This window comes from Diabrotica virgifera, chromosome 7 (assembly GCF_917563875.1).
Source record: "Diabrotica virgifera virgifera chromosome 7, PGI_DIABVI_V3a".
NCBI classification, from domain to species: Eukaryota; Metazoa; Arthropoda; class Insecta; order Coleoptera; family Chrysomelidae; genus Diabrotica; species Diabrotica virgifera.
Genome location: NC_065449.1, coordinates 161,927,642 through 161,999,730, shown reverse-complemented (window position 1 = coordinate 161,999,730; position 72,089 = coordinate 161,927,642). Strand labels below are relative to the sequence as shown.

The 72,089-nt window shown below is 33.2% G+C and overlaps 2 protein-coding genes and 1 long non-coding RNA gene across 5 annotated transcripts; all 3 read left to right on the top strand.

Annotated features, from left to right (window-relative positions):
• Window positions 1–13,361: 13,361 nt before the first annotated feature.
• LOC126888837 (uncharacterized) lies at window positions 13,362–18,178 on the top strand. Of its 3 annotated transcripts, none has more exons than XR_007699671.1 (3): window positions 13,371–15,133; window positions 15,206–17,309; window positions 17,656–18,178. It is a non-coding gene; the product is annotated as an uncharacterized LOC126888837 (long non-coding RNA). The 3 variants fall into 3 exon arrangements; XR_007699670.1 differs by having other exon boundaries at window positions 13,373–16,950; window positions 17,049–17,309; XR_007699669.1 differs by having other exon boundaries at window positions 13,362–17,309.
• A 2,046-nt stretch (window positions 18,179–20,224) lies between these two features.
• Window positions 20,225–49,804, top strand: LOC126888832 (zinc finger protein OZF-like). Its single transcript, XM_050657256.1, has 2 exons — window positions 20,225–20,566; window positions 48,366–49,804. The coding sequence occupies exons 1-2, from the start codon at window positions 20,365–20,367 to the stop codon at window positions 49,493–49,495; spliced, it is 1,332 nt and encodes a 443-aa protein (XP_050513213.1). The 5' UTR covers window positions 20,225–20,364; the 3' UTR covers window positions 49,496–49,804.
• Window positions 49,805–55,253: 5,449 nt separating this feature from the next.
• On the top strand, window positions 55,254–56,012 carry LOC126888655 (gastrula zinc finger protein XlCGF57.1-like). The gene has a single exon (XM_050657017.1). The coding sequence runs from the start codon at window positions 55,254–55,256 to the stop codon at window positions 56,010–56,012; it is 759 nt and encodes a 252-aa protein (XP_050512974.1).
• Window positions 56,013–72,089: the final 16,077 nt, after the last annotated feature.

The window sequence follows — 72,089 nt, the reverse complement described above, 5'->3', positions numbered from 1 at the left end:
CTGCATACTTCGCTTTGTCTGGTGATACTCCCTCTTGAGAAAGATCATGTCCTAAATATGTTACTTCCCTTCTAAAGAATTGACATTTTCCTGGGTTAAGTTTCAAATTGAATTTTCGACATGTCTCGGATGTCTTTTTCAGGTTGTCTAAGTGATGTTTTTCGGATATTCCAATTACTACGATATCGTCCATGTAAAGAAATGCTTTGTCTGGTGTTAATCCTGAAAATGCTATTGACATCATTCTTGAAAAGCTATTTGGGCTTACATTTAATCCAAAAGGTAATCTGGTAAATTGAAATGCTCCATTTTCTGTGCTGAACGATGTGTATTTTCTCGATGATTTTTCTAATGGTATCTGGTGAAAGCCTGACATTAAGTCTATAACTGAAAACCATTTTGCTCTTCCTAGTTGATCTAATATCGAATGTATTCTTGGTAATGGAAATTTGTCTGTAACTATCTTCTTGTTCAGTTGTCTAAAATCTATGCATAATCTCCATGCTTTTCCTCCATCTATAGCTTTTTTCGGTACCAGTACTACTGGGCTGTTGTACTCGGATGTAGATGGTTCTATGATTCCTTGGTCTCTTAGGTTTTGTACTTGTCGATTTAATTCCTCTGTTTGCGCATGAGGTGTCCTATAATTCTTGATATATACCGGAGTTTGGTCTTTAACTCTTAGTTTTTGTTCGTAGAAATTGTTACAGGTTAACATATCATGCCTTAGGGCGAATATGTCTGAATATTCCTCGCATAACGATACTAAGTTGTCTCGTATGTATTCTGGTATGTCTAATTTCAGTGATTCTCGTAATTCTTTTTTTCTGTCCTTGCTGTCGTTGACTAGCCTATATATATTGAATAGTTTAATATCCAACGTCCTGATTGTGCTTGCGTCTACATTTACTGTTTCGTACGTTGTGTTCAAAATTTTGATGTATGGATTATTACTTGAAATAATTGCTCTTGCTATGAATATTCCTGGTTGTATTTCTTGCTGTTCCACTATCCTGTCTTTCTTTAACGTTTGAAAAATTTTTACGATTCTGTAAATTTCACATCTAGGCGGTATTATTATGGTGTCATTGTCTATATTATCCAGAATTTTCGTACTAATGTAACAATCGTTGTCCTCTTTAATGTGCATTTTAAGGTTTGCGTAATCTAGTATACATTGAAAGTTAGAAATAAAGTCTCTCCCAATGATTCCGTCTGTTGGAATTGGAAAGTTAGGTTCTACCAATTGAAAGATGTGTTCGAATCGAGTTCCTTTTACTTCGAGTGTTGTCTCAACTTCTCCCATTGTTTGCAACTCTCCTTTAGTGACTCCTTTTATTTTCGCCTTTGTGTTTGGTTTCACTTGTTCCTTCATAAAATCTTGTGAACATTTTAGTATTGAAATGTCAGCTCCTGTGTCTATGATAAAAGTGCTCGTGTTTTCAAGAATTCCTGTTTTCATTCGTACAAAGTTCGTTAGGTTTAGGTCGAAGTTGTAAATGTTATATTTAATTTCTGCCTGTGTGCTTCCAACTTCTTGTTCATTCAAAACCCCAACTGCTGGTTTTCTTGCTCTTCTTGACTGTCCTCTATTTCTAGTAACCTTACGTTCCTGTTACGTCCGCCTCTCTGGTTTCCTCTGTATGTTTGATTGTTAAATTGTCTGTATCCTCTGTTCGAATAATTCCGTTGATTGTCCGTTGCTTCTCCTTCGTTCCGTTGTCCGAAGTTATTTCTTCTTCCTCTGTCATATTTGTTATGGCATCCTCTTCTGTATTGCTGCTGTCCTCTCCTATTCTCGTAGTTTGTCCTATAATTTAAGACTCTTCCTTGTGCATTTTCTTCAGTCGTATCGATCGACAAAAATTTAGATACTACTTCCTGCGGTGATGTAAAGTTACCTGCTTCCAGTATTAGCTTAGCTTTCTCTGCATTAGCGTTTCGTTTCATTGTTGTTACTACTGCTTCCGTCGTATATTTCTTTGCTAAGTCAAGTGGCATTCCTTCCGCTATGTATGCTACTTTTAATTGTTCTGCTAACTCTTCCACTTCAGATGCGTACACTGCTGCATCTCTATGTCCTTGCCTTTTTTTGGCTAATTTGGCTATTAAATTCTTCGGATTATCACCTTTTAATTCTTTCTTTAGTGCTTCAGCTATCCGTGGAATCGTATCTTCTGTGGTTATTAGGTTCCTAGCCTTATTGGTGAGTCGCGTTTTTATTAGCGTTACAGCTGTGTCTTCATGACCTTCTGCCAATTTTCCAAGTAGTTCTAATGCGTCTAAAAATGGTTGTAATTTCCCTGCGCTTCCATCGAACTCGTTGGGCAATATCTTGCTTGCGATATTCAAAAATTCATTGATTGTCAAAGCCATGTTTAATATTGTTATATCTTGTTTTATGTCACCTTTTTCCTCTTTTATTCCGTCGTTAATTATTTCTTCTTCTCCTTCCTCGTCGCTTTTTCCTTCTTCTATTTCCTCATCGCTTTGTTCCTCTTCAACTTCCTTGTCGATTGGTTTGATGTATTGAACTTGGAACCACTGTTCTCACATTTACTGCTTGAAATGATCGTATAACTTTGTCTCTGATTTTTCCAAAATATTTGTTGCACGATTCCCTTTGTTTGTCCGAAAGTGCTTCCCAGTTTTTCCTAGTCAATTGCGTGAACTTGTTATAAGCTTTAATTAGCTGTGTCGTCACTTCTTCCTTTATGTCCTTAGATTTCGGAACTTTTTTCTTTAAGACTCTTCTGCTTTGCCTGTCTATTTCTTGTGCAATTTCCTCAACTATTTTGACAAAATCTTCCCAAGTAACTTTGTTGCTACTCATTTATACATAATTTTTTTTCTTTTTTCCAGCTTCTGCACTTCTTAGCGAAAATATAAATTCGATAGTCTTACGGTGTATATAGATATGTAGTATATAGATATATAGTAAAAAATATGGAGATAAAATAATACGTCAATATATGGTAAAAATATGTAAAAATTGCAGTGGTAATAAAAAAATTCAAAAATAAATAACGTTATATTAACCCTTGTAAATAAGTAGTTAGAATAATAATTTAAATGTATTATGCATATAGCGTATATTTGTTATATATCGTATATTTATTTTGATAGGTATATTTACGATAGCAAATATTAAAATCATAAAAAATTGCAAAAATGTACTAAAAATCAGTAGTCAAATAATAAATGAATAAAAGTCAGCAAGAATAAAGTATACGTTGATAAATATGTAAAAAAAATCATATAAAATTGTATCATTGCGTCCTATAATAACTTAATATGAGGGTAAAAAAAATCTTTGTATATTGATAAATATTGGTAATAGAATAGAATAATTAAGTAAAAATAGGTAAACTTGAAACATATATTAATGTAATTAAGGTAGCACATAATGTTTATACTTTATACTTTATATTAATCAGGAAATACCATAAAAATAGCTAATATGGACTTACCACTTTTACACGTCTTTGTTCGTATCACAAGTCCTCGCTGCACGTTCCATAGCATTGTCCATTTTCCATTGTCCCACGATGTTCCATCTCCTTTTCAGCTCCGCGTCGGCCTGATGTCTCCATCCATTTTACATACCACACTGTTGTCTAAGGTGGTCTAGGTGCCTGAACATTGACGTGTTTTCTCATTTCTCGTTCTAGACTGCTAGTTCTGAGTTCTCGCCTGGTCTTGGATCGCCATATGACAGCCCTGGCATTAAGGCTATCTGCTCCCGGTGAGGGTGGTTATCCCTTATCCGAGGGGTGGAATAATTGATACGCTTTTACTTGTTGAGTTGTTTTATTTACACTCGCATGAGCATAAGCTGGTAGCACCGCACCCAAAGAACGTCTCGTGTTGAAAGAGACGCTATCTTTTATGTGGAAATATTACGTCTGATCACCAAAATAGAATGACGAATGTCTAATATAATAATAAGAATTCCCTTGTTATAGTTTTGCTGTTTATATATTTAGAAATGCCTATTCAGCATCGACCATGAAAAGTGTTTATAATTGACTCTGCAATTATTAGTGAATCGTGATCTAGGATAACAATATTTATATAATCGAATGAAGGTTGTAATATTGTTATGATGACATAAATAACTGAAAGTAATTATCGTAGATAATTACAGGGTGTTTTTAAGATATATCTACTGAGTACAGATGAATTCTTGTACAGACGCAGCAAACAGGTTCATCCCTAAGAAAAAGCGTGCTAGATTCCATAAACCACAATTACCTTGGTGGGATGAAGAGTGTTCAGTTTTAATTAAATCAAAGAGGGAGGCAGTCAAGAAGTTCAAACAGGTACCTTCTTTAGAAAACTTCATTAATTTTAAAAAAAATAGGGCACATTGTAAAAAAGAACTTAAATCCAAAAAGAAAAAATCATTTGTTGTGTTTTGTTCCACAATTTCCCCTGATACTCCAATATCAGTAATGTGGAGAAAAGTGAGAAGTTTCCATAAGGCTTTCACTAAAGCCTCAGTTAGAACTCCTAGTAATTCATCGTTAGGGGAGGAAATGCTTTGTTCATTGACTCCACCTGTATTTGAGGACATTGCGTCTCACCCAGTGAAATCTAATACTATCGAGTGTGAACTCTTCACTTTAAACGAACTTTCATTGGTTTTGGTTGAAAGAAAGGATACTGTGCCGGACCAGGATGGTATAACATTTTCTATGTTGCAACATCTTCCAGAGTCAGCAATCAAGTTCCTGTTAAAATTTTTCAATTTATGTTTAAAAGAGGGAAACTCAATGGAAATCACAAACAGTGTGTTTAATTCCCAAACCCAATAAAAATATAAATTGTCTTTCGGGCTGGAGACCAATCGTTTTATCATCGTGCTTAGTAAACTTTTAGAGAACATGATAAAAATAAGGTTAGATTGGTATGTAGAACATTTTATGATCCTATCGCCTTTCCAGACTGGCTTTCGTAAAGGTAGAGGGGTGTCTGAAAACTTAATTCATCTGGTCAATGAAATCTCAATGAATATCTCAAAAAGGAAACCAGCAGCTGCTGTTATGTTAGACATTTCTTCTGCATATGATAAAGTGTCAATCATCCAATTATTGGACGCTTTGGGAGATCTCAATTTGCCATGGTTACTTATTGAATTGGTTAAACATTTATTGACTAATCGTTTGGTGTCTGTTCGTGATCCTATTTCCTTAAATCTGCTAGGACCAAGAACTACCAATGTGGGCCTTCCTCAGGGTTCCCCTTTGAGTCCAGTACTATTTAATATTGTCATCAATATAATCTCATTTTGTGTGCCAGAGGATGTTCTAATTACTCAGTATGCAGACGATGTTGCCCTCTATTGCTCCGGCAACAGCTGGGTGGATGTTGTGGAAAAATTAAATGGTACAGTAGAAAGTATTTCTAATAAACTTCATGATATGGGAATGTGTCTGTCATCTAGCAAAAGTCAAGCAATTTTTTTTGATAGAAATAGGAATAATATTCCGAATTTACTAATATCAGTGAATAACACACGTTTAGATTGGAAACAAGAAGTTTCTCATTTGGGAGTTATTCTAGATAGTTCCCTTTCTTGGAGAAGTCAAATTGAAAAGATGGCATTGAGGGCTTCCAGTGGAGTCAATATTATTCGTTGTTTGTGTCGAACTTGGTGGGGAGCACATCCTGCAACTTTACTCACTCTATATAAGGCATACATTAGATCACATCTTGACTATGGATCCATTTTTCTGGGAGGTTGTACACGTTCTCTACTTGCAAAATTAGATAAGGTTCAGTATAGAGCTCTTAGAGTGGTGGGGGAATTTATGAGGTCTTCTCCAGTTCATATAATTTTGTCAGAGTGTGGAGAAACACCGTTAGATCTCAGAAGAATATGGCTAGCATCTAAATTCATTTTAAAAGTAGTAGCCTATGACAACCCAATATATGCCTCAATTGAGCAATTTCACAGTGTCTTTCTGGGTTACTTTAGTTTTTGGAGAAGAAAATATTTTCCACCAATACTGGCTGCTTTCCAGAATACTTTACATGAAATTCATGAGGTAGCACATGGCTCCTTATTTCCTTGTCACTCCTTCCCACTTAATATTCAGATTTCTCCTAAGGCTTATGAAACTGTCAATATGGGCAAAGAGGCAAATAACCAAACCAAGTTTATGGAATGGTACCTCAATAACTGGTCGGAATATAAACTTATTTTCACAGATGGATCCAAAGATAAACAAGGTAATGTAGGTATTGGGATATACCTTAACGAGAGAACACAGTTAACAGCAAGATTACCATCCGCTAATTCAATTTGCTCAGTAGAAGTATTTGCCATTAAAAAAGCATTAGAGTTAATCCAACAGAATAATTTTACAAAGTGCCTCATCTGTAGTGATTCTAAGATTCCAAGTCACACTGGAATTATTGGGAATGTTAGAGCTGACCATCTTGCGAATCTTGGAAGAAAGCTGCCTATTAGTGAAGAACCAAAGGCCCCCTTTAAAGATTTTCAAATTAAATATAAAGAAAACCTATGGATTGGTTGGGAAAATCGATTCCAACAAATAGGACAGGCAAAAGGAATTACTTATTGCTCACAAGTTACAATTCCATATAAAAGGGCATGGTTTACAAAATTTCCCAACCTGGGGAGAGGTATAATCACACAAATGTGTCGTATGAGAAGTGGACATTGTAGTGTTCCTGTACATTTATTTAGATTGAAGGTAGTGAATTCAGACCAGTGTTTATGTGGCAGTGTAGGAACTTTACAACATGTTTTATTGGAATGTACTAGGTTCCAAAGAGAGTCCCAGTTGCTTAGAAGGGAACTGGAAGGTGATCCGACATTAACTGATGTCTTGTTTAAAAATTTAAACTCAAAGACATTAATCGCAGTGCAAAAGTTTTTAACATCAACAATGACTCGTGTGTAGCTTGCTTAAAAACTTTATGACTTTATGCTTGCTTGCAATGCATGTGCTTTGTGCTTAGTGCGGTTTTGCGTGGTAGTACTAGAACTAGACCGTTAATAGTAGAACTTTAGTTATGGAACTTATAAACAATTACAAAGTTTTTTTTTATCTCTTAATTATTTCAGATTCAGGAGCTATGAGCTTAAGCCCAGATGTACCTCAGGTACGGCTCTTGAATATTCAAGTCTATATTCACGGATCCTGACCGCATAGCCCTGGCAGCTACGGCCATTCAAATGAAGAGAAGAAGAAGTTTTGGTTGGCCACCGCCACACGGTGGTCCTTTTTCATAATCTATGATTGCAAAAGGTATAAAATTCATCTTCAAATAATCGGTTGTAATGACACTCATTGAATACCTAGCTAACTAGGTAAACAAAATAAATCGTTCTTAGAACTCAACTCCCACCTCGAAGTGAACAATTGAAACCGAAAATTGTACTTCTTTACCGAACTTACGCTCATGCGCTCAGTAGTTTCAGGCAATTTACCAGCGCCCGTGCCCTTTCAAAGTGAATTTAAGTGTACCTAAAACTGTTATTTTAATATTTTTTTGAAATGGAAGTGAAGCGAACAGGTATATTTACAATATTATAAAACAATAGTTGTACCTTTGTTGATAAAAAAATATTTTATTGTAAAGATGATGATAGATTAGCACTAAAATAAGAATTTGTACAGATTTTAATAGAGGAGAACTTTTGGGATTGTTCGGGATTGTTGCTAAACTATTTTTTTATTGTTACTTTATTCATTTATCTCTCAGAAAAAGTTACTCTTATGTGCTCGAACGTGCTCTTTCTATATTTTTTAAATTTTTGTAGGTTCTTGTATTTTACATATACAACAATGTTTTACCTGTATACGAATTTTCAGTCCCTTATATTTAGTCTAAGAGCTGGGAGCGGATTTTGTGCGTGATAAGTAATATGGAAAAACTATACGGGGATATATTGAATTAGTTGTGCACATGACTTTCTCCAACAGCCGGAAACCAGAGTGGGGGCGAGGGTAGTTATAAGGGGTCAAAGTCGCGGTTTCTATTATTTTTTTGTGACGCCCATGATGGAGATAGTGCACCAAAATTTGGGAATAAGTAGATCATGACATTACTAAGTAAAATCTCCAGAGGCGGAATGCTGCGTGGCGGTCAAATGTTGTGATGCGTCACAAAAAAAATAATACAAACTGTGACTTTGACCCCTTAAAACTACCCTCATCCCCAACTCTGGTTTCCGACCCTGGAGATTTTGCTTAGTTACTTCATGATTTACTTACTCCCAAATTTTGCTTCACTATCTCGATCACGAACGTCACAAAAATTCCTTATAATTTTTATATTCACCCCTGCCCCCACCCCTTTGTCGGCACACAACGTTCCGCCCCTGGAGATTGTACTTACTTACGTCATGACCTACTTATTACCATATTTTGGTGCACTTTCTCGATCATGAGCGTCACAAAAAAAAAATAAAAACCGCGACTTTGACCCCATATAACTACCCTCGTCCCCCACTCTGGTTTCCGGCCGTTGGAGAAAGTCATGTACACAACTAATTCAACATATTTCCGTATATTTTTTCCATATTACTCATCACGCACAAAATCCGCTTCTATCTCTCCGACTAATTGTGGTGTAATACTTTTGCAACCATAGATCGTCAGAAAGGACCACTGTGCGCCACCCTGACTTTGGGAGAGATTAAATGTCCAGCAAACGACGGCAATGTTGCCAGATTCCTTTTAGCGGGAATTTCAAAATTTTATAGCAGTTTGGTTTTAAATTTGACAGTTCTGCAGTGGGACTCTATAGGTTTGTTCCAACACGACCGAGAACCGTCACGAAACGGTAACGCTCCTGCGCAGTAAAGAAAATCCGTTCCAACAAAAATATGATCGTCATCGGATCGTCCTTCCCACTGTTCCAACAAGAATTGTGATCTTTCGGTGACGGTTTCGTGATGATCATTTCAGTAATCGGGCAAATGCATAATGTGCTGGTTGGACTGACTTGAGCACTAGGATTTAATTCTTTAAATTTTTTGAGCCTTTGATCGACTAAAAGCACACAAGCTGTCACCAACAAAAATGACAAATATATGATTACCGTCATGGGACGATAACTGGGCGATACAATTACGAACATGCGCACAACAAACGGTACAAGTAGTTTCGTGACGGTTTCTGGGCCGTCCAAAAGTTCATGTTGGAACAAACCTTATAACTTTTATAGCGAAAGCGTAAGCAAGTCGTAGCGAAGCGTAGCAAAGCAACGGTTCAGTTCGAATCGTACTCTGTATTGTGTGGCTTCGCTTCGCTATACTATCGCAATACTCTACGAACTGGACCGAATTGAAACGAACGATTGGGTAAAAATTAACGGCAACACAGCACGTCGTTTCAAGATTTTAGAGTTCTGTAATAATTGTCTTGTTCTATGCCATAGATAAACTCCGTCCTGTGGAAATGTGATGTGATTCTACATATTTGACAGATTTAACTAACCTATAATTCCAAAAAAGCATAAGGTAAACAAAAACAAGTGTTTATTGTTGAAATTAAATAAAATGTTGCCTATAAATTTAATAATTTTAGACGAACAAGAACGTAGGGATCAGTTACGGCTGCTTCGTGAAGAAGGTAGATTTTTAAGGGATAGAAGTGATTATTTTGGTTTGCCGGATTTACGATTCATAGAGTTGTTTAGATTAAATAAAGATTTATTCCATTACCTTTTTAATGAATTGCAACCGTTGATGGATAACATTATATATATTTCTATGTTAAAAAAATGTATTTGTGAAAACTGAAAACTCAAGTACACTATGTATTTGTAAACAACAACGGCCAAGAAAACGAAACGTGGTAAAAAACAACCTCAAAACCAAGTAAAATTGTCAATTTCTTCTTTTAATACGTCACTCTAAGCGCTAAACGTGGTGAAACGAAACCACGGGCCTGATTCTAATTCATTTCGACAGTCGCAATTTCATTTCGACACCGCGCGATTCTTGGGGATATTAACCTTATTATGTTGAGACTGCTCAGAATTTGGGTTGGCGCTTCGGTTTCTTGGATTTTGTTGATAGTCTGGGAAAATTATCGAAAAAATACCATTTTTGGGAAAAATTATTTACCAGCTATTTTATTGCTAAAATCGAATCTTAAGATTGCATATATTAGTAATATGGGGTATGACAAGTCCGCAGAAAGTGTGTTATTTTATTTATAAACAAATTAGCACTCCTAAATCTTCTTTTTTTTTCAATTAGTGGTCTGTAACTCCTATATTTTTTCCTTTGAGCCAAAAACACTCAAATAAAAATTCACCGTAATTTAGTTCTGCACAAAGTTATTTTTTTTCCGATTTCCTTCAACAAAAATTTTACTCAGAAAATCCGAGTTTTCCCAAAAAATCTGCCATTTTCAATTAAAATTTTAGGGAAGTACCTAATTATTTATCAATAATTAAATAATTGAAGACATGAAAGATTTATTATAGTAGATTATACAGAGGGGCTAAATTATGGAATAAATTCATTTCTTTAAAACGGACGATTTTGGAGCAAAATCCCGAAAGAGGTCGATTTTTATTTTTAAATTACAATTTTTTGGCATATATTTCATACTAGTGACGTCATCCATCTGAGCGTGATGACGTAATCGATAATTTTGTTAATGGGAATAGGGGTCGTGTGGTAGGTCATTTGAAAGGGCGTTTAATTCTCTATTCAGTAATATAAACATTAATATCATTAGGTATTTATACATGGTTGCCAAAAAAAAATTTTGAATTAAATTAATTGGCGCAAAAAGAAGAATGTATGTAATTTATTTAACTCAAAATACATTGTACTGCTGTCAGAAAATAGAAAAAAAGGTTTATTTCACAAATAAACATTTCTTTTCGCTTAAATTAAATCACAAACAGACTCCCTCCTACCTATTGGCAGTTTGAACTTTTAATTTAAGCTAAAAGCAATGTTTATTTGCAAAATAAACATTTTTTTCTATTTTCTGACAGCAATACAATGTATTTTGAGTTAAATAAATTACATGCATTCTTCTTCTTGCGTCAATTAATTTAATTCAAAATTTTTCTTGGCCTCCCTGTATAAATAATGAAACTAATGTTTATAATACTGAATAGAGAATTGAACGCCTTTGTAAATGAGCTACAACACGAACCCATATTCCTATTTAAAAAAATAATTACGTCATCACGCTCGGATGGATGACGTCACTAGTTTGAAATATATGCCAAGAAATTTAATTTAAAAATAAAAATCGACCTGTTTCGGGATTTTTCTCTAAAATCGTCCATTTTAGAGAAAATGAATTTATTCCATAATTTAGCCCCTCTCTGTATATCAGGAGACCGGCGACAATCTAACCAATAGTTTAGCAATAATTAAAATGTTAATTAAAAAATTTCGGTCGAAATAATAACCAGAAAGATTATGATACACCAGAATAACTATGATTTTCATATAAAAAAGCACTATACCTATTCAACGTACCTTACAGGATTGAAATTGGACCATTTGAGCGGTCTCGGGAATGTTATAAAGAAACAATTTTTTGGCTTATAAGCAAATAGAACCCCTCAGAAAATATTAGATTAAATTAAATTAAGTTAACGCTGTTGAAAAGAGCACGGCTTCTGTGTCCTTTTCGAAGAAAAACAAATTGAATTGCGAGGAGTGATTCCAGGTATAACCGGTCAAATTTGACCGGCATTTGCGACAGAGTTATAAACAACAGGATTTTAATCTTTGAACCATTAGATACCTTTTAATTCCGGTCTTCTTTGTACATACAAATTTTCATATCTTCAAGACACTCATAACAAAAAAGATTTATGTCACTGTCACCAAATTATTTAATTATTGATAAATAATTACTTCCCTCAAATTTTAGTTGAAAATTAAAGATTTTGTTTGGAAAACCCGAATTTTCCGAAGAAAATTTCCGTCGAAGGAAATTGGAATAAATTATTAATGTGCAGAATTAAATTACTGTCAATTTTTATGTGAGTGTTTTGGTTTAAAGTTAAAATTTTCGGAGTTTTAGAGCAATAATAAAAAAAAAGATTTCGGAGCGCTAATTTGTTTATAAACAAAATAGCACACTTTCTGTGGACTTTGCACAGCTATATTACTAATATAGGAAATCTTGAAGATTTTATTTCAGCATGTCCAGCAATAAAATAGCTGGTAATTAATTTTCCTTGTTTTTTACTAATTTTCCCAGATTATTACCTCACATCTTTCATTGAGTTGATGATTCATGTTGTGGACATTCTCAATTATTATATTTCTAATTTAATACTATTCTATCTAATTCCTCAAAACAAGCAAATTTCAATTAAACCCAGCTATATTATAATACCTTTTGATTTAGTTTTCCTTGCAAGAAATAAACAAAACACATCTAAACTAAACCTAACCTCGCTTTTGGCCATTCATTCATCTCCGTGTCAAATAATTTCGACAGTCGCCATCGCCATATTGAAAGCGACTTGTTTAGTGTCGAAATTTGATTTAGAATCAGGGCCCACAAATAATCACGTTTCGCTTTACTTCCGAACTCCATTCGGTGTTGCCGGCGTCATCCGACAGCAGTTTACAGAGTATAACTTGATGAAAGCGTTCGGAAATCACGCTTACGCTTTCGCTATAAAAGTTACAGAGTCCCGGTACTGTTTTCTCAAGTCAAAAATCTTAACCTTACTTTTACAAGTGATTAGGATTATTATTATTATTTTATTTACATGTAAATTGAAACAATAAATATTGTGCTGTGTCATAATTTCAAACTCATTATGTTGCAGTATTTTCCAGTTGATAAAATTGCAATTCAAAAACTTTTAGGTAGGTACGTGTAACTTCCACATTATTATTTATTTTTTAAGTATTAAGGTTGATGTTGATATCAAAAATTTAGATTTCAAAGATAGTTTTATGTAGGTAGATACTAATATAGAGTAATACTAGATAATAGATTAGATACAAAGTAAGCTGTAGTAGTATAACTGCCCATGTAATCACCTGTTATGTTGCTTTTTTAGATTTGCACTGTATGGATGGCATGGCACAGGAAGAGAACAAGAGTACAAGAACATGAAACATCTTATTATGAATGTATATGTATGTGATCCTCAAAAAATTATTTTACAAAACAAGATAGAGAAAGAGCTTTAAAATCCCAAGGATCCTGCAAAATGTTTATTTGGTGTACTAGTCGAATAATAGTATCTAAAAATATTGAAACTATTTTAAAACACATTACGGGCATGAGGATGATATAGAGCACTTACATAAATACCAAAATCAGATAAATATCTCTTCAAGGTTTATTTTGAGACTTTCTTCAAAAATGTAAGTAAAATATTAATTTGCATATCGACAGCGGAAAGGCAGGACTTCGTAACTGAAAAAATTTTATAACGAGTTACTTCAGTTTTCGCTTTAGAATAAGTGTATCGGCAGCTATTAAACAGCGATTACAGCTAGGAAAGTTTCAAGTTTCCGGAAGGCTTCCAAAAGGCTTTCCCAGCTCTAAAAGCTGTTTAATAGGTGCTGATACACTTATTCTAAAGCGAAAACCGAAGTAACTCATTTTATACAAATTTTTCAGTTATGAGGTCCTGCCTTTCCACCGTCGATATACACAATATAATTTAAAACAAGAATGTTACCACTAAACCACTTTTTAAATATTACTCATGAATATTTACTACAGTTTACAATTTCAAACTAGTGTGTTTGATTCTCCTATACCTATATTTTACTTTTTTAGTAAACTTCAGACTGTTCAGGATAGCATAATAGCATAGGAGGCGAATTAAAAAGAATTGATTTACTTACAAGAAAAGATATCACAAACATTAAACTCTCTTATGGCATTGATTTGAAAGATGGGTATATGTACAATGATGATGCAACCAGTGTTTATTTTTGGGTTGAATGCTTACAGACTCATGTCCAATATTATTTTACAAACAACAGGGCATACTAATGGATTCTCATTCTGAATTTAACATTTATGATTTTTGTCTTATTTTCCTTAATACTGTGCCAAAAGGAAATGTTAATTAAGTTTGGTAAATCCTTTATCGCAATCGATGGAACTCATGGGCTCAATTCCTATGACTTTGAACTTATTGACAGTATTAGTAAAAGATGAATTTGGGAATGGATTTTGTACTGCTGTCTTATTTTCAAATAGAAAAGATACCTACTTTAATTTACCAATTTTTTTAAATACATGTCTGTGTTGGTATTATATGTGTATAGGGCTTTTCATTCACAGTCATTTGTTTCGAGCTTGTGCTATGTTTCGAGCATATGTCACATAATATTAATATATCTACGTCATACGTTATTGGTATCTGGAATGATACAAACCAAAGACGTATGGCGTAGATATATTAATATTATGTGACACATGACAGAAGCTTGAAACAAATGACAGTCGATGAAAAGCCCTATAGTCAAATGTTTTCATATCAGACATAAGCGACACCTTTTACAATGCCTCGTCAAATGTAATGGATATTGCTCCTAATAGACTGTTAAGTGCCTGGCACATAGATAGGGCATGGTAAGTAAATCTTAATAAAATATCTGATTCTGAAAAAAATCCTATTATGTATACAAGATGTATTAATGATGGTTTAGAGAGTATTAATAGCTTTTTGGGTAGACTTCTAAGTGATGCAGATACATACAATTTTAGTAAGTATTTCCAGTAGAACTACTGCAATAACATCCAACAATGGGCCTATTGTTATAGGAAGGGGTTGTGGAATTAATACCAATATGACCATTCAAAATTTTCATAAAATTTTGGATAAAAGGGTATAGTATTTTTACTACAAAAGCGATATTACGTAGGTCAAAATTTTTGACGTAATAGAACTGTCAAAACATTAGAATGTGACTTTTCATTATTGCCATGTTTATTATAAATAATGAAAAGTCACATTCTAATGTTTTGACAGTTCTCTTACGTCAAAAATTTTGACCTACGTAATATCGCTTTTGTAGTAAAAATACTATATCCATTAGTTGTTATCAGTTAAGTTTAAAACTTGGCACTCATGGAGAGCTATACCATAATATATAATAGGTATATTTCATAATATTACATCTCGTATTGTTCACTACAGTAGTAATGAGTGAGCCTGCATACACAGAACCATAATAATATATTATAGTTTGTGTATGCAGGCTCACTCATTACAATAGTGAGCAATATGAGATATAACATATTATAGTATAAGTCATGTGCATGACCAGATTAACATGTTTGGTGCCCATCTCGAACAAGCTCCACTTGGCTGGTACCACATACTTAAATCATTTATTTAGTTACACAGTACTACTCACATAACTTATGTGTCGTCAGTACCTTCCGTAAAACCTTCGTGATGCTACCCATACGTCATGGCCACTAAATGTGTTAAAGCTTGTTAATGTAGGAGAGTTATACTAAAATATATATCTTATATTATATTGCCTTAAATAGAAAAAATATCTTATTTAAATTGTATCCATGTAAGTTTTGATTTAATGAAATAAACCTTTTAATCAAAAAAGTGTTGTTTACTTGTGTACACCCAGTAATATCCTGATCATAGATAAATAATATAGTATTACCGGATCCTGATATGCAGACGCCAATAGGGCTTTTCATTGATTGTCATTTGTTTCGAGCTTCTGTCATGAGTCACATAATATTAATGTATCTATGTCATACGTCTTTGGTTTGTATCATTGGTATATACCAATAACGTACGACGTAGATATTATGTGACACATGACTGAAGCTCGAAACAAATGACTGAATGAAATGCCCTATTGAATAGGACTTTTCATCGATTGTCATTTGTTTTGAGCTTCGGTCAAGTGTCACATAATATTAATATATCTACGTCATACATCTTTGGTTTGTATCATTGGCAATATCAATAACATATGACATAGATATATATTAATATTAGACAACACATGACAGAAGCTCGAAACAAATGACTGAGTGAAAAGCCCTATATCATGTAAATACAAGTCATAAAGATGTCTTTCTACGGTTAAAATTGCACAGCCTAAAGACATCATTTATGTAACTTCTTAAGCCGTCACAAAATGACTGCAATAAGAAAATAGAATTTATTAACTCGCCTCGCCCCCAGGCAAAGTAAAGGTGCTAGGCCACTAAGAATGTTTTTTCAATTTTTTTTATTTTGCGGCTTTAGCGCTTAGCTATTTAGCCAGATACATGATGAGAATTAATACTATTATAATACATATTAAAACTAATTCAAATTACTAGTAATTTTATTAATATTCTGAATAATTATGTAACCACTTAATACTAAAATAAAAAAGTGTCCATCTATACTATCCCAACACATTTTCACCTTTGAAATCGTAAATTTCCATTCCCATTAAAAAATAATTTGTACTGTATAAGTTTATTATATAATATTTCTTTTGAGCTTCATTTTTTTTTCAAAATACTGCAACATGAGTTTTAAATTATGACACAGTACAATACTTGTTTCAATATTTACATGTAAATAAAATAATCCTAATTACTTGTAAAAGTAAGGTTATAAATTTAAGAATACAGAACTCTTTTAATAATTACCAAAGTGGCATTAAACTAATTTTAAAATTCCCGCTAAAAGGAAAAAGGTAAATCTGGCAACAGTGCCGTCGTTTGCTGGACATTTCTCTCCCCCTGACTTTGTAGAGTAAATTTTTGGCATTAGGCAATCCAAACCACGTGACCTCTGGTTGGCACACAAACTAACAAAGAGGTTATGTTTGCATCTATTTTTCATTGTTTATCGTCGTATTTTGGATTCATTTGGATTTCGTTTCCTGTTTTTGTGAACTTTATAAACTTTACCACAATGCAAACTGATTATTTAAGGAAATTATTATTGGAAACTCCAGATGTTGCGAGAAAGGTAGGCGAAACAATTTTTTTTACTGTTCATTTTGCCCCGATATTTATCAATAATGATGAATTTTGCAAGCAATAACATTATTTCTTTTATTGTTCTAGATATTTATTGAAGCTGAAAATAATTGGGGATTTAGATCCATACGCAATTCAGTCAGAATTGGATTTTACAGTAAAGTGCAGTCCATCAAATTACTATTATAGATATTTATACATATCTGGTGGAGTCTGATATGTCACAGTTGCTACTCTAAGCAGCAGATGAAAGCATACAAAAGCCTTCAGGCACATAAATATTTTACAGCTGGATTTGTTTTGAATGGAGTAAAAATTGTTAATGATTTCCATATTATTGTCAGAAAGGTATGCCTTTATTTTATTTATTCACCATTAAGAAATATATGGATAACAGTATTAGTGCCTTTTGGATAAATTGGTTTTAAATATTAGATTTATTTACGTTTATATATCTGTATGAAACCAGACATATCATCGTCCTAATCTGTAAACTGCGAACTCCATAATTCTCTGAAAATGATTTATTACTGCCATATATTTGAATTACTGTCATGATTGTTCTAAAATTATATTATATGAATGTCCGATTTTAAATAAAATATTCTCAATCATTGTAAAGAACGCAAATACTCTAATAAAAATAAATTTTTGTAGTTGAAGAATTTCCAAAAAAATAAAATATTTTTTTTAGGTGAAGCATTTCCAAAAATCTAATGCTAAACGACTAAATGCTTGGGTGGGGTGATAGCCAGTTCTGATGACATAGCAAATTCACATTGTATGCGTATGGCCGGTAATAGTGAAGTCTGCAGCCATATTGCAGCAATCCTATGTTTAGCTTAGTATGCTCAGGGCAAGACAGACGAAGAAGAACCCAATGTATGTACATATGTTACAGCTACATGGTTTGGAGATAGCAACATATGCATTCTCTGATGAAAAACTAATGAGTTTTGAAACTGTTCGGTCAGAGTGCTTGTTGCGCTCACTAAACGAATTGAAATATAAGATGGCTTTGGCATTGTGTTGCAGCCATATGAAAATGGTTATTCATTTTTAATTATAATGTACTTCTTCATCATGAGTAATTATGTATTGGTCTTTTAAATGTGTATTTATTTTTGTAATTAGTATCAACTTGTAATGATAATATACATTTATCGTTTAAGGTATGACTATGTTTTGACTCTAAAATAAATGTTTTAAAAATCGAATCCTGCCTCTTTCTGTTAGTAACTACCCATGGATATCACAAATTGTGCTTACTGATAGGTTTGTTCGTAGAACGATCAGCATCTCTTGCCAACCATCAGACACATGTGCATTCGTAGTCTATGAATGCTAACTATTAACTGCACAACGCTAACTGTTAACTGCTCATACATCTGATGGTTGGCAGCAGTTGCTAATCGTTTGTGTCGTACTATGAACAAACCTATTAGGTCTGGATCCTGTGTACCAAAAAAATTGATTAATAGCAAGCTGAAAATTTGTTAATAGCTTAACAGTGTCCAGTTGGACAAACTTTGATGTATTGTGACACTGGAACAGGGGTAGTTTTAATTGTGAAACAGTTTGGAAACTCAGATTTGGAACATCAGATTACAAAAACATCCCATATATTTTGTCGGACAGAACATCCAATTGATCTGTTATCCTTTCATTAAATTCTCATGCAAAAATCAGACTGCTATTACTAACCAACATGATTCCTGTAGTTTGACATGGTCTTCGTGTTCTACTCATTAAAATGCACAGTTGGTGATTTTTTCACCAGTCTGGTTTTTGCATGAGAGTTTAATGAATTGGTAGCAAATCAATTGGAAGTTTTATCTGACAAATTACATAAACATTTTCGTAGTTTGACGTTCCAAATTTTTAACCTGTTCCACAGTTAAAACTTCCAGTGTTCCCGTACGTCAAAGTTTGTCGGACTAGACACCATTAAGCTATTAATAAATTTTCAGCTTGCTATTAATCAACTTTTTTTTGGTACGCGGGATCCAGGTCTATATGGAATAAATAAATAACAAAACAAATTCCCTGTCAAAACTGCATTTATTTTGAATAGAATGAAAAACAAAATAATATTGTTTTAACAAAATAGGGGATAAATGTTAAAATTTAGTACTATTAATAAAGTTTGTCACATTGGCCTAAAAATGAATGTCACTAGTTACGTTAGTGTCACATATAAATAATTGTAATAATATTAATAAAAACCATAATTCCTAGCATGAGTGCGTCCTGTTATTTGACAATTTAGTTAGGTGAGGAAACATAAATGAGTTTCTAATACGGCTTTTCATCGATTGTCATTTGTTTCGAGCTTCTGTCAGATGTTGTATAATCCGTGTATAATATTACTATACACGGATTATACGACATATGACAGAAGCTCAAAACAAATGACTGTGAATGAAAAGCCCTATAGAGGGAACACGAAAAAAATTAACATTATCCGGTCAGCTCGACTTCCACAGTTCACTACTATACAGATTACAGGCATGTTTTCAGCACTTAAAATCACCACAAACGAAAAGTTTATAAAATAATCAATCTAATGAATGTCTTTAAATACTATATTAAGCTCAAAATCACGACAAAAAACAAATTAAAATTAACATTATTCTGATCAGTTGGACTTCCACAGTTCACTACTATACAAGTCACAGGCATGTTGTCAGCACTCAAAATCACCAAAAACGTAAAGTTTATAAAATAATTAATCTAATGAATGTCTTTAAATACTATATTAAGCTCAAAATCACGACAAAAAACAAATTAAAATTAACATTATTCTGATCAGTTGGACTTGCACAGTTCACTATTATACAAGTGACAGGCATGTTGTCAGCACTCAAAACCACCAAGAACGTAAAGTTTATAAAATAATTAATCTAATGAATGTCTTTAAATACTATATTAGCTCAAAATCAGGACAAAAAACAAATTAAAATTAACATTATCCCGATCAGTTGGACTTCCACAGTTCACTAATATACAAGTCACAGGCATGTTGTCAGCACTCAAAATCACCAAAAACGTAAAGTTTATAAAATAATTAATCTAATGAATGTCTTTAACTACTATACTACCTCAAAATCACGACAAAAAACAAATAAGAAAAATCAATAATTACATTGAGTTTAGGTTAAGAACAGTTTTGTGTGCCAACCAAAGATCACGTGATTTAACTTTGACAGGTCGATGGATTCCCTAATTGGCATCTTTTTGTGAGGTTAGGTAGGTTCGTAGGTTAGAATGTTACTTGTTGTTTGGTTGTTAGAGCCGGCCTGTAGATTTGCAGGTTTACGATTACAATAATAATTTTTTTATGAAAGAACATGAACATAAATATATGATATTTTATTATATTATATTATACTGATACATAATCATGTTTAATCAAACTGAAGTAAAACAAGAAGTTAGTAAGACGACTTGCAAAGAAGAAATAGATAAGGAAGCAGATGAAGTTCTAGAGGACACCTTTAAAATTGAAATTAAGGAGGAACCTATCAGGGAAAGTTTAAACGATACCTTCGATTATTTAGACGTTAAGAAGTGCCATATAAAAGCCAAAATAGAACAAGATGATGGTAAGTAAATCGAGAGAAGTTACCTACATTTAAGCTCCTATTATCTTGCCGACTATTAAAAATACCTATTCCTTCTCATCCTCTGATACTAAATACTATGCATTTCCACAAGGATCGTGAGAGAATGATAATCTTAAATCTAAGGTGATAAGTAGAGCCCGAAATACCTGCATATTGATAAAATTCCAAGAATATTTGCTTTATTTCATGTTTTCTGAGCAAATTTCAGCTTTTTGAACATAATTAACATTAAAAAAATGCATATTTCGCTACATTGCTGCATATTTTGGGCTGAATCACATATATATATTCATGCAATTCATGCTAATCCAAACCAATACGGATTTAGACCAAAAAAGTCGACACTCGCAGCTGCATGCAGCTTGTTTGGGCGTATGGCAGGACTATTTTTGATCTATCATGAGCTTTTGACTGCTTAGACATAACATTTATTCACAATAAATTATATAACGTTGGTTTTAGAGGGATATTTCTAGAATGGGTAATAACTTTCTTAAGTGACAGGAAGAGTGTTGTTAAAATTAAAGAATCAAGCTCAGAACCATACACGACAAATAAAGGAGTATCACAGGGATCTGTGCTGGGACCATTATTATTCCTAATTTTTATTACCGACTTATCAGATCACATAAGGGCACTTATAATATCAATGTTTGCTGATGATACCTCGTTGATAGTCTCTGCACATATACTCGAAGGATTAAAAATGACAATGAAGACTGTTGTTGACTGCTTTATACGATGGTATAATACCAACAGACTAATATTAAACATTGACAAGATAGAAATTATTTATTTTCATTCATACAACTCATCTACCAATGACTATATCTTAACCATCCATGATAGAAACAATATGATATCTTCCACTTACTCTACAAAGTTTTTGGGTATGTTCATTGATTATAATCTCAAATGGTCAGAGTAAGTGAATTCAGTGAACATGAAATTGAATAAAGCTTTTTATGCTATATCTAGAATTAAAAACACACTACCCATCTCGGCATTAATGAACGTTTATTATAGCCTTGCTTACAGCCACATGTGCTATAATGTAATTTTGTGGAGAAACTCAGTAGATAGTAACAAAGTGTTCATTACCAAAAAAAAATTATCCGTAAAATTTTTAATTTGGAATATCAACAATCTTGTAAACCAACTTTTATTAAACATAAAATTTTAACTTTCTACTGCCTATATATCTATAAATGTTTACTTTATGTAAAAGAGGAAATCAATACATTTCCAGTAAATTCAGACAATCACTATTACAATACAAGAAGTGCTGAATCTTTAAGAGTTCCTAAACACAGAACATCCAGATTTCAAAATTGCTTCAGATATATGGGACTGACCTTATACAACCATTTGCCAAAAACTGTGAAAGAAATACCACTTCCCACTAAATTTACAAAAAAATGTTAAAGATTTACTCTTAAGAAAAGCATATTATTCTATAAATGAATATCTTGAGGACAAACTGCAGTAGCTTCATATTTTACTTGTAAAAATGATATTTTATGTTTTGTCAATTTTGTTACACTGTGAATATTGGATTATACACATTAATGTTTTTTATACTGAATTCTGTAGTGACGTATCCTATACATTTATTTTGAATGTCTTAAAGGATCAATAAAGTATGACTATGACTATTGTATGTAGTGATGTAAAATTTCTGGGAAGATTAGAACACCAGAAAGTTTCCGGAAACTTTCCGGGAATATTGGCAACTTTCCGGAACTTATGGAAATATTTCATTTTTATTAAAATTATTATAATAAATTACACAAATCAGTAGTTAGCTTTACAGAAAAAATCTGTTAAAAATTAAATGTTCAAAAATATGTACTTTTAAAATTTATTTAACTGGATTAAAAAAACTCTAAATATTTGTTATTAGTCATTATAATTAAAACTAACAAAGTTATTTTATTATAAAAACAAATATTCAAATAAAAAAGATAACATACAATAAACAAACCAAAATTGATTATATAGGAACTTACTTCAGGTAATCTGTGTTCCTATCCTATATAGTATTAAAGCAGGAACTTTTTTCTTAACTAATAATAACAAAAGACTCTACAAAAATTCTTAGGAATTATAATTATTATAAAATATATAAATAAGTAAGAGTCTACTCTTGTGAGTCAGAGAAATTTTCTTCACACAACCTGGATCTGTATTATGAAGAGTATCTCTCCGTCTCGCTTAATCTTTCATTTTCTGATATGGATTTAGAGTCTTGCCTGGTTCCAACAGATGAGTTATAGAAAGACTCTCATCACATACCATTTTTCCTTGTTAATGATCTTTTAGGAATATTTTTATTATGATACATTAACTTTTGGTCTATCTATAGTTAGTCTATTTCTCTTTTTATTATGTAAAGAGTATGTGCTATAATTTTGGTGCACATTCCTTGTCACCAGCTTATACAATCTACTGATCGTGCTGAAAGCCAAATAAAATCCATTGACCGAAGGTCTGTTTTTGCATAGAACTTTGTTAGTTATGTAAAAATGTTTTCTTTTTTGTCAATAAACTTGGGATGATATCTTGTTTATACACTGCATAGCTAATATATGCTCTTCACCAGTGAGGCTTTGTCCTGTTAAAAAAGAATCATTTTTTTCTTTTTTCTAATTTAGATAAGCATTCATTTTCCTCAGACTTACTGATTGGAAGTAATGGAATATTCTCGGTAAAAACATATTCTGTATCCTCACATGCCTCCACAACCTAGGAAATTTTAAACATATTGCCTTCCAATAAAGTACCTAATCCATTTCACAATTGGTGTTAGCACAACTGCTACTTTTTGCAACTTTATCCAAAATATTTCATCATCCAGACAGTTCTGTTTAAAATTCCGTGAACATTTTAAATTTTCTTCCTCTATGACCACAAGCATCGGTAAAGCACTTTTAGACGCAATAATGTTATTTATACAATTAAGGATTGACCCCATCTAGTTCTTACAGTAAGTTTTAATGATAAGTATAATTTTATTGTAGTTTTGAATTTTTTCAATTTTGCAATATTCCCATGCATTATGCATTATACCTATACTACAATCACAATAAAGATGCACTAGAAATAAACAAACGAAGACACATTGAATGTTCTAGGAGGACTCCCAAATCATGACTTCCAAAGTTTATACATTGTAAATTATGATTCGGGAGTACTCCTCGATAACATTCAACGCGTTTGGTTATTTCTAGGGCATCTTTATTGTGATTTAAGTATAGCTTTAGGAATTTTTAGTACAAAAATAATGAAGGTAATATTCAAAACAATGTTTCTTTTGTACTTGGCAGTGGATAGGTTCGCCGGCCGTGTGAATTAAATGGCGCTACTTAAATGTAAATTCAAATTACGTTACTGACTCTTATGTCCAAAAGGCTCTTGGAAATAGTTTCAAAAGTTCTCGGAAATGTTATGGAAAGTTCTCGGAAACATTCTTGAAAGTTGAAATATTCTCGAGAATTTTCCATTGAAAGTTTCCGGGAATATTCGCGGTCAGGAGAATATTTCCATTTTTTATAGGCGAATATTCTCGGAAACTTTCCAATGTTCGCGAATATTCGCTTGGAAATATTCTCGGCTCACATCACTAATTGTATGCATAATCGTATTTGTTATTTTTGTCGAAATTCGCTATATTTATAAAACAAATTGTGCTACATTAAGTTTATTAGCTAAAAAAACCAGTATGTAATTAAAAATAGTAAACCTGATTACGAACAGTACAGGTAAATAATGATAAGGGGCAGGTAATCAGTTGGGATTTGGTAATCCCAATGTTTTCATTCTAATGGATTATTCCCTTATTTCTTATTTGTGAAAAATAATTTTAGCAGGTAGCACCTTTTTAAACTTTGCAGACTAGTTGGAGTCAACCCCAACTGAAACGAGCATTAAAAGTTGATTTTTTTAAAAATTTAAATCAACTTTTACTAGTTGGAGTTGACTCTTCCTGGATCGATTCAGTAAATGTTGATTATACGAGAATCTCAAGTGCATTTTTGATGAGTGTGCGTTTCTTTGTTTTGACCGTTTCAACTACTTATTAGTATAGTCTGTAACGTCGCCCCCGTGAGGTAAATTATTCAGATTCGATTTTTTGCACAAACTTACTCAAAGAAATATGTACATCCGTATAACAATCCTTATAACAAATACACAGGGTGTCACGCGGTACCGCGGTCGAAAAATTGTTTAACCAATTTTTGTTAACCAAATTCACAAAAATAATTTTTATCTACTCTATCTCATATTATGTAAAGTGTAAAGGTTTTATTGTGTGAAAATTGTAAATATAGATAGCAGTGCATGAAGGGTTTAAAGTGTGTCTGAAGTAACAATGTATTTTAAATGGGTTTTACTTTTTCGCACTGTTTTTTAGCACACTTTCATATAATTAAACATCCTTAACTTTCGCCTTCGGGAGGAAATCAGACACGCCCTTGCAACGACAACTGAAATGCTCACAAAACGGCGACCACGGAAGCAAAGATGGATGGCAGAGGAAATATTGGATTTAATGGATGAAAGAAGAAAATGAATATTACCATCCTTGGATTATAAGCTTTCATTTGACACCTCATTTGTCATATCGGAAAAGAAATGAAAGGCAGAATTTACAAATCAGTCATCAGACCAATAATGACATACGCGGCAGAAACACAACCCGACACAGAGAGGACAAAAAGATGGTTCGAAACAGTCGAGATGAAAACCCTTCGAAAAATCGATAGTAAGACTCTATGGGACAGAGCTAGAAGTACAGATATATGACGGAGATGCAAGGTGGATAACATTAATAACTGGGTAATAAACAGGATAATAGAATAGAATGATCACATAAGTCGAATGACAACAAATAGGGTATTCAGGACAGCGAGAGACGGTTCCCCAATAGGAAGACGTTCAGTGGGAAGCCCACGAAAACGATGGAACGACAACTTACTAGAGGCACGTTGAAAAAACAGACAAAGTAATGTCTATACAAAAAGAAGAAGAAGAAGATTTGTCAATCTACCTGTTATAATGACGGAGGAGTTATATTCGCGGACGGACAGACAGCCTAGGTTAAATTTGTCAGCTTTAGTACCATCCTTGGATATTAATCTTTCATTTGACACCTCATTTGTCATTCTACCTGTTATAATTAACGAGGAGTTATACTCGCTGTCGGACAGATGGTACCAGGCAGTACCGTGGTCGAAAAATTGTTTAATAGATATTTATGTACCAAGTCCGTAAAGTGGCTCTTTATCGAACGAGTCTGATATTACGAGCAGAGGAAGCGAAGCGAGCAACAGACGCGTTCGATAAAGAGTATTGAGGTGGTGCGTACAAAATTGTATCGTCAATCATAAAAAACATTAACACTTACTTATAACTTTGAGGAAATTTTTATAATTTTAGACGAAATAAAAAATTCGTATGACAGTAATGACAGATGACTTTTGCATGATGGCCGGTTTTGATGTTTAATCGATAGTTATCAATATTGTATACCTACCTAATTACTAAATCTGTAAAGTTTTGATTTATTTTGTATGAATATAATTGCGAAACACTACAGAATTTTACTTTTTGACATAAATTTTATTAGTAATAAGATAAATTTTGTACAATATTTTTAATAATTAAAGTAAATAAATTTTAATTTCACTCAAATAAATAATCGATTGCTGCCATTGACCACTTACATTCAATCTCGGTTAATTTGATTAATAATCGCGGCAGGTAAAGTAACATTCTTTCAATACAACAAAGTGTTACTTTACTGCCGAAAATGAGGGCAAATGAGTACAATAATGAATGATTTTAGTAACGTTTGGCGATAAACAATGATTTTAAACAAATTCGCAAAAATAATTTTTTCACTTCGTACCAATTTTTTTTAGATCCTTCGGGCCTTTTTTCTCTAAAATTGACTGTTGTGGAGTTATTAGCGACTTAAAATTTGAAAAACGCCAAAATAACCATTTTCAAGGTTTAATAACTCGGTTAAAGATAATTATTGTGAAAGTCGAGCGAGCGGCCGTGGAGTAACGGCATAATCGCTAGCCTCATACGCCAGTGCACGTGAGTTCGAGCCCTGCCAAAGACAAACCATTTTCATTTCCAATAATGACACGAGCCGTCTCACCGTGTCTCGGAGAGCACGTTAAGCCGTCGGTCCCCCTGGGCTAGTGTACATCGACACTAGTTACTTGAAACAGGGTAAAGGTGTAATTGGCGCCGGAACTGTCCGAAATGCAAAAATGCCAGACGATATTATATATAATGAAAGTCAGAAACTAAAAAAAAAATCAAAGATTAAAGCTACCTCTAAGATCCTGAAGAAATTTTTGTCATTATTTCATTAATAAGATATTATTTTTAATTATCAACAATGAGCGCTAAGCGTGTATTGAGGCGGCCGTCAATGTGAGTGCGAGTGAGATTGACCATTGGACGGCCGGAATGGTGCATCTCTTTAGCACTCACCATTGACGGCCGCCTAATACGCACTTAGCGCTCATTGTTAATAATTAAAGATAAAGCTTAGTAATAAAATAGTGACAAAAATTTCTGCTGGATCTTGTAGAGGGGGCTATAAACTTTGATTTGGTCACTTTCTGACTTTTATAATAATGGATTTTAACCGAGTTATTAAGCCTTGAAAATGGCCATTTTCGCATTTTTCAAATTTTAAATCGCGTATAACTGTTTACAGTACAACAATCAATTTTAGAGAAAAATCACAAAATACCTTTTTCCGCAAATCTCCAGGAAATTTTGACATTCCTGTCAAAATTTCTTGAAGAAAAAGTCAGGACTTCCTTACTGTAAGGAAATGTCATTTCCTTACTGTAAGGAAATGATATTTCCGTACAGTTGTTAGTGTTCTACATAAATGATAGAAAACACATTGCTATTAAAACCTTGTAAATTACCTTAATCATTAAATTTTCTTTATCTGGAGCTTCCTGGATAAATTTTTCAATTTCTTCCTTCGTTAAAATCTTAGATTTCTTTGCCCTATAACCTTGAGCTTGCCGTTTCAATAAAGAACGAAGTTTTGAGTATGTAGATATATCTACATTGTGTTTAAGTGCAAGGGTTGACTTCAGCATTGAATAATTGGCCCATAATGTTGAAGATTTCATCTTTAAACAAAGGTCTAGGAAGTATGCCATTACAACATTTTCTGAGAAAGAACTCGTATTTTTACTCATGCGATAATCCATAAAACGTCTGTATGCATTTTCGTACTTTTCTCTTGATTTCTTTGGCAATAATTCTAATGAAGCAGTATTCACTGCCTCAACCAGCTCTGGAGGAGTCCCAGGAATGGAAATTTCATCATCACTTATCATTTTACTTTCGAGAACACCAGCAATTATTTAATTGAATGAAATTACTAATATGTTTTCAATAACTAATAAAACAATAGACTTGCCAGGTATAGAAATTATCCATTTACTTGTTACTAACAATTCTTTTACATTTAATATAGTTTGCATATACCGACCTCCGGATACAGTACTTACTGAGGACAATATGCTTATTGACACACTTGAGGAATTATCATCCCTTGAAAATCTCATTGTCGTTGGAGATTTCAATTCTCCTGAGATTAGCTGGCCCATTATTTCCAAAACTGACACTATTAACTCCCAAAATTTGTTTAAAAACTTTGTCATGAACTCAAACTTAATCCAACTAATAACTGAACCTACAAGGTTTAGAGTTAATAATCATCCTTCAATTTTAGACTTATTTTTTACAAATGATGATCAATTAGTTTCTACACTTGATGTGTCCTCTCCTGTGGGTATTTCTGACCACTCACTTATTACTGCTCACATTCAATTTAATCTAACACCACTTTGCAAAAATAATCTCGTAACGTATGCCACTACTAATTTCTTTACTGTTAATTTTGTTTTGTCCCAGATAGACTGGCAATCTATTTTTCTTAATCACCCAGATCCATCGTCAATGTGGGACTCTTTTCTTCATACTGCTATTATAACAATTTCTGATAATACAACTGAACGACAAATATACAAAAATCGATTAAAACCTTGGATTAACCTCTCAGCTATCCGCTTAATTCGACATAAACGAAAGCTTTGGCGAACGTATAAACTTACTGGTTCCCTGCATGATTTTCTCGCTCACCATAATTTTTCTAACAGAGTCAAACAATCGTTGCTAAAACTAAGAACAGAATATGAAGAATCTATCATTTCTAGTGGTAACAGTAAAAAAATTTATCGGTACATTCGCACATCTTTATCTTCTAAAGTCTCCATACCATTACTTCAAAAAGATGATGGGTCCATATGTTCTTCTAATAATGAATCTTCGGAATGTTTATCCTTATTTTTTTCTCAGGTTTTTACAGACGAACCAAATGACACCATTCCTCAAATAATGAGTCCACGTCTCCTTACAACTCTTGATAATATCTCTTTCACTCCAGATGTTATTAAACAACATTTGTCGAAACTACGCAATAATTCATCACCTGGATTAGATGGACTAACTTCCTTTTTCCTTAAACAGTGTGCAGAGTCTGTAGCCATTCCTATATCCTTTATAATGAATACTTCTTTTAATCAGGGTTCTCTTCCCTCATCATGGAAATTGGCTTCGGTTACTCCTATATTCAAGAAAGGAAATAAACTTGACTGCAATAATTATCGTCCAATCAGCCTAGTTCCTATTGTCGGCAAGGTCATGGAATCCATTATTTCTGAAGCTATGTCTGAATTCCTCCTTCAAGAAAATGTCATCCCTCACCAGCAGCATGGTTTTATCAAGGGTCGTTCAACGATCACAAACTTACTTCATTGTATAAGTGACTGGTCTTCATCTTTAAACAATCGACATCCTGTTGATGTAGTCTATTTAGATTTCTCCAAAGCTTTCGATCGTGTTCCCAAACGTCGATTACTAGCTAAATTGGATCACTATGGTATCCGCGGAAAGTTAAACTTTTGGATTCAAAATTTTCTATCAGACAGGTACTTCCGAGTTCGTGTTGGGGAAGCTTATTCACTGGACAAACCAGTCAAGAGTGGAGTTCCACAAGGATCAGTACTTGGACCACTACTATTTTGTATATACACTAGTGATCTTCCTCTTGTTGTATCCAGTAAGGTTTCCATTTACGCAGATGATACTAAATTATATGTGAATCCAATTATTGACCAACATGTTCTTCAAACCGACCTTGACGCAATATTCAAATGGTCCTCAGAGTGGTTACTTCCACTGAATATTGAAAAATGCGTCATACTACATATTGGCAAAAATAACCCATTACTACCGTACTTTATAAATGGGCATCCCATAGAGTCAGTAACCTCCCACAAAGATCTTGGAGTGATAGTTAACAGTAACTTAAATTGGTCTGACCATATAGTGTCCGTGTGTAAACGTGCAAATTCCAAACTGTTTCTAATCCGCAAATGTTTTACACGAATATCTCTAACCTCAATGAGTAAACTTTACTCTATATACGTCAGACCTATTCTTGAGTTTGCCGGACCAGTGTGGAGTCCAGATCTTAACCGTGATAAAGTCTTACTTGAAAATGTTCAACGTAAAGCCACAAGACTGGCATTTGGCCGTGTAAGACCTAATTATGAAGACAGACTATCCTTGGCTCATCTAACAACATTTGAACATCGACGTCTTCGAGGTGACCTAATTATATCCTTCCGTATTTTAAAATATAATTTTGGAAACCTTAACACAATATTTACGCTAAATCTAGACGAACGATTAAGAGGTCATCGTTATAAATTAAAGAGGGAACAGACGACAACAAGATCCAGAATGAACTTTTTACCAAACAGAATATTTAACATCTGGAATAACTTAGATGAAGACACCATATCGGCAACTAGTGTTAACATTTTTAAAAATAGACTTGATAATTCTTTATTTTCTTTGCAAGACTGAATAATTTTAGGACGGCATTATTTATTGTTTCAAAATTTTGTTTGAAATTGTAATCTTTAAAATTTTTATTAGTTTTATAACGATATTTTTCTTTGTTTTGAACATTATGGGAGTTTTACAGGATTGAATTGTTTTAGGGCGACATTGTTTTATTGTTTCAATATTTTTATTTGATGTTTGTTAATTTTTAACTTTATTCTTAATTTGTATTAGTTGTAAAATGATATTTCTCTTTGTTTTTGGGCATAATAGGAGCTCGCTCCTCTGCCCTTATTTGATTTATAATAATAATAATAATATAATAATTAAATTTATAAGCGTCAAGTTTGACAATTCAACCTCAATACGTTTCCATAGTAACCCAAGTAATTTTATTAGGAATTTCAAAGCACCATTTATTTGGGAATAAAATTATCGCGTTTTTTTTAAATCAATCAATATCTGTCGAATTTTAAACGATTTGCGGAAAAATAGTATGTTTACCTCGTAGGAAAAGCCACATTCCTGGACTCTGTGTTGCTAAGTCTCGGCTTGCGCCTCGACTTAGCAATCTTCACAGTCGTCCAGGAATGTTAAGCTTTTCCTACCCGGTAAACAATGTACTATTTTTGCTCAGAATAACCCAAATGATCTAAAAAAAAATTGTTCGAAGTGAAAAAATTATTTTTGTGAATTTGTCTAAAAAAAAATTGTTGTTAAACAATTTATCGATCAAGGTACTGCCTGGCACCCAGTAGATTTGTTATAAGGACCTCTTTTTGAGTAAGTTTGTGCAAAAAATTAGAATCGGAGTAATTTACCTAACGGGGGCGACGATACAGCCTAGACTAATTTGAACATATTCAGTAACATTTAATTTCTAGAATCGGCTGTTTGTGTGAATCAGAATCAACTTTTACTAAATGGCATTGGGAAGAGTATACTTTAACTAGTTGGAGTCTACTTTTACTAGTAAATGTTGAATATAAATCTTCATTTTATATTTATAATCAACTTTTACTGAAACCAGCCGTTAGAGTTGACTCGAACTAGTAAAAGTCAACTCCAACTGGATAATCACCTTGAACTGTAACATATATAATAAAATATGTCTAGTGGCTGTATCCAGTGTACTCGGCTAAACAATTCTAAAAATGAACAGACCTTTCACTTAAATATTTCGTGTTGGTATCATGTGACGTCACGTGCTATGACGCGGATGACATGCAACGGTATCTATATTGTACGGACTGTGGTTTTGAAGTACTGGGCAAAAATCGTTATAAAATTTTTAAATAAAACCTGTATTTGTATTAAACACCATGTAACTCAGTAACAAGCCACATTTTATTTAAGAGTGTAGGCGTAAATATTTTATGGACATCCCTACTTTTTCTGTCTTTACATCGGTAATTAAGTGTAGTAAAATTCTCACTGGTATGGATATGTAAACATTACTTGACAATGTCATCATTAACTTTAAAGAGATGGCTTTTGAATGTTCTTGATAACTGTTACTTGTATAATTGCTTAAATTATTAATTGAGTTAATAATTGATATTTTTTCACTAACCATGTATTCAATGATTGTAATAATTTATATACTGTACAACAAAAACTCATACTCAATACGAGAAAAGAGGAAAAATGATAAAGTGTTTTTTTTAATAATATATTTTTACTATGGAACGCTTACAATTTTGAACATATTTAACAACAAAATACTTGGATTCACAGAATATATCCTGGTGTATTCTCTGCTTGGATCTTCCATAAATAATAAAAAATAAATAATTTTTCATTAAGTTCACATATTAAATCAATTATTTATCAAATACTTACACTATCAATATTATCTAATCGACAACTCAAAATATTCCCGATGTCATGTCAAATATTTAAAATTGTCACTGTCTTGTCACCATATTCTATTCGACTCCGTGCGTTTATGACAAAGATAGCGATAGTTCGATTTGGAAAATATCACCACGGACATGGTGTTCATTTTTTTCGAATCCTGAAAAAACTACTAAATATTTTTCAAAAAATTTAAACGCAGAATGAAAGACTATTATCGAGGGCCGAAAATTCCTTAGAATAAATAAAAAGTTTCTTTTGAATGAGATATTTGAAATTAAAAATCACACTACGTTTTCTCTTAGTTTTTCACCCCTGCAACTTAGTAAAATAAGCATTATAGAAGTTTTCAGTGACTTTCGGCCCTCGGTAAGAACGTAATCCTTCGTTCTCCGTTTAAATTTTTCAAAAATACTTATTACTTTAAAAGGACTAAGTTTAATTTCATAAAGACTTATTACTTTTCTCAGAATTCGAAAAAAATGAATCCCATTTAAATAGCATTGGAGCCGAAACTTTGTACCGATCCACTTAAGTGATTAAATCTAAGTGGGCTAAATCTTAATATTTTGAGGTCTACAATCTACAACTTAGAGATTGGAGATTCTTAAAGAATCACCCCGTATATCCCAATATATGTTTAGATATCGAAATAACTGATCATAGACTTGATCCAGCAAAGGTTGTCTATTGATAAATTCGTCTTTAGGCCAATCAAGTTAGGTTTTTACTAGACATAACGGAAAAGACGAGGTTTGACAGTTGAAATGTGTAGTATATTACAAAAAGACTACCATCTTGGGATTCATCAATTTTTTAGTGGAACATTTTTTAAATAAACAATCAAAACGTCAAACTTAGTTTTTTGCTCATAACTTAAAAACTTGTTTATTTAGAAATTTGACGTCCACAGGTAACTTTTTTAGAAAAAGAAGATACATCGAATGAGATACGCTAAATGAAAATCGGTTAATAAACAAAAAAGTTATTGCAAAACGGGTGACAAAATCACTGTTTTTGAATATTGTATTATTTATTAAAATATGTTTTAATATACCTAAAATTGAGGGCATTATGGTGTTTGAATGGTGTGCAAAAAATGGTCCAGATCTGTTAAATAGTTTTCGCAAAATTGAATTTGTTTATAAAATTTTTTGAAAAACGAGCTAATTTCTGAGGCTGGTCCAGTTAATATGGTTGAATGTATCTTAATAATCCGGGGCTCATTTCCTTCGTTAAGATGTATACTAACAGCCTATGAAAAAAAAAAGTAAAAAAAATACATATACATACACAAAATTATTTGTTAATAAATAGCAGTTTTTAAGCTTATAAACAATTACAATAATTTCGTAGAAATTACATCAAATTAAATGGCAATAAAAAATACGGAAAGCTGGTTAAAATACACAACTTCTAAAAAAAATTTTTGGGTCCTACGACCCTTGGGGTCTGAGATGGCTCCTTTTTTTTTGAAAAAATCACTGTTACGTTAATTAACAACACTAAGAGCTGAAATTAACCAATCTTTTATAAGAAAGGTCAAGGTTTGTAACAAAGTTTTTAGCAAGAAAAAATGTTAAAAATTGTTTAAACAGTAATGTTATAAACAAAGAGTATTTTGCGTTCCGACTAAAGTAAAAAATAGCGGGCGTAGTCGACTGACTGAATAGTGGGCGCGGTTGGCGACCGGCAGCAACTCCTAAAATTACGTTATACCAACCACAAAAATCAACTTTAAAGTGAATGACAAATTTTCGTCATTCTTTATGTTTTCGAGTTCTTTGAATCCGAATATGGAGTTTATTTTTTCTAGAGTTAGTGGAACATTTCCAAAAATCAAATTTTATGCAAAAATGCGAAAAATCAATTTTGATGATTTTTCAATTTTAACTCACTGTATTTTTGGTCGCTGTAAATATTTCCTTTTGAAAATTTTACTTTTTAGTTTATAATTTTAACTAACACAGAAATAAAATATAATAGGGAACTTGCATAAATTTTTAAATTCGAAAAAAATGTTATAAATCACAACACAACATAATTTAAAACATGTATCAAAGATAAAAAAGTTTTGTTTGTCTTTCGTTTGGCCCCTAAAGACGATTAAAAATTCAAATTAAAACAGGTGGTCCAAAACGCTTCGTGACGTCACTTGGTTTTACATTTACATTTTTCCAATAAAGTAAACAGAATTTTAAATTAGACGTTATAAACAGTAGAAAATACATTTATGTGACGTTACAAGTGTTTTTGATCGCTTGAACTATTCATAGAAAAATTCGTACTTTTACAAAATGGTTTTATTTTCAATAGTAAACCTTCGTTCCTTTCCTTCAAAAACAGTATAAAACTACAATTTTAACAAACTGGTATATATTATTACAATGACATACAATAAATGTCATTAGAATATAAATATTTTTGACTATTCCACGACGATGAGCTTGCCAAATACCCAAGTAGGTGAAGGCCAATAAACTAAAGAAGGAGAAGAAGAATATACCTAAATATAAGGTTGTGTCTAGGTATACGTTACCGTGTACGCAAATAAAAAAGTTAAGAGTGTCAGTGATTTCTTATTTTTTATTTGTTTAGTGTTTGTTTTTAAATTAACTACGGAGTGTGGACAATTATTTAGTTCTTTTAATGAGTTTAAGAACATTTTAAAACAGTACGAAAAAGATAAGAGACTATAAATTAATATATATTTTTTTTAGTTATAAATGAAATAGTATGTATTACCGTAAAAGATTAAAATAAAAAGAAGACCTAAAGCTTTCACAATAATAATTAACTTGTTCTCTATTATCCTTGTGACATTTTTGTAATCAACTATTCTAAATGGGAACTAAGCCACAATTTAACCAAGAAATGATTTTATTAACGTTTCGACGTCTAAATCGGACGTCGTTGTCAAAATACAAAATATTATTAAATTAAACAAAAATGGTGTTGCTTAGTAAAAAATTTTTCTAATAATTTATTTAATCTGACTAATTTTTGTATTTTGACAATGACATCCGATTTGGACGTCGAAACGTTAATAAAATCATTTTTTTAGTTAAATTGTGGCTTATTTCCCATTTAGAATAGTTGATTATAATAATTAACTTACGTATAAAAATTATTTTAGCAATATTTTGTACGTGTCATATCAACTAAATACATATATTTATTTTGCTAACCTAAATATATACTTTTATATATACATTGATTTATTACAATTAAGTTTGAAACATCTAAATAGTTCTGCTTCCCTTCCCTTAACAAGTATTTTTCTATCAAACAAATACTAAACATATCAAAATAGCATGTACCAAAATATACAGTCACTGCGCACGTTAAATAATGAAGTCACTGGCTTGATCAAGTTTAATTCGCGTGTACCTAACTTTTTTATTTGCGTACACGTTAGAGTGTACCTAGACACAGCGAAATATAACCATAATAATAACTAATGTAAAACTATGTGACGTCACGGGTCGTATGAACTATTTTATACCGCAGAAGACTTTAAATATGTATTTCTAAGTTATTACGAGTTTTTGAAGCGTGAAATTTTGGAAATCTCATTTTTAAACAAAACTGAACATTATTATGTAACAAAAAAAATGTGCAAGTTCCCTATTCATGAAGAAGTTTTCCAAAAAAATTTAATTTAAAATATGCAATAGGAAAAATGTTATGTGACTTTATAGACGAGCAGCACACCCCAAAAAAGCTTATTTCTCGAGATACTGATACTAATTTTGGTCATACTTTATATTTTTGATGGTGCTGAAAACGAAAATTAGGGTTGTTTTGAATTTTACGTGGGGGAACATTATCAAAATCGCAATTTTACCCTAAAAATAAAAAAAAACACGTTTTTTGCGTTTAACTTGCTACAACTCTGTTCCATTGTCATATTTTTTTCTGAAATTTTTATAGTATATATTTCTCACCTTTCTGAAGACAATGTGACCTGCTTCAATATTTCTGTCTTGCTATAAAAAAAGTTATAAATTGTTTGAAGGAAAAGGTGCAGATTCTTGAATTGCAAAGTTTAATCGCAAAAGTTGAGTGATAAAATTTGAAATTTAGCTGTTTAATTAATTTGATGTTAAAATCTAGAGTACAGAGAAAATGTTTCATAGAAAAAAAGTGGTGTAACTTTTAATCTTAAGAAAAACGTGGATTTCATTTTTTTATTTTTAGGGTAAAAATGTGATTTTGACAATGTTTCCCCATCTAAAATTCAAAATAAAACTCATTTTCGTTTTCAGCACCATCAAAAACATAAAATAAGACCAAAATTAGCCATTCACCACACCGTGGTTGATATCTCGAGAAATGAGCGTTTTTTTGGGGAGTACCACTCGTCTATAAGGTCGCGTAACTTTTTTTCTGTTGCATATTTTGACTTAATAATTTTCCAGAAAACTTCTTCAGGACCTATGTTTTAATGCTGCGTTGATTAAAATTATAAACTAAACAGTTTGTCACCCAACTTTTATAAGCACTAATGTGCTTTGCAACTAATGAAAAAATAGTTTAAACAATTTTCCGGCCGCGGTAGCTCTTGGTACCCTTTGGATTTGTTATAAGGAAGTTTTTTTGAGTAAGTTTGTGCAAAAAATACGAATCGGAATAATTTACCTAACGGGGTCGACGATACAGCCTGAACTACACACGGATTCAAAATAGAGAAGAAAAATGGCCTATACCTACCAATCGGGTTCTACTGTACCAAGTTTACTATTTTTTATCTATTGTACCACATTAAAATAATAACATTTATCTTATTTTCATGGCAAAATTATCCAAAACAAAGCAGCTAATGGGATGTATAAACCTTTTTTGAAGTGGTCTTTTTATTGTTATTTTTTAAATTTATTTATTTAAAATATAATTTTATTAAATAAATGTGCAACATAATAATATTCATAAAATTCAAGTTTCTACCAAAATATATAAATATAATATTAAGCTTCAAATCCGGTATACTGTCAATGTTAAAAATGGGCTGAAACGGTCTAGCGCTAGCGAATGGTAGTCCGCGAATTTATTCTCATTCGGCTACGCCCATTATTTTTTTTTTACTTTAGTCGCAACGCAAAATACTATTTGTTTATAAAACTACTGTTTAAACAATTTTTAACATTTTTTCTTGCTAAAAACTTTGTTAAAAACTTTGACTTTTCTTATAAAAGATTGGTTAATTTCAGCTCTCAGTGTTGTTAATTAACGTAACAGTGATTTTTTAAAAAAAAGGGGCTATCTCAGACCCCAAGGGTCGTAGGACCTAAAATTTTTTTTAGAAGTTGTGTATTTTAACCAGCTTTCCGTATTTTTTATTGCCGTTTAATTTGATCTAATTTGTACGATATTATTCTAATTGTTTATAAGCTTAAAAACTGCTATTTATTAACAAATAATTTTGTGTACTTACATGTAATTTTTTTTACTTTTTTTTCATAGGCTATTAGTATACATCTTAACGAAGGAAATGAGCTCCAGATTATTGAGATACATTCAACCATATTAACTGGACCAGCCTCAGAAATTAGCTCGTTTTTAAAAAATTTTTATAAACAAATTCAATTTTGCGAAAACTATTTAACAGATCTGGATCATTTTTTGCACACCATTCAAACACCATAATGCCCTCAAGTTTAGGTATATTTAAACATATTTTAATAAACAGTAAAATTGTTATTAACAATATTAAAAAACAGTGATTTTGTCGTCCGTTTTGCAATAACTTTTTTGTTTATTAACCGATTTTCATTTAGTGTATCTCATTCGATGTATCTTTTTGTTCTAAAAAAGTTACCTGTGGACGTCAAATCTCTAAATAAACAAGTTTTTAAGTTATGAGCACAAAACTAAGTTTGACGTTTTGATTGTTTATTTAAAAATTGTTCAACTAAAAAAATTAATGAATCCCACGATGGTAGCCTTTTTGTAATATCTCATACTACTTATTTCAACTGTCAAACCTCGTCTTTTCAATTATGTCGAAAAACGGCTTATTTTTTACTAACTTGATTAAGGCCATGGGTATTGTCCTTTTCATGATCATTTTTCAGTGAGTAACAAATGATAGGAAAAAGGGCAAGTCCGTGATAATACACATTTATGACATTTATTCTAACATAACATTTTAGTTAAATCTGACAGTTGTCACGTTTTATTTTCAATTTGGAATAAAAACAAATCAAATGTGTTTCTTGCATTTATAAAATGGTATTTTCTTTGATTTGTGTAGTCTTATAAATTATACAGATTATATTTGTAATATTATTATCTAATTAAAAAATAATTATTTTTTTATTATGGCGCCATCTATCGACAACTAGAATAACTAGAATAAATGTTATAAATGTCACCGACGAAATGTAATCACCGACGTGCCTTTTTTCTGTCACATACAATTTAATGCGTTAGAAAGAAATCGAAAAACTGTGACGCACTGAAAGATGATCATGAGAAAAAGAATACATAATTCGCAAATATTTTACGGCTATCCCTACCTTTTCTGTCTTTACATGGCAAATTACGTGTAGTAAAATTCACACTGGTATGGATATGGACATATTACTAGAATGTCATTCTACTTGACAATGTCATAACTAGCTTAAAGAGATGGCTTTTGAATGTTCTTGGATAACTGTTATTTTTTGTATAATTGCAAATTATTAATCCAGTTAATAAATGTGATAATTTTTTTACTAGCTATGTATTCAGTGATTGTAATAATTTAAATGTACCTACAACAAAAACTAATACTCAATCGAGAAAAGAGGAAAAGTGTTGAAGTGATTTTTTAATAATATATTGTTACTATGGAACGATTACAATTTTGAACATCTTTAATAACAAAATACTTGGATCACAGAATATATCTTGATGTATTATCTGCTTCTATCTTCCATAAATAATACACAATAAATAACTTTTTATAAAGTTCACCTCTTAAATCAATTATTTATCAAATACGCTATATATTATATCAATATTATTTAATCAACAACTAAAAATATTCCCGATTCATGTCAAATAATTATTTAAAATTGTCACTGATTGTCAGTGTCTGACTGACAATATTCTATCCGACTAAGTGCGTTGTATGACAAAGATAGATTTGGAAAATATTACCACGGACATTGTGTTAATTTTTTTCGAATCCTGAAAAAACCAATAAATATTTTTGAAAAATCTAAAGAATGAAAGACAAAATTATTACCGAGGGCAGAAAGTCCCTTAAAATAAATAAAAAGTTTATTTTGAATGAGATATTTGAAATTAAACATAACACTAAATTTTCTCTTAGTTTTTCACCCCTGTAACTTATTAAAATAAACATTATAGAAGTTCTCAGGGACTTTCGGCCCTCGCTAATAACGTAATCTTTCATTCTGCGTTTACATTTTTTAAAAATACTTATTAGTTTTCTCAGGATTCGAAAAAAATTAATCCCCATTTGAATAGCATTGCAGCCGAAAAAACATACCGATCCTCTTAATCTACTTCGTTTTGGATCGTTTTCTCACATACATTTTCCAAACAATCGTCGCAAAGTCTCATCACGTCCTTAAGTTAAACGTAACGTTTCTTGATCCTATATAATTTTCTATTGCAGCCAAAACTAATTCGATTGGATTGAGATCAGGATGATAAGGTGTAAATCTTAAGGGGATCGGTACATAGTTTCGGCTCCAATGCTATTTAAATGGGATTTATTTTTTTCGAATCCTGAGAAAACTAAGTATTTTTGAAAAATTTAAACGCATAATGAAAGATTACGTTCTTACCGAGGGCCGAACGTCTATAATGTTTATTTTAATAAGTTACAGGGGTGAAAAACTAAGAGAAAATGTAGTGTGATTTTTAATTTCAAATATCTCATTCAAAAGAAACTTTTTATTTATTCTAAGAGACTTTCGACCCTCGATAATAATTTAGTCTTTCATTCTGCGTTTAAATTTTTTAAAAATATTTATTAGTTTTTTCAGTAATCGAAAAAAATGGACACCATGTCCGTGGTGATATTTTCCAAATCGAAAATTCGCTATCTTTTTCATACAACGCACTAAGTCGAATAGAATATGGTGACAAGACAGTGACAATTTTAAATATTTGACATGACATCGGGAATATTTTGAGTTGTCGATTAAATAATATTGATAGTGTATTTCATAAATAATTGATTTAAGACGTGAACTTAATAAAAAGTTATTTATTGTTTATTATTTATGGAAGATCCAAGCAGAGAATACACCAGGATATATTCTGTGATCCAAGAATTTTGTTGTTAAAGATGTTCAAAATTGTAAGCGTTCCATAGTAACAATATATTATTCAAAAATCATTGTATCACTTTTCCTCTTTTCTCGATTGAGTATTAGTTTTTGTTGTACAGTATATACATTATTACAATTACTGAATACCTAGTTAGTGAAAAAATTATCAGTAGTAATTGCAGAAGAGCTCTAAAATTATCGAATTTTTCCCGAGTAACACTTTGACAGTTTTAATTTCACGACCCGAAGTGGAGTGAAATTATGTCAAAGTGTCACGAGGCCAAAAATTCGACAATAATTTTAGAGATCGAGTGCAATTTGTTGCGATTGTTTCATAAATAAAACTGTTCAAAACAAAAATTTTATTGTAATTTATTTATGTAAGTACAAATTAGTACAATTAAACACACAGTTGTTATAACTATTTGACGGTTGAAAGTCATCACTTTTATAACTTTTAAAACATTAATTGTCATTAATGTCACTTAATGTATTTTTTCGTAGCAACGAAGGGCATCTGACGTAATAAACTTGACGACGCGATATTATCAAAAATTATCACCTTAATTTTCATTTCTGTAGCTTTCTATTGGTCAGAATATCCTATGAATGAAATAATCATGTTAATTAACTGAATTAATAATTTAAGCAATTATACAATAACAGTTTTCCAAGAACATTCAAAAGCCATCTCTTTCAAGTTAATGATGACAGATGACATTGTCAAGTAATGTTTACATATCCATACCAGTGAGAATTTTACTACACGTAATTTGCCGTGTAAAGATAGAAAAAGTAGGTATAGCCGTAAAATATTTGCGCCTATACTCTTAAGGGGGGACAAATCCAAAGACACAAAATTATAATAAAAAACCTTTTAAACCACCTTTTTCAAATTGCGCAAGTTGTATTATTAATATTAATGTTAATAAATGAAATATAAATATTTTGACGTTTCACAATTTGACAATTCACTTTTAACTGCAGTGCCTTAAAAATTTTAAGGCACTAGTGCCTTAAAGTAGCATTTTTAACGCTCCTATGGAGTCCTAAAAATTGCATTTTTAACACGTTTGTAGAAAAATATATTTAAAAACACTAATATATTCTTTCCACACCTGTTCTGGACTGATACATATATATATCAATCGGTTTTAAAACGTCTTGCGACGTTGTCCGATGCCTAATTTCCATGACACTCTATCATCCCATTGGCCCTCTCTAAGATCTCTTGCGCTCATCGCCTTCGTTACTCCCTCTCTCCAAGATTTCTTGGGTCTTCCTCTCTTTCTGCGGTTTGGTGGTACCCATTGCATAATTATTTTAGGGAGTCTTGAGTTATCCATCCTCTGGACGTGTCCGTACCATATCAGCTGTTTTCTTTCTATGTCTGTTGTTAGAGAGCCGTCAACCCCCATTCGCTGTCTTATCTCATCATTACGTATTCTCTCTCTGCGTGACACTCCTACTGATCTTCTAAAAGCGTCCATTTCTACTGCCTCCAGCTTTCTTCTGTTGTTTTCGGTTATCCGCCAAGTTTCTGCTCCGTACAATAGACTGCTTTTAATAAGAGATTCGTAGATATTGTGTTTTCTTCTTTTTCCTATTTCATGATTCCACAGTACGCTGTTTAGACAACCTATTGTTTTTCTGGATTGTGTTATTCTTCTCTTTATTTCTTCATCATCTTTCCCGGTTGTGTCAAAAACGATTCCTAGATATGTGTAATGGTCGCAGGGCATGATGATTTCATTATTTTCTAATGTGATGTTCGATAGTTCGGTACCTATTGGCAGGTATTTTGTTTTTTCTGTATTAATTTCTAGTCCCCACTTTCTATATTCTTCTTGTAATTTCCTTGCCATGTACTCTAAATCATCTTTATCGTTTGCTATAACAACCTGGTCATCAGCAAACTGCAACGTATATAAGCAAATCTCTCCAAGGTCTACGCCCATGCCTCTGCATTTTCGTTTCCACTCTTTCAATGCTTTTTCAACATATATTTTAAATAAGGTCGGTGATACACAACACCCCTGACGTAGACCTTTATTAACCAGGAAGCTTTGCGATAATCTGTTTCCAGTTTTTATTTGTGATGTTGACCCTTCATACAAATTTCTTAAGGCTTTTATTAAGGTGACACTAATATTCGTCTGTCGTAACATGTTCCAGAGTTTGTTTACAGGAACTGTATCGTACGCCTTCTGCAAGTCAATAAACATGAGGTGGGTTTCTTGATTTGTGCTTAATTTTTTTTCTATTAGTTGTTTGAGGCAGAAGATATTATCAGTACAGCTTCTTCCTGTTCGAAAACCGGATTGTTCTTCTTCCTCTTGGTCTTTGTACTCCTTCTCAATGCGGTCTCTAATTATTCGTCCATACAAACGGCTGAATGTACTAGTCACTGATATCCCTCTATAGTTTTCACATTTAAGCTTATCTCCTTTCTTATGGATCGATGAAATATAAGCAATTTTCCACTCGTCGGGTACGGGAGAACCATTTATAAATTGATTTATGCACCAAGTGACGGTTTCAAAGAATTTTTGTGATCCACATTTTATTAGTTCGGCTGGGATATCGCCTGGTCCTGGAGACCTACCGTTTTTCAGTTCTTTTATAGCTTTTCTAATTTCTGTCACTTGTATTGTTATATCTTCTCCTTCAATGTTAACCTCTGTTGGTGATTGAGTTAAGTATTCGTCCCTATTTTCTGTCAGTAGTTCCCCATAGTACTTTTCCCATTTTTGTGTGGATATTAATTGAATGTTTGTGCTCTTCCTTTCGTTAGTTCTTATTTTATTGAGGAATTTCCATGTTTCTGTACATTTTCTGCCTCCCAGGTAGGTATTAATTTCCTGGCACTTCTTATCCCACATTTCTCTTTTTGCTTTAACTGTTGTTCTTCTTGTTATTCTTTTGAGTTCCAGGTATTCATCTCTATCTTTTTGTTGTTTACTGCTCAGCCATCTGATATACGCTTGCTTTTTCTCTTCTACGAGTGCTTCTATTTCTTTGTTCCACCATAGTTTTTCACTTTGTCTTTGAGTGTTAAAGCCGAGTGCTTCTTCTGCAGCTTTTTTAACGCTAACGACTACGTTTCTATATACCTCCTCTACTGTTGATGTTTCAGTTATATTCATTAGTTTGCCATCCAGTCTTTGTTGATATAGTATTCTTGTACTCTCTTGGGTCAAACTATCCAAATTATAACTTCTTTTTTCCAAAGTTTCTTCTTGTTGGGGTTGACAATTTGTTTGATTATGTGTTATTTTATATCTAAATGGACAGGTTACTTTTGATTTTACGACATAATGATCTGAACCACATGTTATTCCTCTGTATGCTCTTGTGTCCTGTACTTGCATATTAGTATTTTGTTTTATGATGATATAGTCTATAATTGATTTCAAATTTCTTGTAGTTTGGGTCCAGGTGTACTTGTGTACATCTCTATGTTTAAAAAATCCATTGGTTATTTTTAATTGATGGTTTTCACATATTTCAATTAGCCTCTCACCATTATCATTCTGGTTTATTTCTCCGTAGGGACCTACCACCTTATTATCTACTTTACGACCTACTCTACTGTTCAGGTCTCCCATAACTATCAATTCTCTTCTATTTCCAATTTTCGTAATTTCGTCGTTAACTTTAGCAAAGAACTCATCTTTGTTTGTGTAAGGTTCATCATCACTGATTGCATAAATCCCAAGTATTGTAATAGGTGTTTCTTTTATCGTTATGTTTACTCTTATTATATTTTCGTCTATTGCTTCAAAGTCAGTGATTTTATGTTTATGTTTTTTGTGTATTAGAACGGATACTCCTCTTTTCGCTCTCTCGTGTTTTGAAACTCCGCTGAATATATGTACATAATTGTTTACTTTTTCTATACCTATTCCTTTCTTCTTTGTCTCGGTTAAGACAACTATATCCATATCTAGTTTTTTAATTTCTTCAGTTATTTCTTCCATCTTTCCGCTGATACTCTGCACATTCCAGGTGCCAATGTTCATAATCCTTTTCCGTCGCCGAAGTCGTTTATTATTTAATCCGTCCGAGATTCCGAGGCAATCTTTAGGCTTTTTGGTATTTTTCTAATTTTTACAAGTGACAGGGAACCGGCCTGACGTCTTAACCCCCTACCTGGAGGACCGGGTAATTTGTAATCAAGGTTTTCTTCCTTTAGATTGGTTGTCTTACAGGACTAAAGAGCCCAATCTGCTCCTTTTCTTTCGCCGTCGATGTTTCTTCGCCAACCAGAATCCACAACCGCCCATTTTAGATCCGATTCTGCAGTGGTATGCCGAAAAAACAGGCCTGCCACTTCCGCCATTGACGCCGAACCGAAGATTCTCTTCTACGCCGTCTCCGCCGTTGTGGTCTTCACCCGTATCCCTGGGCAGGGGTCCGCGTTATACCCCACAGAACTGGGTCCCTACCTGAACTTCGCCACCTGTTCACTCCGGCCTACTGAAGTGAGAGGTGCCCACCCCCGCGACATGGACGCGCCAGGTAGGAATTACCCATGTGAGTATTAGAGAAGATGGCTCTAACTCTCCATGGGCCGAGTTAATGAACATGTGTGATCCCAGGCTCAAAGGCCTGGACTGATACATACATAAATTAAAACATTTTGAAGTATAACTTCAAAAATATAATATGAAAACTATTTAAAAAGGCAGTATAACTATTAACTAACCTTTGTTGTTTCTCTTCTCACAAATTTTAGAACGCAACAACCATACATAACCAAACCGTCAACCGTCCAAACCACAGCTGCGCTACAGCTGCCATATTGGATAATTTTTGACTAGGTCACACTTGGGTAAAAGGGAACACTTGAAGATTATTCAGTTAAATTTTTATTGAAAAATATTAAAAAATGAAACAGTGGCGTCATTTTTAAGTAGACGATCCAAAAAAGAAGATGATTTGCGGTGTACATTATATCTTCGGACAGAATTATTTGAAACATATAAACCAAAAAGTTTATTTTAGTTTAAGAGTTTCTTGAGGTAGTGACGTCGAGTGTATATGATTATATTGATTTTTAAATTCATTGTATAACTTTAAAGTGAAAAAATCGAAAAAAAAAAAACAAAAAAAGTGTGTTTGGTAAAGAGAAAAATGGTAATATAAACAAAAAAATTCTTAAAATAAGCAAAAACTCGACGTTACTACCTAGTAAAATATCTAGAAAAGAAGTGTGCAAAATTTCAGAAAGATCGGCGCATTACTTTTTGAGTTATGATGTACACCGCCTCAAAAAAACATGTTTTTCAGAAAACGCGTTTAAAAAAAATGTAGTTATGTCAATAATACTAAGAAAATTTTTGTATATATCCATATCTTCGTCAATTTTGCTCGGATTAACTTGAAATTGTATTGGTATACTCTTGAAAATATTTACAATCGAATAAGCCAATAAAAACAATCGAAAAAAATAATCAAAAATACTATACCCCCCCCCTTAAGGAATACCTAATGTTTTATTATGTATTACAGTTTGTACGACCTACACAAACATATTTCTTCAAACAAGCCTAGATAATATATTTTGTGCAACCATACATTATACTATAGGACTGGATCCCGCGTACCAAAAAAAGTTTATTAATAGCAAGCTGAAAATTTGTTAATAGATTAACGGTGTCTATACCGCATGTCAGACAGTAAAGTCAGTGTACAGAAGATAGGGCCAATAAAAACTAAATGAGAATTTTCTTGACAATGTGGCCGCTCTCAACGGCAACGGCTGTGAAATGTAGTATTAGGCAGGTACTTTTAGAAGATTATCGCTGTTAACTGCTGTGAAATACTAAAGGAGGATATATTTATCATAATTCACAGAATGGCAATCCCGCTTGCAATATACAACCATACTGATTCTAATGTTTGAAACGGAGATTAGTCGGACAAACTTTAATGTACGGCAACACTGGAACAGGGGAAGTTTTAATTGTGGAACAGGTTAAGGTTTCGAACGTTAGACTACGAAAACGTCCCATGTATTTTGTCGGAATGAACTTTCAATTCATTTGTTACCCTTTCATTAAACTCACATGCAAAAATCAGATTGCTATTTACCACAAATATAATTTCTGTCATTTGACTTGTTCTACGTGTCGGACTTATTAACATGCCTAATATAAGTGTCGGACAAACATTTTTTCATATATTATATAGTTTTCTATTGTCATCATCATCATCATCTTGGTGTTACAGCCCTTAGAGGGTCTCGACCTTCTCAAGATTTCTACGCCATTCTGTTCTGTCCATTGCTTGCATTTTCCAGTTGCCGACTTCGATCTTCTCGGCATCTTGTGTTACCCCGTCCATCCACCTCAACTTTGGTCTACCCCGTCTTCTCATTCACACAGGTTAAGCTGTTAGAATCTTTTTTATCATGTTCGATTCAGAGGCCCGGGCTACATGTCCTGCCCACTGCAGGCGGTTTCGCTTAATTACAGTGATAACATCTTTTCCACCAAACGTATGCTTGTAGATATTCTGCAGTTCAAAGTTATACAGTTTTCTATTGAAGAAACTTAAAAGCAACCTGCTAGTTTTCACAATCATAAACTTGTCAGGATGACACGTTCCACAATTAAAATCACGTTCCACAATTATGTGGATTATGTGTATGTACATGAAAGTTTGTCCGAATAGACACCGTAAAGCTATAGTAAAATCCAGAGTTAGAATGCAGTGTTAGTCTTACGCGCATGGATGCCGCTCATGTCGTCACAGTGGTAGGTGCGTCTATACAACCGTAGACAATTGTTGTGTGCGCGTATATTCCAGTGCTATGATTCTTAAATCCCGTCCTACTGCACCGCTCGGGGAAAACCGGCAACGTGGTCGGCCGTTCTCTGGTAAGAAATACATTGCCCTATGCCAAGGTTAATAAGGGCATAGGTTGTCTCGTAACTATAGACCAATCAAATGCTCGCTTTTTAAAGGCGGGAATACGTCATCCGTACGACACTTTTAAAATTGTCATAAGTTTCAATGCTAATAAAAAGTTCAAAAACTTTTTTTGGTTTTGCAATATATATTGGGATGCTTTTGGGTATAGGTATATTAAGTGGTTCTTATATTGATAATTATATCAATTTTTCCCTTAAAAATCAATAGTCTGCTGACAAAAAAATAGAATTTAGCAAAATTACATACTTATTATGTTTTTTTCTGAAATGCATTTTTATCATGCAGTGGTAGACAAAAAAAAAACTAATAATATAAATATTTTATTTTTAGATTAAAATATTTAGCTAATATTAAAATATACACCAAATAACTCACGAAAAATTAAACAAATAAACAATATTAAAGAAAATTACATAAAATATATGGAAATGCAACCACAACATAAAAAAGAGGATTAGGTTTGAACCACAAACAACTGTCAAACTTGACTTTGTCGTACGAGTGACGTAGTCATTCCCTTCCCCTCGCTTCCCCCCACATAGTTACGAGACAACCTACCCTCTATGAACCTTGGCCCTATTCTACCTGCACTGTATTCTAACTGTGGCTTCTACTTTATTAACAAATTTTCAGCTTGCTGTTAATCAACTTTTTTTTGGTACTCGGGATCCAGGCCTATTATTAATTATTATTTAATTACATTATTCTGATTTAACAGGTAATTATAATTTTAGGTGTCTCTGGTAGAGATATGAAAACTGATGCCAGTAGCCTATTAACAAAAAATCATGATAGAAGTGACATTAATTTGAACCAATATAATAGAGCTTCCACTACCAATGTGAACACTGATCGAGAACATTTTATATGTATCATTTGCAAGAAATCATTATCAAGCAATCATCATTTAAAAGTACATATGACGATGCATACTGGGGAAAAACCTTTTGCATGTGAAATTTGCACCAAACCATTTCCAACGAAATTTCTTTTAAAAAGGCATATGAGTGTGCATAGTGGTGAAAAACCATTTAAATGTGGCATTTGCACCAAACAATTTTCAGCAAAGCATATTTTAAAATCGCATATGAAATTGCATACTGGTGAAAAACTATTTGAATGTGAAATTTGTAACAAACAGTTAACAACCAATACACTCTTAAAAGCACATATGAGAGTTCATACTGGTGAAAGACCATTTGAATGTGAAATTTGCAACAAACCGTTATCAAAGAAAACACATTTAGAAAGGCATATGCGAATTCATACTGGTGAAAAGCCATTTGAATGTGGAATTTGTAATAAAAAATTTGCCGCAAAGGGTAATTTAAAAGCACATATACTTGTGCATATTGGTGAAAAACCATTTGAATGTGCTATTTGCAACAAAAAATTTGCCCTAAAGGATCATTTGAAATCACATTTGACAATGCATACTGGTGAAAAACCATTTGCATGTGAATTTTGTACCAAACAGTTTACATCAAAACGTGGTTTAGAATATCATATGACAGTGCATACTGGTATAAATCGATTTGAATGTGAAATTTGTACGAAAGAGTTTACATCTAAGCAAGGTTTAGAATATCATATGACAGCCCATACTGGTAAAAAACGATTTGGATGTGAAATTTGCACCAAACAGTATTCAACGAAAAGAGATTTAAAATCTCATATCAGAGTACATACTGGTGAAAAACCATTTAAATGTGGAATTTGCTCCAAACGTTTTTTAACGAAACACATTTTGAAATCGCATATGAGTGTACATAGTGGTGAAAAACCATTTAAATGTGACATTTGCACCAAACAATTTTTAACAAAGAGTTATTCAATAAAGCATATGAAATTGCATACCGAATAAGAACAATTTGAATGTGTCAGACGTCAAATAAACGTCAAACGCCGATCTACACGAAACCATAGAGTTATATATTAGCATAGAGAGAGTGTCATTCAGAGAGAAGTGACGACACTATCTTTTTTGTTTGGATTAGTGCTGTTTCATTCTCTCCCCTTCCGTACCTATACTCACACTTACTGTCATCTTAGTTTCTCGATACAATGTGTTAGCAAGAGATGCTGCAAACCAGTCCATGAGATCTTGTCGTCAGGTACTAGATACTAATTGTAAAAATTATAATCGGGTGACGAAATGCAAATGTTTATTCTTTTTCTTCTTCCTTCTTGTATGTAGGCTTTAAAGCCTGCTTCTTCTTCAATATTAGCCTCCTAAATTGGTTAAGTTTAAGAAATGCAAATGCGATCAAATAAATTTAAATCATCCAATGCTAAAAAAATATTATTGAACAATAGTATCCGAATTGTTGAGAGCAAATTTTATTGTATGGGTGACATGGGTGCTGGAAATACCGCCCTTTGGTCTCAGCTGAGTGTGGGATATGACAAAAATTGTTTTATTAATCACCCGTGTGAGAAGTCTTTAAATATTTTTGTTTTTGCAGATGCTCCGCATTTGATTAAACTGGCCCAAAATCTTGTAATTAATCATGTTGTTGTCATTGACAATAAAATAATCAACAATGATTATTTTGAAGCGCTACTAAATATATCAACTTCAGAATTGACAATTGCGCATAAATTGACACTACATCATATCTGTTTAAAAGGCTCTATGAGGCAAAGAGTAAGGCCTGCAGTTCGATTATTGTCAAATTCTGTAGCAAAAGCTATTAGTTTTGCTGGAGAAAATAGACTTATGTCAAAAGATAGTTATTGGAAAGAAGCTGCTGTAATTGTTCAGCTATGGTTGGTTTATGGAATGTCCCAATACTATTGAAACTAGCGAATCTTGCGTAAATAATAGCTCAATAGAAAGTCCTTAATTACCAAGCCATGTTTCGGCGTCAGAAGATATTTGCTTGACACAAAAAATGCTGTCTAATTTGATAGAAAAAACTGAAGGTTCGAAAAAATCTCAGTCTGAAGAGGACAAAATACTTCAAAATAAATTTATAGAAGCTCACTACTTGGAGGAGGATCATATAACTGACGATGACATTTTGAAAGTCACATACAATTATGAGGTGAAAGAAAAAATTCATCGGGACTATTTTAAAGTATGTTGCTGGTTTTATTGTATACAAATGCAAGCATGAATATTAAAAAAGTTTTAGCTTACAAAACCCTACAAAACGTATGAGGCATATATGGAACCAGATAGGCTACATACAGTCTGAAGAGGATCAAATAAATTTGATCATCCAATGCTAAAAAATATTATTGAACAATAGTATCTGAATTGTTGCTAGCAAATTTTATTGTATGGGTGACATGGGACATGCGTACTGGAAATACTGCCCTTTGGTCTCAGCTAAGTGTGGGATATGACAAAAATTGTTTTATTAATCACCCCTGTGCAGATCCTCCGCATTTGATTAAACTTGCCCAAAATCATGTAATTGATCATGGTTTTGTCATTGACAATAAAATAATCAACAATGATTATTTTGAAGTGCTACTAAATATATCAACTTCAGAATTGACAATTGCGCATAAATTGACTCTACATCATCTCTGTTTAAAAGGTTCTGTGAGGCAAAGAGTGAGGCCTGCAGTTCAATTATTGTCAAATTCTGTAGCAAGTTATGCTGGAGAAAATGGAAGTACGTCAAACGATAGTTATTGGACTATCTTTACCTTTATCTCAACTTGAGAATACCACGATACCATTTGAGGTATTTCTATGTCTCAGTAGGACACGTACAAATAAGATTAAGAGAAGGGAACAGAAAGATTAGTTTGAGTAACTATCAAAGAAAACTCGACAAAAAAATATCAAAGTTTGTTAACTTTAAGAAATAAATTTTAATAATCTATAAAATATTCAATAAATCTTTTTTATGAATTGTCGGCCGGATTCATTATTGAAATATTGTAAATTACGCTAATGTTGGAAAAGGCAAGTCAAAGTTCGAAGATAATATTTTATAACCTTTTAAACGTTAGGTAAGTAATTCGGAAAGTGTTTTTAATATTTATCCATTTTACGTACTTTGCTCAAAATTACGATTTTGGAAATATTCCAGTAATGAATCCGACTATCGCTATATGTATAAAATAGAATTCATTTCCATACTTATTAATTGAAAAGACAGCATTCTATTTCTACCTTAATATGAATATACACACTTTATGTAACGGCGAAATGTCGAAAAAAGTTGTTTTATTTTTCAGTAATCAGAAAACCTATATCCAAGAAAAAATGAAAAAATTATGCACCACCTTATAAAATAAAGTACCAAATATTCATGCTTATATTTGATATTAACAGACTAACAGGGGCAGCGATACTGTTCTAATAGAAACTTTGCTTCGCACATGACGTCAGGCATGACATGAGCTAGCGTGCGTATAGGCATACCCGGTCTTTGTCTACCGTGACAAAACATGTCTTCAGTCAAGCGTAGATAATACATTTTCGGCAACCATACATTATAGGCCTGGATCCCGCGTACCAAAAAAGTTTATTAATAGCAAGCTGAACATTTGTTAATAGCTTAACGGTGTCTAGTCGGACAAACCTTGATGTACAACAACACTGGAGTAGGGAAAGTTTTAATTGTGGAACAGGTTTCGAACGTCAGACTACGAAAACGTCCCATGTATTATGTCGGATAAAACTTCCAATTCATTGGTTACCCTTTCATTAAACTCTCATGCAAAAATCAAACTGCGATTTACCACCAATATAATTTCTGTCGATTGACATGTTCTACGTGTCGGACTCATTAAAATGCCCAATATATTTGTCGGACAAATATTTTTTATATATTATATAAAGTTTGCTATTGAATAAACAAAAACAACCTGCTAGTTTTCACAATCATAAACTTGTCAGGATGACACGTTCCACAATAATTAAAACTTCCCCTATTCCAGTGTTCCCATACATAAAAGTTTGTCCGAATAGACATTGTAAAGCTATTAACAAATTTTCAGCTTGCTGATAATTAACTTTTTTGTCATTGACAATTTTAGTACGCGGGATCCAGGCGTATTATCAATTATATAATTATGATTTAACAGGTAATTATAATTTTAGGTGTCTCTGGTAGAGATATGAAAACTGATGCCAGTAGCCTATTAACAAAAAAACATGATAGAAGTGGCATTAATTTGAATACCAATACAATAGAGCTTCCAATATCAATGTGAACACTGATCAACAACATTTTATATGTGTTACAGTTCAAGTTGATTATCCAGTTGGAGTTGACTCCAACTAGTTGGAGTCAACTCTAACGGTTGGTTTCAGTAAAAGTTGATTATAAATATAAAATGAAGATTTATATTCAACATTTACTAGTAAAAGTAGACTCCAACTAGGAAAAGTATACTCTTCCCAATGCCATTTAGTAAAAGTTGATTCCGATTCACACAAACAGCCGATTCTAGAAATTAAATGTTACTGAATATGTTCAAATTAGTCTAGGCTGTATCGTCGCCCCCGTTAGGTAAATTACTCCGATTCGAATTTTTTGCACAAACTTACTCAAAAAGAGGTCCTTATAACAAATCTACTGGGTGCCAGGCAGTACCTTGATCGATAAATTGTTTAAACAATTTTTTTAGACAAATTCACAAAAATAATTTTTTCACTTCGAACAATTTTTTTTAGATCATTTGGGTTATTCTGAGCAAAAAAAGGTATTCTGTGATTTTTCTTTAAAATTGATTGTTGTCGAGTTATACGCGATTTAAAATTTGAAAAATGCGAAAATAGCCATTTTCAAGGCTTAATACCTCGGTTAAAATCCATTATTATGAAAGTCAGAAAGTGACCAAATCAAAGTTTATAGCCCCTTCTACAAGATCCAGCAGAAATTTTTGTCACTATTTTATTACTAAGCTTTATCTTTAATTATTAACAATGAGCGCTAAGTGCGTATTAGGCGGCCGTCAAAGGTGAGTGCTAAAGAGATGCACCATTCCAGCCGTCCAATGGTGAATCTCACTCGCACTCACATTGACGGCCGCCTCAATACACGGTTAGTGCTCATTGTTGATAATTAAAAATAATATCTTATTAATGAAATAATGACAAAAATTTCTTCAGGATCTTATAGAGGTAGTTTTAATCTTTGATTTTTTTTAGTTTCTGACTTTCATAATATATAATATTGTATGGCATTTTTGCCTTTCGGACAGTTCCGGCGCCAATTACATCTTTAACCCTGTTTCAAGTAACTAGTGTCGATGTACATTAGCCCAGGGAGACCGACGGCTTAACGTGCTCTCCGAGGCACGGTGAGACAGCTCGTGTCATTATTGGAAATGAAAATGGTTTGTCTTTGGTAGGGCTCGAACCCACGTGCACTGGCGTATGAGGCCAGCGATTATGCCGTTACTCCACGGCCGCTCGCTCGACTTTCACAATAATTATCTTTAACCGAGTTATTAAACCTTGAAAATGGTTATTTTGGCGTTTTTCAAATTTAAAGTCCTCAATAACTCGACAACAGTCAATTTTAGAGAAAAAAAGGCCCAACGGATTTAAAAAAAAAATTGTACGAAGTGAAAAAATTATGTATTTTTGCGAATTTGTTTAAAATCATTGTTTATCGCCAAACTTCACTAAAATCATTCATTATTGTACTCATTTGTCCTCATTTTCGGCAGTAAAGTAACACTTTGTTGTATTGAAAGAAGAATGTTACTTTACCTGCCGCGATAATTAATCAAATTAACCGAGATTGAATGTAAGTGGTCAATGGCAGCAATCGATTATTTATTTGAGTGAAATTAAAATTTATTTACTTTAATTATTAAAAATATTGTACAAAATTTATCTTATTATTAATAAAATTTATGTCAAAAAGTAAAATTCTGTAGTGTTTCGCAATTATATTCATACAAAATAAATCAAAACTTTACAGATTTAGTAATTACGTAGGTATACACAATATTGATAACTATCGATTAAACATCAAAACCGGCCCTCATGCAAAAGTCATCTGTCATTACTGTCATACGAATTTTTTATTTCGTCTAAAATTAAAAAAATTTCCTCAAAGTTGTAAGTAAGTGTTAATGTCTTTTTTGATTGACGATACAATTTTGTACGCACCACCTCAATACTCTTTATCGAACGCGTCTGTTCCTCTGCTCGTAATATCAGACTCGTTCGATAAAGAGTCACTTTACTGACTGACTTTATTGAAATTGGTTAAACAATTTTTCGACCGCGGTACCGCGTGACACCCTGTGTATTTGTTATAAGGATTGTTATACGGATGTATTTCTTTGAGTAAGTTTGTGCAAAAAATCGAATCAGAATAATTTACCTAACGGGGGCGACGTTACAGACTATACTAATAAGTAGTTGAAACGGTCAAAACAAAGAAACGCACACTCATCAAAAATGCACTTGAGATTCTCGTATAATCAACATTTACTGAATCGATCCAGGAAGAGTCAACTCCAACTAGTAAAAGTTGATTTAAATTTTTAAAAAAATCAACTTTTACTGCTCGTTTCAGTTGGAGTTGACTCCAACTAGTTGGAGTCAACTCTAACTGAGAATCAACTTGAACTGTAACATATGTATCATTTGCAAGAAATCATTATCAAGTAATCATCATTTAAAAGTACATATGACGATGCATACTGGGGAAAAACCTTTTGCATGTGAAATTTGCACCAAACCGTTTCCAACGAAATTTCTTTTAAAAAGGCATATGAGTGTGCATAATGGTGACAAACCATTTACATGTGACATTTGCACCAAACAATTTTCAATGAAACACAATTTAACAAGGCATATGATCGTGCATACTGGTGAGAAACCATTTGAATGTGAACTTTGTAACAAACAGTTAACAACAAATACACTCTTAAAAGCACATATAAGAGTTCATACTGGTGAAAAACCATTTGAATGTGAAATTTGCGACAAACAGTTATCAAAGAAAACACATTTAGAAAAGCATATGAGAATTCATACTGGTGAAAAGCCATTTGAATGTGGAATTTGTAACAAAAAATTTGCCTCAAAGGGTAATTTAAAAGCGCATATACTTGTGCATATTGGTGAAAAACCATTTGAATGTGCCATTTGCAACAAAAAATTTGCCCTAAAGGACCATTTGAAATCACATTTGACAATGTATACTGGTGAAAAACCATTTGAATGTGAATGTTGTACCAAACAGTTTACATCAAAGCGTGGTTTAGAATATCATATGATAGTGCATACTGGTATAAATCCATTTGAATGTGAAATTTGTACGAAACAGTTTACATCTAAGCAAGGTTTAGAATATATGACAGCCCATACTGGTAAAAAACGATTTGAATGTGAAATTTGCACCAAACAGTATTCAACGAAAGGAGATTTAAAATCGCATATGAGAGCATGATACTATAAATAAAGAGATAGTATTTTCCCGTAGCTCAAATACGTGCGAGTTCGCGCATTGAATACGTAACTGGAGACCGGAAGTTGAATTTGAATTCTTGTTAAAGTTAAATGGGATTTGTATGCATTATGTGATGAAATTATTCAATTAGCAAAATAACATTAAACTTCAATGTATTCGTAAAGAATTTAGTGTCGAGATTCCAGTCAAAATAACTGTCAAAGATAAAATATAAAATACAACCGCGAACAATTCAAAGTAATCGGATATTACGAAAACCATTACGAGCTTTCCGGTCTCCAGTTACGTCACGACTTCCGGATGTGCAATGCAATATATTATCTTGTTATTTTTGTATCAACTCCGCCTATCCACTGTTGGGTGAACTGAGTAGCTCAGCAGCGGGTTGCCGGCCCAAGCCCGGATAAAGGAGGAGGGTGAGGCTAGCGACCTACCACGGTAAAAACGAAAATGCTCATAGAACCGATCACCAAGCCTCGGATACCGGACAGAAACATTTTTTCAAGACGACTCTACCAAAGAATAGGACTACGAAAAAGGATAAAGAATAGCATGCTGGAACATTAAGTCATGGACAAAGAGAGACCAAGAGATACTAATAGAAATGAACACTCACAAAATAGATTTATGCGCGCTCTCCGAAGCCAGAAGGAAAGGGAACTTCAAAATACCAAGATTTCCTACTCATATACAGCGGAAAATACAAGGGGGACTATGCTAGCTCAGGAGTGGGCCTTATAATCCACACGAAATTTGAAAAGAGCATAGAAAACATCGAATATATCAACCATAGAATCCTGATGACGATTTTGAATATGGAAAACACTAAACTCCACATCATATCAGTCTACGCACCAGATATAAGTAAACCCGAGGGAGAGACCGAAGACTTCTATAATAAACTACAGGATGTAATCGACAAGATACAGAAAAACGAAAAAATAATTATTCTTGGAGATCTCAATGCAAGAATAGGAAACGACAGCATAGATAATATCAAACAACGATTTAACGAAGATACATTGAACCGAAATGGAGAGTACCTTGTTGAATTCTGTACCCAAAATTTGTTGAGAATAAACAACACGTTTTTTACACACAAACCCCAACACAAATACACGTGGCAAAACACGCAAGACCAACAATCAACAATAGACTATATAATTACAAATAGAGAAATCATACCTAAACAAATACTAGACGTAAGAGCATTAACATCGCCCAATATCGGATCAGATCATAAAATGGTGCTTGGAAAATTTTTGCTCAAAATACCCCAAAACAAGAAAAAACCACCCAAGTACTTCGAAAAACTAAACATTGAGTCTCTAGAGAACCAAAACACAAAATGGTTGTATAAAAGACGTTTAGAACAAAGATTTGAGATAAACCCAGTAACAACAGGTGAAGAAGTAAATGAGACATGGGCAAAAATAGAGTATAATGTATTACAAGCCGCAAAGCAAAGCATAGGGGTCAGAAAAATTAACCTGAATGCAACCAAAATATCAAAGCCCTGGTTCAATACTGAAATAAGAGATCTAGCGTATGAGAAGAGGAAAGCGTACCTACAATACTGCACTAACAAAACACCAAACAATTACCAACAATACAGAGACACAAGAAATGACATTAATTCTAAGATAAGAAATATAAAAAGGGAATATTGGACACGCTTTACCAAAGAAATGGAACACGATTTGTATGGGGCGCAAAGAAAAGTTTGGAAAATACTAAAAAATAGGAAAAAACCCATTATCGAATAGAGAAGTTTAAATAGAATAGAAGCAGAACAATGGACCGCCTATATAGAAGAACTATATAAGGAAGATACTATAGTACCTGAAGAAGAGGAAGAAACAGGAAATGAAGACGAATCCAACTTAGACACAGAACTAGAGATCACAAAAGAAGAAATAAGGAATAACATACGTAAATTAAAAAACAGAAAAGCACCAGGACCCGATGGGATACCAAATGAACTCCTGAAATACGGAGGAGAAACCTTAATCGAAAACATAGAGATCCTCTTTCAAGAAATAATATGTAGTCAGCGTGTACCAGACCAGTGGAGGACGAGTATAACAATACCTATAGACAAGAGAGGAAACAGCAAAGACCCTAGCAACTACCGTACCATCACCTTGCTGAGCACAACTCTTAAACTCTTAACAAAAATACTTGCCAATAAAATAAATGAAGAATACACAATTTGTGAGGAACAAGGTTTTTGGAAAAATACGTCCACAATAGACGCCATATTCATAGCCAGACAAATTGCTGAGAAAGCACTGGAATATAATAAACACACATAATAAAATTGAACAAGTCTCGAGATTCCAATATCTGGGAATCGAAATATATAGTTCTGGAGATGTTAAAGAGAGCGTCCGAAAGTAAGCAAATAAAGCCAATTACGTGTCAGGATGTCTGAGGGATGTCATCTGGAGAAACAAAGATATGAGGCTGGAAGGGAAAGTACGCATATACAAATCATGTGTAAGACCGATCATGACGTACGCGATAGAAACAAGATGTGACAGCAGAAACCAAGAGGATACTGAGAACATCAGAAATGAAAACGCTGAGGTCAATAACTGGGAAAACACTGAGAGACAGAATACCGAACGACAGAATAAGAGATCTCTGTAACATACAAGATATAGTACGGTGGGGAAGACAGAGACGACGAAAGTGGAATCAGCATGTAACGAGAATGGACAGCGAGAGAATAGCCCGTATAGCCAGGGATTCGAAGCCAACAGGCAAGCGACCAATAGGAAGGCCCTTTAAAAGGTGGCGAGATAGCTGGCAGTCAACATCACAGCTACGAATACAAGCGCAAAATCGGTAAGGAACAGGCCAAGAGGCCTAATATAAGAAGAAGAAGAAGATTTTTGTATCATGTATGAGAGTACATACTGGTGAAAAACCATTTAAATGTGGAATTTGCTCCAAACGTTTTTTAACGAAACACATTTTGAAATCGCATATGAGTGTGCATAGTGATGAAAAACCATTTAAGTGTGACACTTGCACCAAACAATTTTTAACAAAGAGTTATTCAATAAAGCATATGAAATTGCATACCGAATAAGAACAATTTGAATGTGTCATACGTCAAATAAACGTCAAACGCCGATCTATACGAAACACACGGCAGACAAAGGCCGGTATGCTCGTTAACGAATCGAAATGTGTGCTCCGACGCGCATGATATGTCACCTACGAAGCAACAATCCAGAGTACTACGGTGTTTCAGATGTAGGATCCCATGTCCCGGTAGATCTACTTGTGTATCGTACGGTAGATGAACTGTTTTTACAAAGCCTTTAGTTTCGATCTTTTTCTATTGTTTAGTCTGTTTAGTTCAGTTTTTGTGTATTAACAAAAAACATGCCGTAGCTAATTCTAAAAATTATAATCGGGTGACGAAATGCAAATGCTTCTTCTTTTTCTTCTTCCTTGTATGTAGGCTTTAAAGCCTGCTTCTTCTCCAATATTAGCCTCCTAAATTGTTTAAGTTTAAGAAATGCAAATGCGATCAAATAAATTTGATCATCCAATGCTAAAAAATATTATTGAATAGTATCTGAATTGTTGAGAGCAAATTTTATTGTATGGGTGACATGGGTGCTGGAAATACCGCCCTTTGGTCTCAGCTGAGTGTGGATATGACAAAAATTTTTTTATTAATCACCCCTGTGAGAAGTATTTACATATTTTTGTTTTTGCAGATCCTCCGTATTTGATTAAACTTACCCAAAATCATGTAATTGATCATGGTTTTGTCATTGACAATAAAATAATCAACATTGATGATTTTGAAGCTCTACTAAATAGGGCTTTTCATTCACAGTCATTTGTTTCGAGCTTCTGTCATGTGTCACATAATATTAATATATCTACGTCATACGTTATCGCTATATACCAATGATACAAACCAAAGACGTATGGCGTAGATATATTAATATTATGTGAGACATGACAGAAGCTCGAAACAAATGACAATCGATGAAAAGCCCTATATATCAACTTCAGAATTGACAATTGCGCATAAATTGACACTACATCATCTCTGTTTAAAAGGCTCTATGAGGCAAAGAGTGAGGCCTGCAGTTCAATTATTGTCAAATTCTGTAGCAGTTATGCTGGAGAAAATGAACTTATGTCAAAAGATAGTTATTGGAAAGAAGCTGTTGTAATTGTTCAGCTATGATTGGTTTATGGAATGTCGCAATACTATTGAAACTAGTGAATCTTGCGTAAGTAACAGCTCAATAGAAAGTCCTTAATTACCAAGCCATGTTTCGGCGTCAGAAGATATTTGCTTGACACAAAAAATGCTGTCTAATTTGATAGAAAAAACTGAAGGTTCGAAAAAATCTCAGTCTGAAGAGGACAAAATACTTCAAAATAAATTTATAGAAGCTCACTACTTGGAGGAGGATCATATAATTGACGATGACATTTTGAAAGTCGCATACAATTATGAGGTGAAAGAAAAATTAAATGGGTTATTCTCAACTTGAGAATATGTATTCTCCTTTTCATGACCATTTTTCAGTGCGTCACAAATTATAGAAAAAAAGGTAAGTCCGTGATAATACACATTTATGACATTTATTCTAAAGGCCGCGTCCCACCATCAAATAATTTGATCAAACTGGTTTGAGCAAACTGAAAGTGACAGTTAGTGACGTCACATCCTGAGTGTTCATTGTGGATAATAATGAAAAATTTTAATTTTAAATAAAGTACAAACAAGTTAGACAACTCAATACAAAAAATTTGATCAAACTAGACTGATAGTGAGAGCACAGATTTTTAGAATTTCAAAAAACTGCAATTGTGACGTACTTCCGGAGTTTGCTCAAACTGTTTGATCAAATTATTTGATGTTGAGACGCGGCCTTAACATGACATTTTAGTTAAATCTGACAGTTGTCACATTTTATTTTCAATTTGGAATATTAACAAATCAATTGTGTCTATTGCATTTATAAAATGGTATTTTCTTTGATTTGTATATCTTATAAATTGTACAGATTATATTGATAATATTATTATTTTATTTAATAAATAATTCTTTCTTGATTATGGCGCCATCTATCGACAACTAGAATAACTAGAATAAATGTTATAAATGTCTGTAATCAGCGACTTGCGTTTTTTCTGTCACATACAATTTAATGCGTTAGAGAGAAATCGAAAAACTGTTACGCACTGAAAAATGGTCATGAAAAGGACTATATATCCCTTATTGCAACTGGCTGAATGACTAATGTCTATGCCGTTAAATAAAAAAAAACTTGAGAATACCACGATACTATTTGAGTTATGCTTCTTTTCATGAGGATTTTTCAGTGCGTCACAAATCATAGAAAAAAAGGTAAGTCCGTGATACATTTTAGTGACATGACATTTTAGTTAAATCTGACAGTTGTCACATTTTATTTGCAATTTGGCATAAAATCAAATCAATTGCGTTTACTGCATTTATAAAATGGTATTTTCTTTTATTTGTTTAGTCTTATAAATTGTTCAGATTATATTAGTAGATATATTATATAATTCGCCAATTATTTTATTTTCGATTATGGCGCCATCTATTGACAACTAGAATAAATTTTATAAATGTCACCGACGAAATGTAATCACCGACGTGCGTTTTTTTCTGTCACATACAATTTAACAACAATTAGATAAAGTAGCGGAGATACATTTTTGTGTCCCTTGCTGAAAATGTTATTATAGAGACTTCCTGTTGTATATCAGCAATTTATTTGTTATTCTTTGTTGCTGTAGTGACAATCAGATGTACAAAGTGATTGGCATACTTAAAATTGTTTGAAAATGTTTTCAAAGTTTATGTTTAATAAAAAAAAATAAAATAATAAAAAAACTGATGAACATGACATGTTGCTGGTATAAGCACATTGTGTAAATGTTAGGATATAAAGAGTCTAATGCTCATAATTTTATTGAAGGTTTTTATTTAAACAGTTTTGCAGGCGACCGGTTTCTGCGTTTACAATTTATACACCATCATCAGGCCCTTAAGAAACTGAACAAGCTAAAAAAAATTAGGGTACTCGTGGGAGTGCCGACAGAAGTGAAAACTTCGGTCGAATTTATACGCAATTCAACCTATAGTATATAAATTACTAATATCTGCCGTGTCGATAACGATCGCGAATTCAATGCTTTTCCCTATCCAAAAAGAAGTGATACACCTACATTAAGGCCCCGTCTCACCATCAAATAATTGACAGTTATTTGATCAAACTTGACAGTTAGTGACACAAAGTGACAGTCAGTATGTATAGTTTGTGTCACTAGTCAAGTTTGATCAAATAACTGTCAATTATTTGATGGTGAGACGGGGCCTTTATATACCCATTGGGTGCATCCTATACTATGTATATATACATACACATAATACATAAACGTACAGAATTTATTTCGGCGAAGCGATAATGGTCACGAATTCAATACTTTTTCCCATCCAGAAAGTGCACAAAATCACTACAGAAGTTTTCACTTCAAAAATATTTTAAACACTAATCACTTATAATGATTGGAGTAGGGACCGTGTGGCCACTTATGCGCTTGCTTCGCAAGCTCCTTCGGGTACACACTCTTATCCCTCCTCCAACCATTATAACTTCGTTCGAACTTATACATACGCAATTCAACCTATAGTATATAAATTACTAATATCTCGTCGTATCGATGACGGTTGCGAATTCAATGCTTTTTCTCAATCCAAAAAGAAGTTATATACCTATATTACACACACGCGTTGCGTGCGTCGTATACTATTTATATATACATACACCTAATATGTAGGTACCACAAACGCGAAAATTTCAAACCAATAAGCCTGTTGCCACTAACCGGCTATCAAATAAATTCGATAGTTACCAGCCTGTTGACATAATACCATAGAACACCTACAGACAATAACGACACTTATCGAAAAGTGCAACGAATACAATAAACCTCTTCAGTTGGCATTTGTGGATTACAATAAGGCACTCGATTCCATCGAACTGGGCCGTATTGGAAGGAATGAGTAATGCAAGGATTGATTCTAGATATAGAATACTCCTCAAATACATATACGACAATGCAACTAAGCAACTAAATGTATCAAAAGGTCTAACAACAAGCAAAATAAGAACGGAGAGAGAAGTTAGACATAGGACAAAAACAAATAAAACAAAAAAGTGATGACAAATCAATGGACTTCGATGGGAGTGTTATCGAAAGTGTCGAAAAGTATATATACCTAGGTCACACGATCAAACTAGGCCAACATAATCAAACGGCAGAAATAACTAGAAGAATCCGAATGACTTGGGCAGCAGTAGCAAGACTCAGTGATGTGTTGAAGGACAAAAAGGTACCAATAAATCTAAAGAAAATGGTATTCAACAGTTTGTTGTATTCTACCAATTATGACCTATAGAATGGAAACGAAGACACTTACAGAGGTATCAGCCAATAGATTGAGAACGACACAGAGGGCAATCAAACGAGCTATGTTAGGGGTATCCCTGAGGGAACATTAATATACAAAATGAGGACGTGCGAAGCAGGACGAAACTGGAATATGTAATTGGAAGAATTGAAATGCAAATGAAACGGACCTGGGTAGGACACGTGGCACGACAAAACATCGAAACGTGGACGAGAAACATTGTACATTGGAGACCACACGAGCACAGTCGTAGTAAAGGAAGACTGCAAAAACGATGGCTAGACGACATCATAGCAAAAATGGGGAGCACCAAATAGCACGAAACAGAGAAGTATGGAGGGCCTTTGTCCAGGAGTGGATGCAAACAGGCTGAAGAAGAAGATAATATTTTAATACAAAATTTATTTCGACTAAACGATGACGATCGCGAAATCAATTTTTTATCTCCATCCAAAAATATGTTATACCAATATCATATACGCGTTGCGTGCCTTCTACACTATTTATATGTCTTCTTCTTCTTATACTTGTTGTAGATCTGTCGATCTGTTAATTCCGACGTTGAAGTATTTCTTGAGAGGTAGACTACCAGCTATCTCTCCATCTTTTTGGTGGTCTCCCTGGTGGACGCTTGCCTGTTGGTTTTCCTTCTAGAGCAATTCTTGGTAGTCTGTGCTCCTCCATTCTTTTTACATGACTGAACCATCTACTATTTATATGTACATACACATAATATTATGTATACGTACAAAATTTATTTCACCGAAGCGATGACGGTCGCGAATTCAATGCTTTTTTCCCATCTAAAAAGTGCACAACGTCCTTAAAACAGCTTTACATCAAAGCTATGCAAGTCTCATGCTATGCAAGTCCGTCTTGCATGGCATATCTCTTGCCTACCCTGCCCTTTTTACATATGAGCAATTTTAGATACCACTGTCATTGTTGCCAATAGAAGAAATATATCAAAATATTAACTTTAGATATTTATATATATATCGGGTGTTCTACAGCATTCGCCGTTTCCCGCATCCTATTCGCCATGCTTTTCGGTCACGAATATCTTCCTCGTTGAGTTGTCTACTGTTCATTGCTTTCTCTACATCTTGTATCCATGTTCTCTTCGGTCTGCCTCTTTTTCTTCTCTCGGGTGGTACATACTGGATCATTTTCTTGGGCCATCTTGTTGGTCCCATTCTCTGGACATGCCCGTACCATATTAATCTTTTTTGTTCTATTCTGTCTATAATATCCTTTTCTACTTCCATTCTTTCTTTTATTTCTTCGTTTGGGATATGCTGCAGTTTAGATATTCTGCAGCTTCTTCTAAGCGCGTCCATTTCTAAAGCTTGAAGTCTTTTATTTTGTCGGTCTTTTACTTCCCACACTTCCGAGTTGTACAGGACAATTCCTTCCACGATAGTTTGGTAGATTTTTTTCTTTGTCTGATTTTGCAGTCCTGTACTCCACCAAATGCCATTTAGCTGTTTTATAGCTTTTCTTCCTTGGCTTATTCGATATTCTATATCTTGATCGCATGTGGAGTTTTTGTCAAAAATTGAACCTAGATATTTAAATTCATCACATCCTTTTATGTATTCCCCTTCTAATTCTAAGTCTTCAGTATCACCTCCGACTACAAGGTATTCAGTTTTCTCCATGCTCATTTCCAAACCCCATTTTTGGTACTCCTCTTTCAATTTTCTAATCATGTAACTGGCGTCATCTTTATCAGCAGCAATCACAACTTGGTCGTCAGCAAATAGCAACGTATACAAATAAGAATCTCCTAATGGTATCCCCATTGTTTGGCATTTCCTAGTCCAATATTTTAACACATGTGTAAGGTAAATTTTAAATAAAGTGGGCGACAGACAGCATCCCTGCAAAAGGCCTTTCGAAGTTTCAAAGGTATTTGAAAGTTTCGTTCCAATTTTAATTGCTGTTGTTGCATTAGCATAGAGATCTTTTATTGTTTGGATGTATTTTCTATTTAAAGTGGTTTGTTGTAATACCTCAAACATTTTTCCTCTGGGAACGGTATCGTATGCTTTTTTTAAGTCTACAAATACCATGTGAGTTTCTAGATACTTTAGATATTTCACTTGGAAATTTCAGTCCATAATTAAATATATTCAAATATAAATCACAAATTATTACATCCGATAAATACCACTTAAACTTACACAATAAGGTTAAGTTTTTTCCTAAACTATAAATTTTGTCATATTGGCAACATAAATTTTGACAGGACTTGCATCAAAATAGCATGAAAAATAGAACATGTTTTAATTTTTCGTCTAGCACAGGAATTGCATGAAAATAGCGCGTGGGCATGCGCAGTAGCGTGATCTGTCTTGCATGGCTCTTGCCTAGCATGAAAATAGCATAATGTAAAACTGTCTTTAAAGAAGTTTTCACTTCAATAATATTAGGTACTATTATTATACGTACATATAATAATATACGTACAAAATTTATTTAGTCGAAGCGGTGACAGTCGCGAAATCAATCCTTTCTCCCCATCCTATAGATTTTACATTTATTTTAAATTTAAATACTTCTACACAATTTATATATATATATATATATATATATATATATATATATATATATATATATATATATATATATATATATATATGTATATCCTACACTTTAGGGACGCGTATAACTTATACTCTTATACGATTCGTATAACTTATACTTACAAGGTCCTCAAACTGTAGTATTAATCGTCAATTCTCTAAATGAATATTTCTTTGACAGAAAATGTTAAGAACATGAGAGGACTAATAGACGTGGATCCCGCGTACCAAAAAAAAGTTGATTAATAACAAGCTGGAAATTTGTTAATAGTTGAACGGAGTCTAGTCGGACAAACTTTGATGCATGGGAACACTGGAATAGGGTAAGTTTTAATTGTGGGACATGTTAGAAATTTGGAACGTCAGACTACGAAAACGTTCCATGGATTTTGTCGGACAGAACTTCCAATTGATTTGTTAACCATTTCATTAAACTCTCATGCAAAAATCAGACTGGCGTTTATCACTAACTGGGTATTTTAATGAGTGGAACACGAAGAACATGTAAAATGACAGGAATCATGTTGATTAGTAATAGCAGTCTGATTTTTGCATGAGAGTTTAATGAAAGGGTAACAAATCAATTGGATGTTCTGTCCGACAAAATACATGGATCGTTTTCGTAATCTGACGTTCCAAATTTTTAAACTGTTCCCAATTAAAACTTCTCCTGTTCCAGTGTTCCCGTACATCAAAGTTTGTCCGACTAGACAACGTTAAGCTATTAACAAATTTTCAGCTTGCTATTAATCAACTTTTTTTGGTACGCGGGGTCCAGGTCTGTAACAACGAGACAAGAATTATTTCATGCATTCATTGTTTGTAATTACCATATTTATATTAATTTAAACTGAAACCTGGAGATATAGCAGATGTAGTGTTATCGGTTCGATACAATCCAACCACCACAATTCTAAATCTACGAATCTGTTGGGTAAGCTGATCTCAGTAGCACACATGCTATATACAGCTGGATATAAAAAGCGCAATTTGAATATTATTACTGGGATATTATCTTGAAAATGGGAATATGTTAGGAACTGAATAGTAGAATGAATTGCTTCTACTTACAATGTTGTTTGTAATTAATCAATTTGGGTCCATATTTATTTTTATTCACTGACTGCAATATTTATTTATTTATTATATTACTAATTCATTTACAAATATACAATTTATTTCAAACAGTTATAATCACACGGAATTCTAGTAATAACTGCTCTGCCCTCGTTCGGGGTTTCCTCTTATAGTCCGCACCGCTTGGTTCCCGTAGCGCGCCGAAGATAGACCAGAACTGCAGAGTTGCAGAGCTGGAATAACGCGCATTTGCGTTACACTGCCCCCTCTTAGCTCTGACCGTTCCAATCAAAAAATTTCCGGCATCTCTTTTTGGTGGCAGCGACAGGTTAAGCCTCGGAGGAAGAATTAACAGTCCACGGTTTTCTAAGAACACAATCCCATCGGATTAAAGCAACACACGGTAATTTGTACGCCCGCCTCTTGAAAAATCATTTCTCTCATACCTCTTACGATCTTCCAATCAAGGTTCTCCGATCTATGGTCTATTTGGGTAAGACTAACTTCCTGATGTTATTGTTGCACACGGTGTGTCTTAATGATGATAGCGCGAGCCAAATGCTCTCATAATTTGCGTTTTCGGAAGCGAATCTCTTAGTCACCAGGTACAACAACGACCGCTATCTTCTAAACGCAGTACCTTACCGACTCTCGGCTTCGGGTTTTTCAATTCACACACACGTCCAAACTTGATGTTAATACTGATGAGATTCCTCTGGTCATATCGAGGTCTTGGGTAACACAATCAGCTATGGAGACACGGTTTGCTTGTTTTCGATTCAGAGGGATGCACAATCGCTGGACAGCTGTTTCTGCCATTGCAGGCTTCCTCAACAGCGCTAGCGTGCACGCCTCTAAATCTAAAAACAGCTAGCCCATCTATTTAAGGGAAATTTCAAAGATCATTGAAATCCCCATTGGTACGCGATCCAGCGACATCTCTTAAACAAACTGAAAAGTCTCAGATGAAGAATTCACCATCATAATAAAATGAAAATAATAAATATTTATTTAAATCTGAAACTTTTCTTGTTGAAAGTTCTTTCTGGTACATCCTTAATCTGTGGTTTTCACAATTCTGTCCTTTTCCTAGACGAATGAAAACGGAATGTGACTGCATATAGTAGAGAGTCCTTTTTGTTTGTCTGTATTCGTCGTCTGCTGTCTTATAAATTGTAAATACTTAGAAAACTTTCAACAAGAAAAGTTTCAGATTGAAATTTCTATTTACCATTTTAATTTTATTATGATGGTGAATTCTGCATTGGAGACTTTTCAGTTTGTTTAAGAGATGTCGCTGGATCGCATCCCAATGGAGATTTCAATGATCTTTGAAATTTTCCTTAAATAGATGGGCTAGCTGTTTTTCGGTTTAGAGGTATGCACGCTAGCGCTGTTGAGGAAGCCTGCAATGGCAGAAACAGCTGTCCAGCGATTGTGCATCCCTCTGAATCGAAAATAAGCAAAATCATCTTTTACTTTTACCAGTGTTTTTCATTTGTTTGGATATAAGTTATTAACAATAAATAAAGTCAACTCAAAATAAATATTAGTGCCTAAAAATCAAATTAGTAAAGTCAGTGGCGTAACCTTACAGTAAACTAAGGATGTCACGTATAAAAATGTATAATATTGTCATTTAATTAAAATTAAATCAAAAATGAGCAGATTGAAAGAGTTGACAAATATAACTATCTAGGAACACACGTAAATGAAAACAACGATTACACGAAGGAAATCACAATAATTGAGAAAGCGAGAAGCGCTTTTATGTATATCAAAAAATACGAACCAGTCGAGACTTGAGCTTAGAACTAAAAATACGTCCAGTAAAATGTTATGGTATTCATTCAATCCTTCTCTTTGGTGTAGAGACATGGACTATGAATCAGTACTGCTGCAACAAAATAGAAGCATTCGAACTTTGGATTTATAGAAGAATATAGAAAATACCCTGGACCGATAAAATAACAAATGCAGAGGTACTCAGAAGAATGAGAAAACATAATCTCGGGAAAAATTGTAGGAAAAAGAAGTATAAGGAGAAGAAAAATGTTTTGGCTGCGGAATTTAAGAGAGTGGTTTGGTTGTAACTCCAAATCTGTTCGGTTCATCTATATCTAATGTACAAATAGCAATGATGATAGCCTAACTTCGAAACCGAGACGGCAAGTAAAGAAGAAGATAGAATTTTAAACAATAAAAAACTTAAAAAGTGCAATGCTCCATAGACTAAATTTAAAACAAAAACAGAGTACAAGAATCGAATGGAAATGGAAAAAATTTTGCATTTTTATTTCTATATCGTGTAGCATAGTTAAGACGACACTACATTTGAGCTAATAAGGTAACTTAGTCAACTTTGCAGGAGATAGAAAACTTTTTTATTTAGGAAGTTTTATTAAGAAATTTAAAATAACATAGGTGCGGACGTGCGGTACATTTGCTTTAAACCATAAAATATAACATCAGTTTTTTGGGAAGATTTTGCTAAAATCTTCCAAAGAACTTGATAATTATAGAGTTAACGCAAGTTTGTGGACGTAATTGTACTTTATGTAAAATTTGCATACATGTATACACATACAAATGTGACAGTGTAGAGTGTACCGTAAAGAACAGCCTGTGTGAGCATGTGCACTTGGTATAGATATTATATGAACCACAGGGGAGAGTACCAAATTTCTTGTAGATAATACCACCAAGACAATGGGGAAAAAACTCTCATTCAATCACAGATATATCAAATGACCAAGCTAAAAGAGAAGTTAGGTTAGAGTGACCAAATGATACACTTGAAAAAACGGGACACATCCAAGGAGCAGTAGCGCACCTAGAATTTTTCTGTGGGGGGCGGGGGTTGGCTTGGGCACCGAAATTTTTTTGTATTGTTTGTGAAAGACAAGTTAAATTTTCCTACGATTATTCATAATTATATTTTTCATATGCCCTGGGGGAAAGGGGGTTTAACCCCCAAACCCCCCACCTCCTGAGTGCTCCACTGCCAAGGAGGGAAGAATACAAAATAGCGAGAACAAAGCCAACTCAATAAATAAAAAGAAGAAAAATGACTGGTTTCGCTGGAGGATAGATATTGAAAAAGACAGAGCAAACTATAAAATAAAATAATTTTACAAAAAAGTCACAGCAACAAAAAATACGCCCAGCATTAAAACAAGAGGACTAAAAAACCAAAAAAGAGGAACCGTATTTGAAGACAAACAGATCAGCATAATATGGGAATAATATTATTTACAAAAAAATGCTATTTACTATGAAGGAAACACACTGCGATGAAAAAGTAAGGTTGTAGAAGATAACGACGAAGTAGAAATTTTTATAGAAGAAAAAAACAAATATTAAAATCCTAGGAAACGGAAAGGAGAAGATGAAATAGCAGTGGAATTAATAAATACGGAGGAAGAAAATTCCATAAACAAATAAACCAGCTATTACAACAAATATGGTCAAAACAGATTACCAGACGATTTGAACACAGATATTATAGTAATACCTACATACAGTGATGAGCGCGCTAATAACCGGCAAAATAACGCAAAAAATTAAAAACATATTAAGTTGTGAGATAAAAAGAAATGAAACTAGTGGTGGTGGGAGATTTAGCGATAAAAATCTATAAACTTACATTCTATTTCTTGTTTCCCACCTTTCGACGTATCAGAGGAGTATGCCAATTGCCAACTGCCAACTAAAACTCTCATTCTCACAGTGGCAGTTGCCAAACTCGTCCGATGCGTCTAAAGGTGGGAAATAATAAGTAGAATGTATAGGTTTTATCTCACAACTTAATGTGTTTTCCATCTTTTGCGTTATTTTGCCGGTTATTAGCGCGCTCATCACTGTATAAAAAAAGGAGATCGGGAGGAGTGCCAGAATTGCAGAGAAATTACTTAACGATAAACACCATATAATATAAAATTCTCGCAAACATACTAAACATGAGACTTAAATCATGCGTTGAACGAATATTACGAGAATATCAAAACGGGACGATTAATACCATACCTACAATGGAGCAACTCATTCACAAATCGAAAGAATACAACAGAAAAACGCATCTAATATTCATAGATTTCAAAAGCGCTTTTGATACAATCAATCAGACGAAAATGATGGAGAAGCTAGAGAATGTTGGAATCTCAGAAAGATTAAGACTTAAGACATATGCTGACAGTGAGCCTAAAGAAAACCAGACCAAGGATCAGTTTCAACGGAACAACTTCTAAGGAGATCAATGGAAACAAAGACTTCGACTTCTAAGAGATCAAAAACATTAGACGACGAAACAACGATAAGAAAGAGGAAGATAGCCTTCTGAAATTTAAAAGAAAAACAATGAGAACAATACAGGTCCACAATGTAACAAGAGAGGGAGAAATAAGAATGAAAACAAATGGCGACATTAAAGAAGAATTAAAGAGAGAAAATAAGTCAGATACATAAAATCAACCCAACGCAAATACGGGACATTTACGCGTCCCGAGAGACTTTTTCAGGACCCCGGGACAAATCGTTAAAAAACGGGACAATCTCGTTTTTTCGGGACGTTTGGTCACCCTAAGTTAGGTGGACCAATTTCAAACATTAGGAGCCATTGGACAATACAGTTTTCAACAAATTGTAATAAATATTTAGAACGTGTTTGTCTATTTTCAGTAAACACATTGAAAGTTAATATATTAAATTGTTACAAAATCCTGGTCTAAATGCAAGACGATTCATTCATTTTTCGGCTATCTTTAATTCATAACAATTATTGTACATTTTGTACGGATCTTTAAAACACTTTTAAGGTTAAATATTTAATAAATACAAGCCAGTTAAATACAAGCCAGTTTAACCCTTAACTACAGACATCCCAATATTATCACGTAACTACAGACT

Excerpts from the sequence above, each read along its gene's own strand:
- LOC126888655 (XM_050657017.1), top strand. The coding sequence starts at position 55,254 with ATGCATACTGGGGAAAAACCTTTTGCATGTGAAATTTGCACCAAACCG.
- LOC126888832 (XM_050657256.1), top strand. The coding sequence starts at position 20,365 with ATGTTTAATCAAACTGAAGTAAAACAAGAAGTTAGTAAGACGACTTGC. Across the intron at positions 20,567-48,365 it reads CAAAATAGAACAAGATGATG|GTGTCTCTGGTAGAGATATG; the intron begins GTAAGTAAATCG and ends TTATAATTTTAG.